The sequence below is a fragment of the Benincasa hispida genome, chromosome 1 (assembly GCF_009727055.1).
Source record: "Benincasa hispida cultivar B227 chromosome 1, ASM972705v1, whole genome shotgun sequence".
In the NCBI taxonomy this organism is placed as follows: Eukaryota; Viridiplantae; Streptophyta; class Magnoliopsida; order Cucurbitales; family Cucurbitaceae; genus Benincasa; species Benincasa hispida.
In genome coordinates, this window is record NC_052349.1 from 4,149,390 (window position 1) to 4,214,385 (window position 64,996).

Consider the following 64,996-nt stretch of genomic DNA (forward strand, 5'->3'; position numbering starts at 1 on the left):
GGTACTTAATGTAAATCTCATTTACATGAATCCTCCACTAGATGTATCTCATACATCATACCGATTGTATCACATATAATCAAAATACCTCTTGTCAATTTGAACATTTCAAATCAACACCAAGAACTTGGTCCTTCAACATGAATCCAAGCTACCAAGGGGGCCTCATAGACCTGTAGATCCGTAACTCCAACGGTATGTAAATAATTGACTAAACTCTTTAGTCACGGGATCCACCATCCGTTAACTGCCAGGCACTCCACTAAAGACTGACAGCTGAACTCTCCTCACTACAGATATATTATGTGTCCATCTTAACCAATTAGCAGTGTGACAACCCTTCACAGATCGCTCGTAAGTACAGCTGGGCCAATAACCGTTATGCCCCTATAGTTACATTGTCTCCTCAAGTACCACTGATCCTTCTAATGAATATAAATCATAGTCCTACTATGACTGAGTCTTCTCTTCCAAAGAGAAGCTGTGTCCACTATGTTCAAGCCCCATAATCAACCCTTAATGGAGCAATCTCTCTACTTATCCATGCTTCGAGAAAGTAGTGAATTCCATATTGTGGATTGAGTCCCCAGCTCCCAGATCAGACAAGTCCCCAAAAAGGTAGGCATGTTGAGTTGGCAATCTGGCTACTTTCACCCATACTAATCAAAAGACCGCCCTCAAAGGCAGGAGTTCACAAAACATTTAGGATTGAGGTCGTGTCACCTATGGTCATTTAGGTGAGATGCAAGTCTCTAGTATCAACGACGTTATATACAGAGTTTAGTCATCTCGTGGTCCAGGTCTTATACAAAATCTTTGTATAGGACACCCCCGCTCCACGTCTCCACACGAATGGTCAGAATCTACCATCTGTAGTAGTTTACAACACTTGCAAACTTCTACAAAGCGGGCCGTATCCGTGGTGTCACAAGGATCAGGTATCCCACTTTAATCCTTATACTACAGACCAATTTAGGTTATTACTTAAGGTATGATCCATTTGTATATCACATATACATGCTTAAGTTCACATAAGATAACCAAGGAGCTTTGTTTATTGGATATGAGTAAATGCCAAAATTAAATAACACTTATTTGATTCATTGAACAATGTGTATCTTTACAAAACAACGAGACCCCGGGAGAATTAGAACACCAATCCTAATAGATATATTATGTCCACATGATTTAACCATAATCAGCAAGTCGACCCTTCATAGGTTGTTCGTAATAACGACTGGGTCAAATATCTGTTTTACCCCTGAGACTACGTCTTATTCCTCAAGTCTCTACTGATCCTCTAATGAACAACTAGTTTGTGATCCAATCACCAAACCAAACTCTCTCCGCCCAGTGAGAGGGTGGGTCCCCTTGTTCAAGACTTATATTCAATACTTGAGAGAACAAAATTTCTCCTATCCCTAAATCGGGTAGGCGTGAACTCCGTCTTGCACCCTATGTCCCCAACTATCTATCCGGTTTTACCCCTGAAATGGAAGTCTTATTGAGCCGGTGCTGTTGGGCCAACCCTCAACTATGCAAATCTAAGGGCAATCCCGAATAAATAGAAGTTCATAGTTAGCTCAGGATTAAGATCGAGTTACCTAGGTCATCTAGGTGAAATAGTCAGTTTTAAACAGTAAACAATGTTATAAAGTAAGAGTGACTTATTTCTTGGTCCTGATCTTATGCAAACTCATTGCATAGGACGCCCCCACTCCTCATGTCATAACATGTACGAATTAAGATCACATCGTATGCAACACTTTACAACTCTTCGTAATAACTACAGAGTAGGCCGCATCCAATGGTGTTACCAGAATAAGGTACCCAATCTCATTCATGTACCATAGATCATTTTGACTATTTACTCGAACCCGATCCACTCTTATGTCTCCACATAAAGTTCAAGTACTCATACAATAGTCATGGGTCTTAGTTTATTGGATTTAGACTTTCATACAATCTATGAGATCAATAACAAGTATACTGATAATAGAAAATGTTTACCATTTTACAAACTGCGAGTTTTTTAGGACATAAAACCCAACAGTAAGGGCAATTTACATAATTTGTTATAGCGATGATGTCAGCAGAGGGTCAATTGACATTTTTTTTTTAAAAAAAATGGGTCATTTGACATTTTGAACCCAAAAATTGAGTAATCCGTACAAATTTTCCTTTCTTTTTATGTTAAAAACCAATTTTTAATCTCTAAACCTCAACTTTGATGGAACTTTAGAGTATTTGCATTTTAAAATTTGTAATATTTTAATCTTATTATAAAAATTAGTACTGATATGTAAGATTTTTTTTTACATAAATAAATTGATAAATTAATTAGAGACTCAATATTATTATAAAATATAAAGTCTACATCATAAAATAATAAAAAAATGACATCAAATTTTGATAATTTATTTTACGTTAAAGACTAAATTGTTACAAATTTGAAGTACAAAAACTAAATTGTTATATACAAAAACTCATAGGCTAAAAATTATTACAAAACTAAAAGTACATGGACTAAATCGTTATAAACTAGAAATTGTGGACTAAATTGTTATTTTCATTAAAGTTTAGGGACCAAAATTGTTTTTCAAATTTTTTTTATATATAAATATATAATAAAGGATTGTTTCCAAACACACAAAAAAAAAAGATAATTGACAAAAATAGCCCTTTTAAAGTTTTAGTTTTGAATATTAGACCATTTTTAAAAAGATTGCTTTTTTGACCCCCACAATTTTGAAAACTAAGTAAAATTACCCTAATGCCCTTCACATTTCAAAAGTGACGTAAACCCTCCAAAACCTTACTCTCACTATTCTCCCTTGCCATTTTCAGTCATCATCATTTTCCCTACCATTTCCTCAATCTCACTCCATTTATCTCCATTTTCCTTGCCATTTTTCTTATCATTGAAGATTATTTGGGATTTTTCAACTAATCAGGTATGAATTTTCATTTTTTTAACTCAATGTTAGTTTATCTTAAATGCTATAAAATGATTGTTTGAAATCTATATTAGATCTATATTGAATGTTAATTTTTTTTTCCTAAAACAATCATGTTCAGTGTTTTCTGAATAATTTTGGACCTAAAAATGAGTTTCTGGAAATCAGTCTTACCCGATCGGGCTGAAGATTTCTAATGCTTAAGAGTTCAATGCTAATATGCATTCATAATGCTTAAGAGTTCAGGAGATCTTACCAGATGAAGATTTCTTCTTCATAGCGAGTCTAAAAACCCAATCGTCTATCTCGAACAATCACCACTCAGACATAAGGAAATAGAGAAGACACCACCACTCAGAGCCCTCAGTATTATTGGAGTGAGAATCCAAAGTGTGGGCTTTGTTTGGATTTAGTAGAGGGAAAAGGGAAGAGAGACCGTACACAACGATCAAGCAAGGAGATGAGGTCGTCTATCGCATAGACAAGATGCTTGATTGTTTAGGTGAGATATACGATCGTGCAAGAAAAAGTAAGTGATCGTGTGGAAAAAGGTAAGCGATTGTATAAACGATCGTGTAGGAAAAGGGTGAGCGATCGTCTAAACGATCACGTAGGAAAAACTAAGCGATCATCTATACGATCGTTTAGTAAATATCAAGAGCTAAACGATCACTTAGGAAAAGGTAAACGATCGTTTAGTTAACAATGTGCGACGGTGTAATTGGTAAGTGATCGCTTAACATTATTGTATATGTAAGCGATCGTGCAGTCACTATCGTATAGGCACTGATTTTCTAAACGATGATACTATCTTTAACACAATGTCCACGCCGCTGACTCCTGCACACCATCAACTATTTATAATGCACTCATTCATTATTTAGAATAGAAGAGATGCCGTCTCATTTCCTTTATAACCATCCAATGAATGTGATCTTATCATATTCATAACATATAAATTAATATCATATATTAATTATAATATTTTCCTCTACTAGATATAAATCATATTTATATCAATTTTCTCCAAATTAATGTATCTCATACATAAAGTTAATTATATCATATTTAATTAACTCGTTCAATTATATCATATATAATCGAACTCCCTCTTGTCAATTTGAACATTTCAAATTGACCCAAAAATCGATTCTCAACTTGTATCCAAGCTACCAAAGGGACCTTATGGACCTATGGTTTGAAGCTCCAACGGTGCGTGAATAACTGACTAAACTCTTTAGTCACGCCACCATCCGTTAACTGCCAGACATTCCACTAAAGACCGAAAGTTGAACTATTCTTGCCATAGATATATTTCTATGTCCATTGGATGTAACCAATCATTAGTACAATGACCCTTCACAGATGCTCGTAATTACAATAGGCCAATTTACTGTTTTGTCCTAGTAATTACATATTCCTCCTTAAGTACCACTGATCCCTTTAATGAACAATACAACATAGTCTACTATGTGTGAACACCTCTCGGGCCATGAGAAGGTACGTGGAGCCACATCGTTCAAGCCCTGGGATCAGCCCTTAAGAGAGCAATCTATCTACTTACCCCTACTTTGGGGAAGAAGTGAACTCCATCTTGTGAAGCTAAGTTTCCACTCACAAATCAGATGAATCCCCAAAATGGTAGGTTTGAGTCGGCGCTTTGGCCACTACCCATGCAAATCAAAGGACCGCCCTCAATGGTAGGAGTTCCCAACTCACTAAGGAATGAGATCATGTTACCTATGGTCATCCTAGTGAAGTGAAGTCTCAATCATGAACGAAGTTATATGACAAGGCATTAACACTTCGAGGTCAAGTCTTATACAAACTCTTTGTATAGGACGCCCCTGCTCGCATGTCCACTACACGAATGATCAGGATCAGACCATCTATGACAAGTCGCAATATTTGTAACAATTCCACAAAGCGGGCCGCGTCTGTAGTGTTATCAGGATAAAGTTTCCCTCCTATATCCATATACTACAGACTATTTTTTGTTGTCACTTAAGACATGATCCACTTGTATGTCACTACATACATGCTTAAGTTATATAAAGACAATCATGGATATTAAGTTTATTGGTTTGTGGTAAAATGAAAAACATCTAAATGTGCAAAGTCAAGTAGTGAAGTAAATATCATTTATATTATACATCATAAGTGTTCGTACAAAGTTGTTTACAAACTACTGAACACGAGACTTTAGGACACAAAACCCAACAGGAGAAGGAGGTAAAATCGGGTAAGAGTAGGAGACGCCCGACTGGGCTTCATACGAGGGTGGCTGGGCTTAAGGGCGGGGAAGATTGGTATGTGGCTTGGTTTGGCATCCGACTGGGTATTGGACCGAGCCAAAATCCAGAAGCCTTTCACATGAAGGCACGACCGAGACCAGGTAGGGGGAGGGGAAGATTGGTATATGGCCCGATCCGACGCCCGACCGGGCCAAAATCCAGTGAAGGCTACCGGGATCGGGTAGGGGGAGGGGAATGGGTAGACTTGACCGAGACCAGGTAAGGGTAGAGGGCGCCCGATTGGGACTGGGAAGGGTACGGCCGGGTCGGGACCGGGCCAAAATCAATAAGCGAAGGGGGCAAGTGGACTGGACCGGAAAGGGGGCGGCGGGACCGGGTAGGGGTAGGCAATCACTATTGGTTTTTTAGCCTGTCCCGTACAACGGACAGCCAATTTTTTTTCTTTATTTTTATATATAAATTTTTGTTCTTTTTAAGTACTCATTTGATGTGCTAATGTGTTGTCTTTAATTTTGTTCTTTTTAAGTACCATTGATGTGTTGATGTGTTGTCTTTTAATTTATCTATTTCATGAAAAATGTAGTGTATAATGGAACTAGATATGAAGGTTCATCCTAATGACCATTTTCTTGCAGCCATTTCATGTTGTTCTACATAGGAAGGCTATTGATAACTGGAAGAAATGCTAGTTATTATAAGCTTTTTTTAGAATTATGAGGGCTAACAGGTAGAAAACACAGTGATAATACTTAGAATTTGTGAAAATTGAGTTTGCATCGATTAGCACCTAAATCCTCACTGACCCAATATTATGCATTATTCCGTGCTAAAGTGTCTATATTTGTAGCTATCGCAGGAATCAAACGTATGCGTTTGAAGCTAACAATCACAGACCAAACGCATGTGTTGAAGCCAGTCTACCGCAAAGACGACGTGGACGACAATCACATGCGTTTAACGCATGGAAGTTACAGTAAACACATGGTCTAGCATGGAGAAAGCAGTGAACAAATAGAGAATGTGGCCACAGATTGACAACCATAATAGAAAATCACAAGATGGTAGAACGCGTTTGATAACTTTCAGCTGAATTCAGCTTGAACGCATACCTTGGGAGTATCAACAAGATAAGGCGATGTGACAATGCCCATACCACGACAAAAGCAGCAGTGAGCCATACCTTCATCATTACAGCTGTCGGCGTCCAAACTCTATAAATAGCTCTTGAGACCTTCATTTTAAGACATTCGAACTTCTACCTCAAGGCAGAAGTTTGTGATCACAGATGAGAGCCTGAAAGAGATTTCCAGTGAGAATTCTTCATCTCCATAACCCAGACCAAGTGACGATCGGAGTATTCGTTGAAGATAGAGCTCGACAGAGACATCTCCACCATTCAATCATGGCACCACTGGCAGCCTTGACGCAGAGTCCTTAATCTCCCTTCTAATCTCTGTATTGTATTACATTTTAGCTTGAAAGATTAAGATATTTTGTGATCAATGCAAATCTTCATTCCTTCATTGCCGTATTCTTCATCATCTCTATCTTTATCATAGTTTATCTTCAACATTTATTTATCAAAGTCAATCGCATGCTTAATCATGTAGCCTAGAGATAGGACGCATGTAGCAACCCACTGAGAGGTGTGCGTTGTGCGAGTATAGTGAGTTAATCCTCTTTGCTTGGTGAAAGGCTATGGCAACGCCTGTCTATGGGATGCTGCATTGCTTGTCTATAAGTTAAGTAGCCGCATACAACTGCCTGAGAAGGTAAGGGATGGAACGCACTAAGTAAGTTTCGTATTGTTCCTAGAGATAGGCACAATCTTATGCTTGACACAACTATGCACTATAGAGATATAGTCATGCGGCTGACCATCAAGAGGTGTGATGTGTTAGTGCAACGAGCTGGGATTACTCGGGCGAATTAAGGTAGTAAACATTACTATGCGTTATTGGTTGTTGTGTTTCTACTTATTCTCATTGTAAGTCTTCTATTGCTCAATCTGTTTAGTTAGGAGTAGGAGTAGTGTGTAAAACATTTAAACCTTCTTCACTTTATTTTTATTCTTATTCATCGCCTCAAACATATCATTTCACAAATATTATTGAGCGACAAGTCCTTATGTTCGACCTCGGATTACCCGAGAAACTTGCGTTTGTGTTATACTTGGCGCAAGCGTAAGAAAACTTGTGATAGGAATGCGTGGTCATTACATGCTAAGATTAACGCATCATCATTCCGATGCATGGGAGCAAACGCATCAGTTATGTCTAACGCATGATTTCATGTTCAAACCCATCCGACCTTAAATGATAAAAATAAAACAAAACAAAACGCGTTCCTAAATATCCCAACAACTATCCCTAAAATTAAGAAAAAACTAACGCCTACACAATTAGCCATGTTTAGACAAACATGTTTTGGTTCTCTCCTTGACACAAATATCATCTTCAATGGACCACTAATTCATTATATTTTTCTTCGAGAGGTTGAGGAACCTAGGAGAGATGTTATTAGCTTTACTCTTATGGGGAATAAAGCATCCTTCAGCCAAGTAGAGTTTAACCTTATTACAGGACTAGAACATCAAACTAGAATTGTGAGGGGAGAAAATTCTTTTGTTAGACTTAGAGCTAAGTATCTAAACAATAATGAAGGCATGAAGGCATACGAGTTGGACTCTATTTTTCCAAGACTTGAGTTTGAAAACGATATTGATGCAGTGAAAATGTTTTATTTTATTGAGTTTGATATGATGGGTAAAGAGAGGAAAAACAAATAGATTTTGAAAATTTAGCAATCATAGACGATTAGAATAGATTTTGTAATGAGAACTGGAGCAAAATTTTTTTTGCGAATACAATTAAACGATTCAAACAAGGACTGAAAGATAAAGCACAGGCGTATAAGGGCAATGCAGATGGAAAACAACAGACATACAGTCTTTACGGGTTTCTCCATGCTTTTCAGGTAACTTAATCAGTTTGATTTAATGAATATTCATAAAAGTACACCACTGATACACACTTACATTTCATATAGGTATGGGCATATGAAATGACCAATTCCCGGTCGGGCGCATGCAAAAGACAACAAATATATACCAATTTTCGGCCGGGCGCATACAAATTGGTGCCAATTCCCGGCGGGGCGCATGCAAAAAAACAACAAACACATACCAATTCTCGGCTGGGCGCATGCAAAAAACAACAAATATATACCAATTTTGGGCCGGACGCATGCAAAAAAAAGCAACAAATATATCAATGATTGCAAAATATCATCCAAATTCACAAAAATATCATGCAAAATAAAAAATAAAAAATCCATACATCACTTGACAATATTAAAAGGTTGACTGCATGTTGTTTTGTTGTAACCTCTTGCCCACATCTAGAACACCTGTGGACTTGACAAAATTCACCTGCAGAAGGAAATCTTGTTGTTCGTGGGCGACCTACTCTTGGAACTCTTTTTGGAGGCAATGTTTCAACATCGACGAAGNTCACCTGCAGAAGGAAATCTTGTTGTTCGTGGGCGACCTACTCTTGGAACTCTTTTTGGAGGCAATGTTTCAACATCGACGAAGGCTGATGATTGTTTTCGCTCAGAAAAGTGTCCAAGTGGTCATATAGGTTCAGCATACACAGCCAACACTGCATCAATAAAGTATACCCCTGAACAAAGAGAGATAGGATCAATATTTTGAAGCTTGCATGCAGCAATGACGGGTGAATAAGGGATTTCATAATAATCAAACTTGCGACAAGTGAATGTTCTTGTGTGAATATTTATACGGCCTCCCAAACCTCTATCTATCACCTCGAACTCATGTTGGTTAATTGGCCTAACTTCATGTTTTCTTGCTTTGTCTGCCGCGTCACGAATGATTGCCATCGCATAGTCCAACAGTCTTGACGTATTGTTTGATGCATCCGTTCGACGTCTATAGTACAAGTCCTGTAACCAACCTCTAATATGGTCCAAAAATGACGTGATTGGTAACTGTCGTGCATCTTTTAACACTTTGTTTATGCACTGGCTAGATTTGTTGTCATTTGATTGTACCTTTTATTACATTGGTACACCCTAGCCCACCACCGAATACCAATATCTTCTAGGTATTTACGAGCATCTGAATACCCTGCAAATTGATTCCAATGGTAGTTGAACACAGACTCACGACGTGCCTTGGCTGCTTTGTCGAAAATATCTAAAATAACTTTATTCTTTAAATTAACTAATAAATTAGCTTTCAAGTGATGGATGCATAAACCATGAAATGCTTCTGGGAAGACTGTGATAATTGCCTTTTTCATGCTAGGGTGTCTATCTGATATGATAACCAAATCATGAACTTTCCCAATTGCACATCTTAATTGAGGAAGGAAGCACACCTAAGATTCATCAGTTTCTCCACCAGATATACCGAACAAGTCTGGGTATATTTGATTATTTCCATCAACCCCAATCGCAAGCAGGAGTTTACCACTGTACTTAGCTCTTAAATGTGTTCCATTTACAATTAAAACAAGGCAAATGTAGTTTAGAAACCCCCCTAATGGAAGCACCAAGAGCCATAAAGACGTGCTTGAAATATTTATCTTCCTGCAGATCATATTTAAATGCTAAACCAGGATTTGCAATTTGTAAGGCTTCACCAAATTTAGGTAACTTCTTGTACGATTCTCCTGGTGACACCCAAACAAGCACCAACGCTTCTTCCCTTGCCCTCCATGTCTTGTCGTAACTTAAACTCACACCATACTTTTGTTTTATATCCTTCCCAACGTCCTTCGGTCTATATGAACAATTAACATCTTCAAACTTCGACGAAATTAAATGTCTGAGAACCCAACTAGAAGCATGTCTATGATCTTTAGTCAATATTTCATTTCTACATGTGTGGACATTGTCATACTTAGAGATCTTAAATATTTCACAATTTTTCAATTTAACGGATCGAAGTCTCCATTTACATTCTTTAACTAAGCATATAACTTTGTATAATGTTGTGCTCGACTTCTTCACCCTAAACTGAAAGTTACCTCTAATTACTAACATAGATAAACTGCATCTTTAAATCCTTCTTAAATATAAATATGTCACCAACTTGCACATCTTTAGAAGAATAAGACTGACCTAGCATGGTGATTGTGCTACTAGAAGGATGTGACAAGTCACGACCCATTGCATGTGACGAGCCTCCATAGTCTTCGATTGTTTGTTCTTTTGCATGAGGTGTATGGTGGGTATTAATCTTGGATTCCTCTTTATCATCCTTCTCCCTCCAAGACCAATCATTGAAATATTGATCTTGGTCTATATCATCCCTTAAGTTAAGAGTCGCCAAATTACTAGGCGACAAAGTAAGTGATAGGTTAAAATATGTGGGAGAAAATGGACTATCCGACTCCATCTTCCAATGTACTGGCCTAGATGTTGAAGGGATTTCTTCAGTTCGTCGTACATATGAATTTTTTGGATGAAATCCTTGATTTGTTGAATACTTTGAAAGCGTGGATACGTAAAGAGGTATTACTGAGACCTCTTCCCATGTAAGGAATGTGTGTAGATCTTCATCATTCCGAATTACAAATGCAGGGGCTTTGGATCTCAATTGAAGTATACATCTTATAACAAGATTATACTCATATGACATTATACCACTTATCCTATAAACTTCGGTCCGGAATTCATTATAGGTCGTGCTCAACTCAATGTCAAACCCCCGCAACTCTCCTCCATCGTAATCCTTTTCCCTTTCATTTCAAACGCCATTGAAACAAATCCAAACACGAGGCATTTTCCTACAATTTATATAAAAAAAAATGTATTAATATAATGTAGTTAAAGAAAAAGCAAAATAAAAAAAAAATAAAACAAAAAAAGAATGATTTTGTTCTTTTTTGGCCCGGTTGTCCACCCAGCCGGGTAGATCACTGGGCCAAAAAAGAGAATCATGTTTTTTGTGCGCCCGGCCGGGCTAGGGTTGACTCTACTGGGCTCAGACTTGAGAAAGACCCGATGAGTCCCGGTCGGGTCACCTGGTGAGGGGTCAATCATTTTATTCCATACCCGGTGAATACCCAGTACCCAGTGAAGCCTGATCGGGTAATTTGAACTCATTTTCTTTCTAACGGTCAATACCCGGTGAAGTCCGACTGGGTATCAAACTTATTCCAACATTTATTTTGTTCCGGTGAAGCTCGACCAGGTAATTTGAACTCATTTGCTTTCTACCTGGTGAAGCCCGACCAGGTATCTTCAAAAAAAATTTTGCTATTTTTAATTTTTTTTTATAAATTTATAAATAAATATCAAATGCAAGGCATTATTAAAAAAAACAAACAAACAAACAATAAACAAAGTAAGCATAAATTGAACTCCAAAAATGTCATTTAGTTTTGTCAACTTTCCCAGAAATTTGTGAACTATTGAGGATACATTAAAAAAATGAAATGCATACCTTCTTACGACGGAGTGTACAAAATTACAACTTCGTGCAATACAAGTTTTTGACTTGACGAAATTTGTTCGGGAAACAATTTGGTGAAGAGAACTTTTTGTGGGGTTGTAAACAAATCAAATTTGGTGTGAATAATTTTTTGTTAATGGTTTTTTGATAAATTAATTTTAGGTGGACAATGTGAATTAATTTGGTAGGTTGTGGTTGAAATTGAAAGTGGGAATTTAATAAGGGGTATAAGAGTAATTATATAACCAACAAATTTGGTGGAAAATTTTTTTTTGTGAATAATTTTTTGTTAATGGTTTTTGGATAAATTAATTTTAGTTGGAGAATGTGAAGAAATTTGGTAGGTTGGTGGTAAGGGGCAAAAGAGTAATTATACAATCATGCTTACGTCATTTTCATCCTAAGGGGTAAAAAAAAACTTGTTTTCAAAAAATAGGTCAAAGAAACAAAATGTAACTTCCAATGGGTCATTTTGCCCAATATTCTACAAAAAAAAAAAAATTAATCAACTTATTTATAAATATTAAAAAACAGTGAATATATTTGGCTATATCTAAAAAAAAATTCAACAAATCTCTACTTTAAAATAATTATTCTATAATAGAAACATGTGAAAATGAAGGTCTTTTTTTTTTCTCCTTTTTTTTTCTTTTCTTTTTTTGTTGGTAACTAATGGTCAATTTAACCGATGCAATTATTTTTTCAAATTGACCTTGAGTTCAAACTTTAAAGATAAAAAAAATGTATTTTGTCCTTTTTGTAACTATAATAATAAATTATTATAGTAAATTAAAACATCGACATACATGGTGGGACAAAGTCAAGGAAATTCCTCGTCTCCATCCCATAATTTTTTCCCCTCCCATTCTCCGCAAGGAAAGTAGAAATCTCCAATGATATATGCAAGTTTTTTTTTTTTTTTTTTTTTTAATTTTTTTTAGTGGTATACTTCTATTTGATGTTTTTAATGAATTCTCTTATGATTACTAACATAATTTTATACAAAATTGTAAGAGTAGAAGAGCAAAATGTCATACTTCCCTTTGTTAATTTTTTTTTTTAAAATTCTAGAATATGAAATCATTTCCATCAAGATTGTGATGTTAGAGTATTAAGCTTTGTTTGCTCTCTGTTCTTGAGTCTGATGTTGTAAATATAAAACGACATATCTTTTGTATTTAACAGTGATTTAACGTGTCAAAATACTTTTTTGCAGAAAAATCACCCCTGAGATATTTGTTACAATCATCTTGTTAATTTGACCAACTATCCTCTAAAGCCTATGAAATTATTATATTTTATAATATTTAGGTATCGTTGGGTGATCATTCGATTTTTCATTTTTAGTTGTTTAGATTATTTATTTATTATTTTTTTTATTTTTTATTTTTAAAAAGGAAGCTAGGACTAGTTGTGAAGTATAAAAAAAAAAAAGAAAAAAGGTACAATGAATTTTCAGTACGTCCTATATTTTGCTCGGTAATTATGATGTTTGACTACAAAGCTAAAAATTATTTTAAAAACTCAAACTATTTACACGCTGACAAGGTTTTCTTCTTCTTTTTTGTGGAACAAAATCTTAATTGTATTCATTTAAAAAGAATATTGTCCCTTCATTACCCTCAAAATTTATTTACATGTAGACAAGTGAGGATGGGCAAAAATTAAAAAATAGCCCGCTGCTGGTGCTCACAGATGAGACTTGGGAGTATATAATCAAATAAATAGACGAAGCCTCCATGTAACTATGAATTGCAACTACTGAGAAAAGCATGTATACAAATGAGTTCACCGAGATGTTCTCCTTGAATCTCGACAACAAGATCGAAAAATCGAACTGACGAACTGGCATTACTTGTTTGCTGCATTTCCCTGCAAAGCAAAACTAAATCCCCAGAAAGGATGGAAAGAAGAAGAATGCCATTTCAGGAGGAGACATTCGAGTATTCCCTTTGCTGTTTGGGCATTAAAAGAGCGAGTTGGAGCTTGCTTGACTGGCATGCTTTAACTGGGTTCTGAAAAACCGAAACCCGGGCGACATTATTAGCTAACAATAAAACGTGTGCAATGCTGAACGATTCGCCCTTTTCAACGGCAAATTGCCATTCTCTGACTGATATGTCAAACCAATCTTTCCTTGCAGATCTGGTTGATTTCACTTCAATATACTGCCTATTGTCCTCGTCATCTCCTATAATTATATCAAAGGGGAATCCAGTTTCTGTGTCCTTGTTAACCCACCTAACTACTGCATCACTGAACTTTTCAGTGAAGTATTTGAAGGCCGCATGCTCGCCGAGTCTCCCGGTCACCATTGCCTGTACTGGATTGGGGATGCCGGTTCTAAGCTGATTTTTCCAGAAAAGACCACGTGAATCGGATTGAGAACCAATTGCCTCAGGATCTACATCACCATGGCTGATAAGTTCTCCAATGCTGTCAACAACTGATGCTACCGACACTGCGGATGAATCGCCCTCGTAGGTCCAGTCTGCATCTGTTGAAATTGAAGCCAAGTTCTCCATTTGCTTGTCGATGCCTTCAAACACGTTTTCCACATATGGGTTGCACTTAGTCAGTGAGGTTGCTGGTTGTGTTTTGAAACCATTTTCACGAGCATAACTAAAACCTGGAGCCGTTTTCCAGTCAACAGGTGGCCAATTTCCTCCTTTGTTTTTAGCTTTGGAAGATGACCCTTGATCGTTTGGTAAGGTAGGACTAAGACATGTCTGAAGTAAGTTGTGGGTCTCAACCAATGAGGTGACAGATGAAACAGACCAAATTGGTTCCTCTTCAGGAAGTTTCGTCACCTTCTGCGTATTCAGGATAAAAAACTCTGTTTGCTCTTCCGTGGAACCCGATTCAGCCATGGTGGTGATCATGTGAAGGAAGTTGGCCAAATGAAGCTCAGGAGTTCCATGGAAGAGTAAACGAGAAAACTCCATAAACAAGGAATGAGAATCCGAGTCTTGGGTTGTGTATAAAATATTATCCTGCAAAATCATAACATGAGAAATTCATACAAATCAGGACATGCAGATTCAATCATTTTCTTCCAACTGGGAGTATCCGTTCTCGTCCAAGCAAAAAAGCATGGAAAAAAAAGGCCTCCTGTAATTACTCTTTTTCAATTCTGGTTACCAATTAAAGAGGAATTTTTTAAATCCCCTTGATCAGACAAGATCCTTCTCATGTACCTTTCAATATCTTAATAGTAAGTCTCTCGTTTCTAAGCATATATATGCATATTTCAATTTATTTGAGGCAATCCTAAAATAGTTCAAATTGATGCATTACGAAACATGGTTTCAAGATAGTAAGTCTCTCGTTTTATATATATATATATATATATCAAGTGAAATTATTTGCAAAAGAACTCGATGACAGAGTTACCTGCAGAAGACAGCTACATGGAACCTGGTCATCAGAAGCACACCCGAAACTCTTTATAACATTCCTGAAAAACAGCTTTTCAACAACAATTACTTGCAGACGACTCAGGATGTCAAATTCAGATTGTTTAAGCTCGGTGTATCTGTTAGGGTGCACACTATACATGTAGCGCTGAGCAAAAGGAAGAGCCCAGTTCATTAATGAAGTTTTGAAGCTAGGGTCCCTCAGACCATTATATTTCGCTTCACGACTTACAATCTGCATAAATAGTAATTTATTAGTGAACACGATAATACCTGAAGGAAAAGAAACAAACAAGATCAACATGTGGAGTATGTAGAGCCTGTTAGCAGAGTTGATTAAATCATTCTCATGTGCATAGTATCAGGTGGCCTTTAAAACCCCTGTTTCCATATAACGTAATGTCCATGCCAGTAACTTGCAACTTATTTGAGATGGCTTCTTATGTTCCAAACAAGAGAAATGTAAAATTACTTTAAAATGTCTTTATTTTAGGTTTAAATGAAATGCCTATGAAGCCTATTTTCAGTTCGGTCCTGGAGTTCTAAAAGTTTCGAAAATACCAATTGTCTTCTAAAGGTCCAAAGTTCTGACTAGTAAGTTAAAAAAGCAATGCCATGATGATGCTATACATTTTGTTGGATTGACACATTAAACAACAATAACAGCAATGAATCAAGATTTTTAACATCATGCTTATAGAATCCCTTGAAACAGGACTTTCCTAATATATTTTTGATGTATTATGGTATTTTAGTGTAGTCACACGACTCACACCATCAGATTCATGCGTCCCTGCTGAAATATATAATAATAGTAACTATATTTGTGTGTCCTTTTCAAATATAAAGGTATCATATTTCCCATCATTTTTCTACTCGAAATTAAGACTATAGATATATCTAAGTTTGATTGGAAAGCTCTCATCTTGAGTTCAGACAGGGGTGCCCCTAAGCTGTTCTCTTCGTTCCTTTCAATGGAATTAGAGATTCTTTTCGGGGGTTGTGTTCAGACAGGGGTGCCCCTAAGCTGTTCTCTTCGTTCCTTTCAATGGAATTAGAGATTCTTTTCGGGGGGGGGGGGGGGGGGGGGGTTTCTCTTTCATTGAAACTTCAAGGACCAAATTGGAAAACACAGCAAATAACCATACTGTAAGTATCGTGAAAATACTCCATCTGTCCCATGGTTTACAGAGATGTTATCGCAGAGGAAAACTGTATTGACTGGCGGCAATCATATGTTCAGAAAACTAAGTGAAGCCCACCCCCAACACCAAATAAAAAGAAAGAAAAGCAAAACGAATAGCCAATTACTTTGGACGACATGTGAAACATGCCAGTAGTACTGCAAGGCTCAAATTCCAAAGATTTCCACAGAACTCACAAGCTACATGTACCAGAGCTAAAATAAATAAGAGAGGTTTACCTCAGAAAGAAGAGGAACCCCTAGAGCTTTCAAGAGGCGAGAGAAATGTGCCTGGAAAACCTCTGTTTTGTCATTGCCAATCTCACCGACATATATAAAATCTATTTTGCCCATATTCTTACATTGCTGTCTTAATTCCTTGTCATCACAAAAGCACACAATGCCAGTGGAAGGATGAAGCGAAACCCATTTATCTTGTTCAGTGGGAAGGACCTTGAACTCAGAGCTTCCTATACATTCCTTCAGGTAAGCCATATCTTCAGAACCCAGGAGTCCTGATTTTAGTCCATTAGCCCATTTTAGAAAGACTTCGAATACCTAATACAGGAAAGTAGCACTTTAGTCTGTGATCATCTAAAATTATTTCCAAGAAAATAGCATCTATTATCGAAATGACTTACTATATCACCAGCTTGTGAAGGCAAAGCAACAGCTGATATCTGCTTCAAAAACTGAAGATAACTGCATAGAGGAGGGTATTCATGTATTCCACATTCATCAATAAAAAATTTCTTAAGCCCTGGATAAATATTGCACAAAGTCTTGATTATGGGACAATCAACCATTTTAGTCAAGCTGCATTGAAGATATATATCCTTAACCTTGTCAATAGAGCCAATGGGATCGTGCCAATATACTTCCTTAGGAGACAAAAATATACCAGACACCACATCCTCATGCCTAGAGTCAGCTACAATAGGGACAAATATAAAAGGCCCTGAATGTAATTCCTCCAAAATTTTCTGTTTTGATGCAGCCATCTCATTCCACAAGAATGTATAGAACGTGCACATTTGTGAGATGCTGACATATCAAAGAAGGCAATATAAATATGGATAATTTTGAACAAGATCAAACAAAGTCTAACCTAGAATTGAAGATGTTTACAAAGAGAGGATTGCATCTCCCACAAAAATTATTAGGCTGAAATATAAAACGTAATAATAACAGTGACTAAATCTCTGGGTATCCTTTATAAATATAAAGGTATCATATTAGGTTGATGAAAGGTCCTTACAGTTCATATGTGAACCGGTTTACAAGCATTTTATTATGTCCATTTCACAATCACATAAAACACGGAATCACATGAAACCCATGAGGTATCAACAATTGATATAAGAGGTTATGAAAACTTAATACAAGACCTAGGCTAATTCAGTTAAAGAGATTATAATTTACAGTTGAAGGACGTCAGAACAATTCTCCATTACTTTGATTTTTTAGCAGAAAAAGACCTTATAAAGACAGCTTCAAAAGGAAAACGCCAGGGTAGCTAAAGCTTTTATTTTTGGCTCACTCCATGAGGTCCTATTAAATGTTTTCAAACTATTGTCCCCCTTTCAATTTTACTAATTCCTGGTAGTCATTCTGTGAATTAACACAAACTATTAGAAAGAGATACGGTACCTTGTCTTGAAAAGTTTCTCAGTTCTCCACACTTTAAGAATATTGAAAGTGTCATCAAGCGAAACTCTAGTCTTGAACCCAATATCACGTACCAACTTTGTACTTCTAACCTGTTGCAACAATGAGAATAATCAACATCTACAGGTCTATAACGATCAAAAGCTTTAAGACCAACCCAATACACCAGGGAAGGTAACAGAAACATGCAGTAGATAAGATAAAGCACTTCATCAAGCATCAAAAGAATTGATGAAACTGTATGGGGATCATTGCATAAGTATATTTAACGCACTCCAAAACTGCCCATTGTAATTTCCGAAAAGAAGCACAGTAATTTAACTTGGAAAGTCACTCTAATTACTTGAATTATTTTGCCTCACCCTTTATTTTTGATAGCTTTCAAATGCAGAGGTGTAGAACAAGAAAAAATTGAAGCATTCAATTTATTTTCTTTCAACTTGATAAATTGGAAAGAGCTTAAGGAAGCACCTCACACAAGTTATAGCCTTACAGGATATTATAAAAGGAGAGGAAAATTTATTTGAAATGTAGTAATCAATGTCAGGAGAAAACCCTCATCTAGTCTAGTCAACTGACCTTTGGAACAGCATAAGGAGCAGAGGCTCCTAGGATTGACCGCACTGCATCACAGTCATAATACAAATCTTTAGGGTAGTGACGCTTGTTGTCCATACTTGATACTACCCATTGGGCATCACAAATGCTATTCATAAAAGCAGACTGAAATTGTTTGCTAGAATCACCAGATATAGAAATACAGTAACCCACAACTTTGTCACTCAACTGATCATCCCATAAAGTATCAAGAACCTCCAAAAGGTATTTACAGCTCTCTTGGTTTCCATGCGTGGATAACAGGGTTAATAAATGAGTTAACTCTGGCGATTCCCAATCTTTTACCACTGAACCAGAAGATATTATTTCTGGGTCCCACATTCTATTCATCATAATATCATGAGGCATATTGGCAATGCTCCTGTTAACTTCAACTACATGAACAAAATCTGTGATGCCTATATCTTGGAAAAAATTTCTCCATTTTGTGAGTCCACAGGAGAGTGAATGGGTAACTGGGTGCTTCAAATAGGTGTCATCAACCTCATGCCAATTCATTTCCACATTAATGAGCTTGTCTAAATCAATGGGATTTCTGTATTCTTTGCTGAAATGAACTGGTACCTCAACAAGTCTTTTGTAGCCATGATTTGTTAAAATCAGGGCCTTGTTACGTAACTCTGAAACGATAAACCCCCTATCTATGTGACATTCAGGACAACTGGATAGTAGGTGAGTCATTACAAAACAAACATACTCTGTCATTAAAATTTTATTGTCATTTAGATTTGATTCATTTGATATAGCTGGAATGACGTGTACTTTAATAATTTCATGGGCAGATAAACGTTGAACGCCAATCCTATGAAGCATCCTGCTAATATTCCCCACCGAGGGTGCATCCATTTGTGAGTTATCAACAGAAAAAAGAGAAAGGAAAGCTGGACAAACTACACGAATCTTGGCATTCAAATTTGGGAAAGCTTCAAGTCCATACTTTCCATCAACTATGGTATTTGAGGAATCAGAATGTAACCATATTGTACCTTCAGCTACGGAGCTACAGGTACCATCAGAGAGAGGAATTAGTGGAACCTTCTGAAGAGATCTTATAAGATCAGCATTCCTTTCCAATTCTAATGTCGTTTTCCCAGAAGACTGAAGAAGCATGTTGTGAAGTACATTTAGACAAGAGCCCAACCAAGCCAGTCCCATAGATTTGAGGCTATTATGCTTCTGACACAGAGAGGTCATAAACTGCACAAGAATTTTAGGCCCATACTCTTCAATACCCAATGCTCTTGCTAGTGAGTCGGGCAAGATTATATCTTTATCTAGGAATCCAAGCCCAAGATATTCACGAAGCAAATTATCAGGAAGAAGAGTAAGAGCTTGAACATTCCAACCTCTCAAAACCTTGTATGGGGGAACCCATTCAGTTTCTTTTCCTTCCAAAAGTAAGCAGTTAGACATGCGTAACTTAGAAATAATTAATCGAGGAAGACTAGAAAAAAAACCATGTACTTCTCCAACTAGTGGAATATAGCTCATAAAAGTTGCAATAGCTTTCCCTGGACAGCTCTCAAAGCATGGAAGAGAACAGAAAGATTTTACTGCACTCACAAACAAACTAGGAAACTCTGACAATAACCACTGATTCCAGGGACTATCACCATCCACCTCCTCTCGGGAGGAAGGTAGAACAAAATCACCTTGAATTATAAACTTCAAGCCATACATTCTTAGAGGAAGGAATGCAAAAACTGGTTGTTGGTCCAGAAATGGACTGTAAACCCCATTCTCTTCTTCCTGGAGTGTAAATGCAATTGAGATCTCAGTAGATTGGACATCATGACGAATAGCATCAGCCTTCAACTTTTGAGACACTACAAGCCATGCCATTTTTTCTTCCCCATGAGAAACCCTAATGATGCCATTTCCAACAACTTCTTTCCTCATAACAATAAGTGAATTGTCGATCAAGTTTCTGATCTTAATACACTGGAGACGGTGAAGAAAGAGTAACAAAGACGGATGAAGGTCTGCAAACATATTCACAATATTATTGATCAAGTTCCCCCCTCCAGATAATTTTGATCTGAAAGGTAGCACAATACAAGTGTTCCAAATATTTGTATCCTGCTGATCAGACGCACTGGAAGCCAACCTACCATACAAGTTAACATTGCAAGGAGAAATGATAGTTGGCAAGACAAACCCAATCTGCCCCTCACTTATATCAAACTTAACATGAAACCCATTGGAATGAATCTCAGGAGCATCTGTGATCTGCAGAAAGAGCACCTAGCACTCATCAGAACAGACTGCATATACAAAAGACATTCCACAAAAGATCGAGAGAGAGAGAGAGAGAGAGAAGAAGAAGAAGAAGAGGAAGAAAGAAGAGCAAAAGAACAAAACATGTGAATGCTGAAATAATCTTAATTTCTTTAGTATTCAGATGCATTGCATGAAATTTGCTTGTGTGATGTATATGTACCCAATTTATAAATGTTTTATAACAAGTCGATGAAATTTCAATAGTCATCACAAAGGCAAATGAAAAAAGGCATCTATTGCTGCTAAACCATCGTCCAAGATAACAGTTAATTTACATTTCTATCCACAACCTATTGACAAAGGATTTAAATGTCTATGTAACCACTGAGAGCATTCATAATTTGCATCCCTAAGATTTGGTTTTTCTCCTTTTTTAGTTACATTTTATTCGAGCAAATACACTGTCCTATATATATATATATATATTTAAAAAAAAAAAACCTATTAGACTACAGTTGTACATTTCGTATCAAATACAAGTGAAATAATACATAATTTTCAAGCGTTATGGTATTCAATGTGGTTATCTCTACTCATCCTTGAAGCATCTGAGATATGAGATATGCCAACCGGACAATTCATTCCATGATATAGAACCAAAAGAAAAAAGAAAAAAGGAATGCGCACACACGCACATAAACACTTATAAATTATCAATATCTTATTTAATTCTTAAAAAGAAGATTCAAAATATTTCATTGAGGTGTGAAATTACATAAGAGGAAGGAAGAGGAAAGCCTCAACCCACCAAAGGAAAATAAAGAATGATCTGAAATGGAAATATCTTAGTAAATAATGAAGAGAAAAGTAACATAATGATACCCCAGGCGTACCCGAAAAACTGATTTGAAGCCAATGCCTTTCTTTCCTATATATCCAGCATTTGATCCTTTCTTTGTGGAATTCCCAACATCACAGAGTGCTCTGATATTTTTAGCAGAAAAGCCTTCCTCGTTATTTAAAACAACAATCCCTGACTCCTCAAAAATGAACGCTAGAGTGGGTTCGACACTTTGTGGATAGATATTATCGTCAGCATTTTGAACCTAAAATAAGATCAGGAGATTGATCAAATGATTGCAATAAATCGTGGTCATAGAATAGATATTTTCAACTTCATGTAATGAAACCAAATTTGGTGGATGAAATGGAAAACTAAACCTTCAAGACAATTGAAATGCAATATGCATGGCTTCTCAGACTCTTTTGATTACCTTGTGCACCAAGAACATTCAAAACATTAATGATCCAGGTCCTGGCTCCTTTCTTAAATCTCTTGGATAATGTTTATTTTAATGAAATTCTTATATTTAGCAATTCTACAAATGAACCACTTACATCATTTGAGTGTTTTGACAATAAGAGATAAGAAATTATATGTATACCTCCGACTGCACATTTATATGGTTTTAAAATTAGCAGGTAATTTGTAACGGGCTATTCGCATTGATCCTTTAAAAGTCTATATCATCGAACATTGGCTTATCCTAAAAATTCTAAAGTAGTACGGGAGGTACGACACTTCTTTGATTCTTCTACATTTATAGAAATTTGATATTTTTAGAAAATAACTCAAATATATCCACCCGTAACCAATTGTCCACAGAATAGTGAATTTGTTTGGAAAAGAACCGACAGGATGGTCTTAAAGAAATCAAAATGTTGTTATGTTTAGAGCATATTTTAGACTTGCCTAATTTCAAAAAATCCCTTTTAAGTTCCCTTGATCCTTCAGATCTTAGAACAGGTGGCGTTTTGTCACAGAATTGTAACCCAGTAGAGGAGCACTATTGTGCAGGAATAATACGCACTAGGACATAGGCCCAAACAATAGTCTAACACCATTTTATGAGCAGCTCTGGAATTGCCTCAACTCCCCCCACCCCCCTCTCTTTCTATAATACGAATTATCTCTGTTATCCAAAATAAAGTGAGAAATAACATGTTATGTCGCTCACCAGCTCAAGCAGAAAGTGTGAATCCTGTGAATACAGCTCCTGTGAAAGACAATGAAGAGCTCTTCCTAAACGAGCATGCTGCTTCCGCAACATACCAGACTCAGAAATGGGAAGATCAGGATCAAGACCAAATTCCTCACGCCTGATGGATTGGATGATCTGAGCTGCATCCTCATTTCCAACAGGTTCTGAAGCAAGTGACATAGAACTGAGGCCATTTGCATCATTAAAAATTTTGCTAGTACAGTTTGCGCTAGAAACGCTCATTTCTTCATTAGGTGTGTTCTCTTTAATAGAGAGAGGGGCATTTTGTTCTGAAGCAGAGTGCTTAGTCAAAAGACCACCTATATGTCCATTTCTGTTTATCTCAGACCTATCATTCAAGCATGCATCAGTGAACAGGTCTGAAGAAGCACTAGAAGAAACCATGTGATAGTCCTGGATCCACTCCAGCACACCAAGAGAGAGGCCTATTTCATGAAGCATTAGACGCTGCTCTGGTTTCCAACACTCAAGTAAAATAGCCGATGCAGCATCTTTAACGACAGAACTTATGCCAGAAAGCAATATATTTGCAGCCAAGTAATGAAACTCTACTGGTAGATAACCAAGGCAATCAACAAAAAACCTGGACAACAAGCGAATTGCTTTGTTCCTCATATCAATCTTCTTCTTCAATTCAAAACTCAAATTACCAGCTGCAACCTGCTGCTCAATGAGGTTCTGATGAAAGACCACCTTTTCAAGCCCCTGAGCCCAATTTTCAAACATTTCTATGTTTTCAACAGAGTTCTTGATAATAACTTCAAAAGCACGGTTGGCATGGTGTTTAAGTAGGGATAAGGGAAGATATTTTTCTCCACCAAGTAAAGCAAAGATAGATAAAAGCTTCACTGCAGTATGAAATGGAGATCCTTGCAGTACAGCTTCCAAGAATGAATCAGCAGTAGCTGTGTGATCTATTCGTATAACTTTCCCTTCTTTGGTAACCATACACATAAAGTTTTCTGTATTAACTTCATTCTGCAACCAGGGTAGAAGAGGACCAAGAGCTGGAGCAAATAAGATATCCCAATGAGACCAATAGTTCAAATCCAACAGCATTGGTGCTCTAACCAAGACTTTGATAGCATCCTCCGATGTCACAGATTCGACGGCTCTCAATCCTTGTCCAACTTCAGCAGTAAATGAAGTGGCACCCAGTGAATCATTATCCATCATAGCCAAAGAATCTCTTAAATGACATCTCCCTAACAATGAAACAGAAAATGTGACACACTTTGAAACAACACTGTTCTTTTGCTGCTCCACAAGCTCCATAAAATCTTCCAAAGATCCATTTTCAGTAAGTTTGAAACTGATCAAGGGAAACTGCTGAGTAAGAAGTGTACATATCATCTGCTTACTTATTATTTCATCCTCGGATAAATTATTACAAGCTTGTGATACTAAAGTCACTAACTGACGCTGTAGCATGAAAGCCTCCAAAGGGGAACTTTCAGAAATCTCAAGCATAAGAAACTTGCGTAGCTCATCAGGGAGCATAGAGGCATGCTTCTGTAAGAAAGTGAAAAAGTCTTCATGACCAAGACACTTAAAATCCTTGGCAGAAAATTGCTCCACAAGCCAGGACTCACAGCTGCAAAGCTGTTTCAAAATGTGAATTCTATTTTCCAGGAGAAATCGACCATTGCTGTGAACCTCCTGCTCAAACTTGATATGCTGACCAACTTTGTTGAGGACATCTTCCACAGTGATGCCTTGGAGTCGAGACAAAAAAAAGGATTAATCAAGTTATATCAATTTCATTACCAACATTATTTCAAGATTGCAGAAGTAAATATTTGATAAAAACACATCAGAGTCCCGACAAGTAACAAATGTACCATATAAAGCGAAATCAAACAATGGAACTGCCGAATTCTATGATCATTCAATTAAGCTCAACCATTTCAAGTTTTACTATTTAACATCACAAACAATTCTCCTCTAGAAATTTGACCACAATTAGTCCCCAATATAATTTCTGGCCTCCAGTCTTATTCAAAATTCAGAAGATCGTGAAATGTAACTGAAACGAAAAAGGTACAGCTCAACATATTTCCAGTTGTTCCTAAAAGGTACTACGCTAAGAATGGCACTTTATTATGGGAAAGTTCGAACTGCCCCTTTGTCTTCCAAAAATAGGTGGAGAATTGACTTCTTGAATCCTAAATCAAAGATTTTGAGGAACTATTCTACTAGAACTCTTTTTTGGCGCATTTTGAAGGAAAGGAATACTAGGACTTTTGAAGATAAGTCTTCCTCCTTTGATTCTTTTTATAATTATTACGCACAGAATGGCTTTTGATGATAACTAACGATCAAAAAGTTCTCACCACATAGTGATTGTGCAAGGGTTTCCTCTACCCCCAACCCTTAAAATGTCCCTTTGTTTTTTAATAAAGTTCTCAGTTTCTTATAAAAATAAAAATTAGAAATAAATTAAAAATAAAAAAAGACCATGATATTTCAAGTCCAAGGAAGCAATATCTAGTTCTTCCATGCTGGTCTATGTCTCTGTTGTTTACGATAGGGGCAAGCATCACGCACTGAAAAACCGAACCGAACCGACCAACCGAAACCATCAGCTCGGTCAGTTATGCATGAGACTCGATCGACGTCGGTTTTGCGGTCGATCAGTCAGCTGAATCAAAGGGAGACAAAACTGACCAACTGACCAACTTCTAAAAATTTTGGTTTTTCTTTCTAACATTTATATATAATATTTTTAGAAAAATTAAAGTAAAAGTGTAATTAAAAAATCTTATTAATACAAAATTTTCATTGAACTACCTCAAAAAAAAAAAGTAAATAAAAAGGTCGAAGTAAAAGTGTATATTAAATTTTAATGATAATAATAATAATATTTTAAAAAAAAAACAACTAAACTAACCGACCAATTCGGTCGATGTAACATTTCTCTTCAATCTATGCCAGCTTGGCCAAAATGGGAACCAACCATGGTCAGCTCAGCATCAGTTTGGTCAAAAGAGCAACCCTGACCCACTGATGCTCACCCCTAGTTTATGAAGAACTAAAGGGTTATAGCATCCATCTGATATATTAACTTCAGTGTCAAGAATGATAATAAGCCCAGCAAGCAAACACTACTCACCATATGTAGACTTTGGAACATGCTTAATAAGAGCACCCTCTGCACTTGGACCTACATCTATGCACTCATATACTGGTTGTTTCTCGACATGTGTATTAGTCAATTCATGTAGATTGATCATTTGTAGAGAATCATAAATGCTGTCCCACATCCCATTCTTAATAGATGAAACCTGAAGTAATGGCAACAATGAAAAATAAGTGGCTTAGAATACTTAATCACAAGATAAGCAAAGAAAAGTGACCTTACATCAATAGTCATATACTGTGCAATTATCAGAACTTGAAATTGAATAATATGGACAGAATGATATAAGTATACCATTAGTAATTGTAGATTGGTATGCACCGATGATGTTTAAACTATGTACGAAATGCAAATGCTTCTAGCTATCAGTTTCAGTATGAGAGTGATACATATTTTTTTCAAATAAGAGGAGTCATCGTTGTTATACCTCATTACTAAATAAATATATGTCCAGTTTTCTCCAGTTATCTATATAATCACCTATTATTTGAAAAAATTCATAAAACAAAACCTTATTTTTCAGGACAAATTAAAGACTCGATTATTTGCAGATAGGTAATAAATTGGGGTTTATCAGAACCAATGTGTAACCCTCTGGAATACCGTGAGTAGTTGATTATTCTAAATGTTATGACAAATTTAGATAAAAATATATAGGGAGGTGCGCTTTCAGAAGAAAGAGGCAAAACCTCCTTATCACCTTTCTGTATATTTTTCAGTGCCCTGCATACATTGGGTAATTGTTAGAAGTGGATAGCACTCAAGCATGTGGGTGAAGAATAAACCAACATGGTCGAGGTCAATTTTGCAATCATGCATACAGATTTGTAAAAGCAAAGAATGGGATTTTGAGGACAAAAAGAAGTGAGAGGTTTAACAACATATGAGGTTTGTGGCATTCACTTTTTATTAGGGTTGATAGGTATTATTTATTCTGCATGGAGATCTCGCATCCACATCTTTTTTTATTTATTTTTTTAACACAAGTGTTCTCATCGTTCAAGAATTCTTTTTTATTGTGAAAAAAAGGAAAAAAAATATACATCAGCTATGCATATGCGGATAATCTCAAAACATCGTCAGCATGTCTAAAAATCTGAAAATCATTCTGCTTTAAAACGACCACCGTAGCCAACTAGTAGAGGTTTCATATTCTCCAACCAAAAGTAGACAAAGCGGCCATTAACAAAACTCTCTAATGTAGGAAAATAACAATAAAACCTCACTAAAACTAAAATCGAACTTCTCAAATAAAAGTAAAATCATGTTATGTGATACTAAATATGGGAGAATAGTTCATCTCATTCTATATACTAGAGTTAAATATATATAGAAATACGCGGAAGCACTAAACTAATATAATATTAAAATTACCATAAAAAACAAGTGGCTAATAGGTTACATATATATATATATATATATATATACATACACATACATACACACACACTATAACAAACAATATTCAAAGTAATGAATCCCTTACAGCAACATTGAGTAATCCAATGAATGGGTAAGACGATAGCATCGATCTCACTCTTATTGTCGATCGAAATTTTATGCCGTAATGGTCAAGCATCCGTTTGACTACCTACAATATAGAATCAATTTAGCTTTCCTGCTTTGATTTAACAAATAAACAAGAAAACACACATGATCCTGCTCCCAAATCCAATTCTAAATGCTCAACAAGTAAATAAACAACCATCCAATGCCTTTTGGGTACCATTATTTATTTTTTATTATTATTTTCTTTTTTACAAGAGACAAACTTTCACTAAATAAAAGGGAACAGTCAAAAAGCCCAGTGGAAGAGAGATCCCTCTGCCAAGGAGGAAAGGGAAGGGGGAAATTCCCTAACATTATCAAAAGCTTCTGTAATTACAAAAATTCTTACGATGGGCACTTCAATTTGAGAACATGTGCTGTACATTTTGCCAAAAAGCATGGAAAAATTTTAATTAATTGATTCATTAAATTTAAAAATAAATAACAATATTTAAAAATTTAAAAAAAAAATAATAATACTTGAAATAATCATTCTAGATCCCATTGTTACTTTCTCACCAAGGACCAAACGGAACAAAACCCCTAATAATATTTCTCCATAAAATTAAAGCTGTTTTTTAGCTAGCATCTCAAAAGGCACTTATGGAAGCCAATCTAATGTCTTTTTGAAGGAAAAGTTGAGGTCAAGAAATTTAAAAGAGAGAGCCGCCTTCTAGTCACAAACTGTGAACGAAAAGATTATTCATGTTTATTTTGATTTTGGGAAGGAGAAATTACCAGCAATGGCTGGGAGCATTTTGTATAGCCTTAGGGCTTATCTTCCTGAAACTTGTCAATATATTGTGAGTGGTGTAAGGCCGAAATGGCCCTTTTGTAAAAACTCGCTAAAGGGATAGGAGTTAGTTAATTGTTAGTTTGTTATGTTTGTTAAGTGAATTTGTTAGCATTCTTACATCTTGTAATTACTTCCCCCTATAAACAAAGTCCCCTCCCCTCATTTTGAGAGAGAGAATCATTTCATTCAAATTTAGTCTTTGCTATTACACAAGTGAGGGAATAGAATATTACATAAATTATTTCCATATAAATTTTATTTATGGGAAACAAAAATAGTTCGTATTGTAGAAGAAATCGATGTTGTTTTATTGCATGACAGGGTCTTTAATGAAGATATAAAGCCACGGTGGTTAGACGCTGAGCAGTTGGAAATTGTTGCATTTAGTGCTTCAGATGGATGCCATTTCTGTCGATACTCTTCATCTTTCACATTTTCAGTTTGCTAATGATACTTTTTTTTTTATCTTTTTTCTTTTCCCTATTTTTGGCTCAGGGATGGAGAGTTCCTGTTTTAATCTGAATCATTTTCTGTCCTTCATTGAAGCTATTACGGGTCTTAAGATTGATAGGGGAAAAACTATTATGATCAGCTTAAATTGTGATTCATCTAAAGTGAACTCATGGGCTTCTTTGGTGGGACGTGAGGTTATAGCCAACTCCCCAGTTTGTATTGAGACTTCCATTAGGTTGTAATCCAAACAGCGTGTTGTTCTGGAACTCAGTGATGGAGAAAATCCAGGAAAAAAAAAAAATCTTCTTGAAGAGGATGGAGGGTATGATCTAGTTAGGTGGGAGTTGTCTCGAACTCTCAAAGTCGATGGAGGCAAAGGTTTAGACATTGGTAACCTAAGATTAGAAATGAGGCCTTGTTGACAGTATGGTTGTAGCAATTCTCCAACGAACCTAACACATTGTGGCGTAATATTATTGTCATGTAGGAATGGACCATACCCATTTGAGTAGATTATTGATGGTGTGGTGTAATGCCAAATGTGAAACAATTTTTCAAATGAACCAACTCTTTGATTAGTATTACAAAAAAGGCCTTCTTGGCACTTACACCATATTCTGCCCCTCCTTAAGAGTAGACTCGTCCCCGAGGAGATCAAGAAGCCAGATGGAGAATGAACAATCTGTTGGAGAATGAACAACATTTAATTGCTTGATTTGTTGGAGGTCTACAGCTGGAAATCAAAGAAAAGGTGAAGCTCCAACCTTTTCATACTCTTGCCGAAGCAATTTCTTTTGCTGAAACAGTAGAAGAATTAAATGAGTCATGCTCCAGGAGAGTTTCAAGAAGAAGGCCATGGGAGACACCTTAAACAAGAAGAGTGGCCTGCCGAATACATCTCCCAATCAGCCATCATCCTCAAAGGAGAAAGGAGCAAGATAAACCCGAAGATAAGAATGAAAAGAAAGAAGATCTTGAACTCAAGAAGAAGGCCTGAAATTCATACGATCATCTCTCACTTGGCAAATGCTTTCGATGCGACCAAAGTGGGCACCTTTTCAATGCTTGCCCTCAACGCAAAACAATTGCACTTATAGATGAAGAAGATGATTCTTGCAGAGACGATGAGGGATTAGAGGAGGAGGAGAGAATTTCTTGAACCCGATAAGGGGGATAGACTATCTTGCATTCTTCAACGAATTTTGATTGCCCCAAAGGGAGAATCTCACCCACAAAGGCATTGCCTTTTCAAAACCCGTTGTACAATCCATACCAACGTATGTAATGTCATTATTGACAGTGGCAGCAATGAAAACTTTGTGTCGAAGAAGCTCATGATAGCGCCAAATCTCAAGGTGGAACCTCATCCTAGTCCATATAAAGTCGGGTGGATTAAGAAGGGAGGTGAAGCACAGGTTAGTGAGGTTTGTTCAGCCCCTCTTACAATTGGAAATAGCTACAAAGATCAAGCAGTGTGCGCCGTGCTAGAAATGGATGTATGCCATGTCTTGTTGGGACGTCCATGACAATATGATACTCGGACTATACACAAAGGGAGGGAAAATACTTACGAGTTTCAATGGATGGACAAGAAGGTAGCATTGTTGCCTTTAAACAAGAAGAATGAAGATGGAATCGACTCCAAGAAGAGCAAGAGCAACCATCTCTTCATCACAATCATTGGAAAGAAATTTGCTAGAGAAAGGGAAGCTAACATCTTGGGGTTAGTAGTTTCAGGTAGTTTCAGGTAGTAAAGTGGAAGAAACATACCACAAAATTCCTTCCCAAGTACAAGCCTTGTTTGAAAATTTTCAGAAAATTAAAGAAGATCCTATGAACTTACCTCCTCTACATGAGATTCAACACAACATTGACCTAATTCTGGGAGCTTCACTTCCTCATTTACCACATTATTGAATGAGCCCAAAGGAGTATGAAATTCTACACCAACACATTGAAGAACTCCTCAAGAAAGGTCACATCCAACCAAGCTTGAGTCCATGTGCAGTGCCCGCCCTTCTTACCCCAAAGAAGGATGGAAGTTGGAGGATGTGCGTAGATAGCCGAGCAATCAACCGAATAACTGTGAAATACAGCTTCCCAATCCCAAGAATCAATGACTGACTTGATCAACTTTGAGGGGCATTGGTCTTCTCAAAGGTTGATTTGAAGAGTGACTATCATCAAATACGAATAAGGCCGAACGATGAGTGGAAAACAGCTTATCTTGCCATTAGGACTATCAAATGCCCCTAGCACATTTATGAGGCTCATGAACCAAGTACTATCCGTTCCTTAAAAAATTCATTGTAGTTTATTTTGATGACATTTTGGTGTATAGCAAGAATGAAGAAGAACATTTGCAGCACCTACATGACCTATTTCAAGCTTTGTTCGAGAATGAATTGATAAAGAAATGCATTTTCCTTGTTTAAGAAATTTCATTTCTTGCTTCCTCATTGGCAAAGATCAAATAAGGATGGATGAGAAGAAAATTGAAGCAATTAGATGCTGGTCGTTTCCTACATTAGTCAAGGATATTCAAGCCTTCCTTGGCCTAGCATCCTTCTATAGAAAGTTCATTAAGAACTTCAGCTCAATCACAGCCCCTATCACAGATTGCTTGAAGAAAGGTAACTTCTTTTGGGGACAAAAACAGCAAGACAGCTTTGAAAATATCAAAGAAAGGCTTAGTACCAGTCCTGTCTTAAAGCTTCCAGAATTCTTAAACCCTTTTGACGTAGCAGTGGATGCCTGTGATGTAGAAATTGGGGCTGTCCTATCTCAGCAAGGGCATTCGGTTGAATATTTTAGTGAGAAGCTTAGTCCTTCAAAGCAAGCTTGGAGCACTTATAAACAAGAGTTATATGCTCTTGTCCGAGTATCAAAGCAGTGGGAGCACTACTTAATATCCAAGGAATTCCTTTTATTAACCGATCACTTTTCATTAAAATACTTGCAAGCTCAAAAGAACATAAGCAGAATGCATGCAAGATGGATTTCATACATCCAACGGTTTGATTTTCTTATTAAACATCAAGCCGGCAAAGAGAACAAGGTGGCCGATGCCTTGAATCGTAAGAGTTCATTCCTAACCATTCTCTCTACTGAAGTGATTACATTCAGCCATCTCCCGGAATTATATGATGAAGATGTAGACTTTGGGAAAGTATGGTACAATTGCACTAATCACATAGTTTCAGTAGATTTTCATATCGTAGATGGTTTCCTATTCAAAGATGAAGAATACACACATGCCTCTCTTCACGAGGCTTTGATAAAGGAAGCTCACTCAGGGTGGGGGGGAAGGTCAAGATAAGACTCCTGAATTAGCCTCTATAAGATTCTATTGGCCACAAATTTTGAAGAGACACTAATAACTTTGTTAAAAGGTGTGCCATTTTCCAGAGAGCCAAAGGAACTTCCACAAATGCCGGCTTATACACACCTTTACCTATTCCCACAACCATTTGGGGAGACTTATTGGTTGATTTTGTACTTGGTCATCCTAAAACACAATGGGGATATGATGCAGTTATGGTAGTTGTTGATCAATTCAGCAAGATGTCTCATTTTTTTAGCTTGCAAGAAAACAAATGATGTGGTTTACATTGCTAACCTCTTCTTTAGGGAAGTTGTTAGACTCCATGGAGTGTCGTCCATTGTGTCATACAGAGATATCAAGTTTCTTAACCATTTTTGGCATGTTCTATGGAAGAAATTTGACACTACATTGAAATTTAGTACCACATCTCATCCTCGAATAGACACTCAAAGGGAGGTGACCAACAAAATTTTGGGGAATCTTATACGATGTTTAAGTGTATCTAAACCTAAACAATGGGACTTAGCCCTTGCACAAGCCGAGTTTGCTTTCAATAACATGAGAAACAGATCAACTAGAAGACCCATTTGAAATAGTTTACACTCGAGTTCCAAGACTCACATTTGACCTTGCCAACTTAGTATGGAAGCTGAAAATATGGCGGAGAGAATTCAAGAATTACACAAGGAAGCCCATGATCATTTAGAAAAAAAACAACTTTATCCTACAAAGAAGCTAAGGATAAGTCAAGAAGAGAAGTAACATTTCAAGAAGGAGATCCTGTGATGGTTCATTTACGCAAAAGCAAATTTCCTACGGGAACTTATAATAAATTGAAGGGTAGACAGCTTGGACCATGTAAAATACTAGCAAAATATGGTACCAATGCTTATCGAATTGAGCTACTAGAAGATCTACATGTCAACCTCGTCTTCAATGTTGCTGATTTGAAGCCATACCATGCACTGAATGATTTTAATTTAGCTTCCTAGTTCACTCGAGGGCGAGTTTGATTTGGGAGGGGTGGATTTGATGTAAGGCCGGAGGGCCCTTTTTTGTAATTACGTAGGAAGATGTTAATTGATTAGCTAATTGTTAATTGCTATAGTTAGATAATCATTTTGTAACTAATTTCTTCTATAAATAAGACCCTCCTCTCTCATTTTGAGGAGAGATTAATTTTTGATAGATTTCTAGAGTTTGGTTTGAGACCCAATTCCCTCTAATGTTATTCAGGTTTTGGATAAGTTGATTCATGATTTTTTCTTGTGGAGATGGTGGTGTGCACGATGTGAATTGGAATATACTCAACTTCAAAAATGGATGGAGGGTCTTGGCATCAGTAATTTTAGACACTGTAATTTCAAAATGGCCTTGGAGATTCCTTACTGAAGAGAACTCAAGAGTCTTATCCAAAAAAAATATTATGTTTCTTCAATTGAGAGACATTGGCCTCAACCCCTTCAGCATGGTGAAGATTTATTCATCACATTATTGATTTGGTTGCTAGTTGGGTTCAAATTGTCTTGGAAATGGATCTCAGACATTGTTTTGGAGAGACTATTGGCTTGGTTGTGGCCTTGTTATTGTTACTACCGTGTTTCCTCAACTCTCTCTTCTTGATTTGCACCTAAATCATACTTTGGCAAGTATGTAATCTAACAGAGCTTGAATATTTTAATGGGCTAACCTTTCACATCTTCTATCAACAATCAGATTACGGCCTACCTTGGATACTTGGTTGTGGCTCTTTGATCCTTTTTGCATGTTCCTCAAATCTCTTTGGAAGACTTAGTGAGCTTTGTTAATCAATCTCTTAAAGGAGCTTTATTACGTGATTTGGAAGGACTATTATCCTAAGAAAATTAAAAATTTTCTTTGGGAGCTTAGTTTTGGAGCTATTAATAGGCTGATCAGTTGCAGCGTGTATGCTCTACATTCATATTCCTCAGTGCATTATGTGTGAATCCAATGTTGATAATTCAGGACATCTTTCATTCACTTACCCTTACAATGTTTGGAACATCTTGCCTTCAATTTTGGCGGGCATCCTTTTGGTGGCACCAAAAGAGTTCTATGTTTAGCCCTAATTTGTGCATTTTTGTGGCTGATTTGGGGTGAACTAAATGGTAGTCTTTTCAGAGATATTTCCTCCTCATTTGATTGTTTTTTGGATAGGGTTATATTTACTGCCTTCTTTTAGTCTATATCATATCTTTTTACTCATTACAGCCTCGCTTATTTAATCTCCAATTGAAGAGCTCTTTTGAAACACACTAACAGGTGTCGGAGTTTGTTCTCCTTTATTTCATCTAATAATGACATCGTTTCTTATTATAAAAATAATAATAATAGATAAAAGCTTCCGTCTTCAATGTTGTCTTTGAATTTTCAAAGTCTTGAGATACTTATTATATAATTCTCTGTGTTGGGATGTGATGGGGGCATTATGGGTGTGTCAACCTAGTTGAGATAGTCGGGTGCGCCTGTTAATTCATGTTTCCTTTGTTTCCGTAGTTTCTTTTACTTCTTATATCTCATTATATTTCGAACATTAGCCTCTTTTCATTGGCAGTAATATTTTTGTTTCAAAAGAAATTTCAAAGTGATGTTTTTTCTGGTGTAGCTTTTGCAGTTTTTTTTTAACCTAAACCAAGTAGCTTTTGCAGTTTGGTTTGATGGTTTTGGTTCCTCTGTTTTGTTTTTTCAGTCTCTTGTATTTTTGGTGTTCTATTGTTTCTTTGGGTGTTTTATTTATTCCTTCTCCCTTTTAGAGATCGTATCCTTGAACATTATTTTCTTCCTTGTCACCTACCAATGAAAAGTTAGAAAAAATGAAATAATACAGGGTATACACTAGAGAAATTCAAAATTAAATTTCATTTATAAGAAATAGAAACATATAAAAGTAAAAGTATGACAATAAAAAACTTAGTTTTGATTTTGAGGTCAATTTTCTAGAAACCACTTAACAGAATGAGCTAATCACTGGGAAAGTCTAAATTAACATTAAGTAGTTAGCATCTTTTGTGTGTTACATGCAGAACTTTATATTAACATAAGAAGAGATGGGAAGTATAAATAAATTTAATGCATACAGGGATATATATACACACAAATATATGGCACTGGAAATCAATAAAAGCAAAAAGAAGTAGCACACCTCAGCCACAGTCATATCTCTACATCCATCCTTCCATGTTGCAATGAACATCCTCAAAGAATTATTTGTAATTTTATATTCAGCTTCAACGCCACTACCTTCATCTGAATTATCAAAACTATCTTTGTCAAGGATGCTGGATTCTACCTTAACTTTTTTACCTAATGTTGGGGATCCAGAAGTATTGTGCCTTTGATGTCTGTATCTCCTTTTCCTTTTGGATGTACTATTACCTATACTGTGGTTTTGGCTGCCAATAGGAGTGGCATGGCCACTTACTTCACCTTTCAACCCAAGTCGCGTCATCTCTTCAGTTGCAGATGGGTAAGGACAGCTACTTGAACGATCGGAACTTTTATTGCTTTGCAATGAAAGCTTTAGACCAGAGCTTAAGTCAGTGCCATTCTTTTTTTCCTCATGTGCGTTATCATCACAGCCTTCGTCTTCGGAGCTTGAAGAATCAAATCTAACATGCTTGCCACAAAAGTCTTTGTGAACAGAGGAAAATGATTCAACTCGCTGAGATATTGCACTAAAACGCTCATCTAACTTTTGCTTCTGCAATGAGAAAAGAGGCCGCTTCCGGCGTTTCTCATCAGAGTTTGTCAGATACTTACTGAGAATATCATCTTCTGATCTCCTAGCTTTTCGGATAACAGAAATATGGGTCCTACAACAACTAGTTCATCTTACTCATAAAGCCAAAAGCAAATTCATAACATCAAAATAAAAATACAAACTAGCCTGCATCATATCAAACATTTATATCTATAAATGCATGAACCATAAATTTAAATATTCTTGTTCTTCTACTGGTGATGTAATGCCCAGGAGAATAAAATTACGTACCCCAAGTTTTGAACACGTATGCCCAGCATTTCCCTCTTTGTGACCGATCGCTTCCTGGAAATGAAGTCCAAAAAGTCTTCGACCGTAATATTTTTATTACTACAAACATCCTGATCCATGAACTCAGATAGAAAAGAAATAATATCCTCACTCTTTATTTTACATACTTCAGTTACCTCAGAATTCACTGAGAAATAATGCAAAACAAGAGGATGACGCAGAAAAGGGCCCAGTCTCAACTCTTCAAATTTCCTAACTCCCTCATCCTTGCATATAGCCTTCTCCAATTCATATAACGTAGTAATTCTTCTCACCCCCACAAAGCAGTGAATAAATGAATTGATCTAAACCAATACAGACAATATCAATAACTTGTTGACGGTAATATACTTTTGACCGGAAATTTGTAACCCCCCATTTATGTTTATCAAAAATATGGTGTGACCTTCCATTATCTCTATTGCTACTATTACAGACTGACACAAACTCAATAAGTCAATTGACCTTCTCATCCATAGTATCTGGTTCACATGTGATATTTTGGTTCTATAGATAGTGGGAGAAGAACGCAAAAATTATCAAATCTTCCCCCTAATGACGATCTATAGAACTTATTCCAGAGATTTTTTAGGGGAAAAATTAAAGGAAAACAGATAAATGAAAAAAGTCGAAGAAACTATCTTAGAGTTGAAGAATAATTTTTTAAGCTAATTTAAATTTTGTCTTTCTTTGAAAGCTGATCTAAATTCTTTTTTCCTTTATAGTAAAATCTATAAAGCATTATCCCTGACTTATAGTTAATAGTTTTAATCAGCTCAGACTACAGTCATTGAGCAACCAAAGATACAACATCACTAGTTATCAATGCTTGCGGAACGATTATTGCCCAGAACTGCAGAGAAAACAAAAGAAGCCTGTTGCGAACGATTATATCTACAATATTCAAAAATTTGACATCTTCCGTTTTTAAAATTTAAACTTCAACTGGAAGGGATTGTCAGTCTCCCTCTCCTCAACCCTAATTCCTGAGTTTATTAAAGGCCCTAGTAGACTAATGCTTATAATTCAAGTCCACCCAAGTTCCCGGAGAATCCATACTTAAAATAGACTTTATCCCCAATAATTACCAGATAAATCAAACAGAAGAGAGAGAGAGAAGTTAAAGACGTATTTTCTCACGCTACCTTCCCTTCCATCATCATGAGGCGGTGAAGGGCATCGATTTCCTGCATACGGTACCCTAAAGAATCCCAGGTATCAACCTGGAGAATTGAAAGTGCTGATTGAGAGACCTTCCAAGCTGAGATGCTTTCCCCGGCCGCAAGAAGATCGCTGTGTGCCTTGGCTACAGTGTGGTTGATCATCAAGATGCCTCCTGCCAGCTTCTTAGTCGAACTTTGCGGCTGTGAACCTGCTTTGGAAGGTTGTGGAGGACGGAAACCCGGATTGGGAGATTGTGAAGAGTGGAAACCGGGATTTGGAGCTTGTGGAAAGTGTAAACCAGGATTGGAAGGTTGTGAAAACTGAAAGCCAATATTTTGCATCGGCAAGTTCGAGGTCTGCATGGGGAAGTTGACGTTCTGATGAGGCATGAACCCGATTTGAGTTTGAAGAAGATGATTGAGGTTTTGAACCGCGACATCGGGATTCAGGTATGGCGCTGCTGGAAACTGCGTTTCTGGCGGCGGTTGCTGCTGCTGAGGCTGCCGCCGGCCGGAGCCGCGAGCACCGAAACTGGATGGTCGTCCGTACATGCTCTAAACTCCGATTGCGTGCGTTAGATTTCAGTGGTTTTACATTCAATATCCTGTAGTTGAATCGGCGGCTATACCATTGTACTCCGCCGGAATTTGAAGGCGGGAATGAAAGGGGCGAGGGTTTAGGGTTTTGCTATTTGGCGGGAGTATGGTGGCCAGATTAATATATAGGTTTCCTTCCTTCACGCAACTTCCGTTATTTTTTTAAATTTTTCATGTGTTTTATCTTTTATGAAAATTGATGCACCATAGTTTTTTTCCAGAAAAAAATATGTAAAAATTAGATTTTAAAAAAAAAACAATGTTTTTTTAATATATAAGGACAGAAATAGGGTAAGATGAAAACTTTTTCTAAAAATAGGTGTTTGAAGAAAATATTGATAAAATTGGGGTAGTGAAATCGTGTACGGGTACACAATTGCTATGTGGTAAACTCGTGTACCCGATATACAAGTACCATTTAATCTAGTCAGCACCACATTGGCTGACTGGTTGACTGGTCAGATGTAAATTCGTGGACCCGGTCCACAATTTGTTTTTTTTAAGTGTGTTGACTAATTTTTTTTTAATTGTAGATGTACAACAATATTAAGACTTTAGGAATGGGTCCACGAATTCCCTCATTATTAAACTTAATTATATATTTAATCTACCATGAAAACATCTTGCACTCATATTTATAAAAAAAAAATGTAATGGTATTAAAGAATATTTACAATTAGTTCATTACTTTACAATTTGAAAATGAAAGTTTATATGAAATTTAAAAACGACCTCTGGCCCTAACCCCTCATGGGGGTTGTCTTCGTGTCCCTCTAAATTAGGTTCGCTGTCGTCTACGACGAATACGTCTTCGATCTACGTTGACCAATGTTTGCTGACACATTGAACCCAAGTTTGGTAAGTTGTTCTGCACTGAATATCGTTGAACATCACCAATAAAATTATTTTGTATAATAAATATTAAAAAATATTCATATCATATATATGGAAAATGTCTATTTTAAATCTCTTACCATGCAGTAATAGTCGCCTCGTGATTGAATTGTACCAGGAAAAGTAGTCGTATGATATAGCTGGTCCATTTATTAATTCTCCCTGTGTACAACAATCATGTCGTTCATGCTAGTAGGATAAATACTCTGCATGAATTCGATGTCAGTCTTGGTCGTGCTTACCTCTCAAATCGATCTGGTGTAATGTTGGGAGAGGTATCGTTTGTCGCAGACCGAACTATCTCAACACACAATCAGGATGATGCCACTTTACTATATGGAAGCATATAAGAGGGCTAACGGCCAACCAGATGTCTTCACCATCACGAAAATAATCAGGTAAAGATAACCAAATCTATTGTGTGTATGGCATCCAAATAATCTAACAAAAAATAATAATAAGTATACATCTAAAACGCTTTAAATATTCATTTATATATACATTTTCTACCTGATTGTGCATCAACGTGTCAAATATTTTTCTATACACGAGCAACATATCTGCTGACTGTTCAAAGGCAGCTAATACACCACTTTATTCGCACGAGATTTCAAAAGAAATTTATTTCGTGGAACTTGTACGTTGTATTTTTATTAATTTCGTGGAAAGCGAGTACAATCTCTAATACATGGTATTTTGATGCTTTCAAAATAAACTATAATCTTTAAGTTGGTTTGATCTTCTTGAACGATTGGCCTTTGGGCTTGTTGATCTTCTTGGGTGATCGACCTTTGGGCTTTTTGACCTTCTTGGATGAATGGTCTTTGGGCTTGTTGATCTTCTTAGAGGATTAGTGTTCGCACGAGGTTTTCGGAGAAACTTGTTTCATGGAGTTGAACTTGAGTTGGTGTTGATGTTGAGGTTAATTTGATGCGATGTGGTTCGATCTTTAGTACTTGATTCTTTGATTCTCTCTTGGTTTGGTGGATGTGCTTGACTTGAAGAAGAAAAGCACCGAACGTTCTTGAAGTAGAAGTCTTGGAAGAGTGTTTGTGTCTTCAAGGGTCTTTTGTCTTCTAGAAGTGCAGCTTCATGAGTCTTTGGAGTTTCATGCTTGTTGATGAATTTTCTCTAGGTTCTCTAAATGTAGAATTGTTTGTATCTTCAAAAGACTCCAGTCTTCAAGAGTGGTCAGAATGTTTGTATCTTTAGAGGACTTCAGTCTTCAGGATGCTTGCATCTTCAAAGGGCTTCAATCTTCAGAATGTTTGTATCTTCGAAGGACTTCAGCCTTCGAGCATGGTTAGAATGCTTGTATCTTCAAAAGACTTTAGTCTTCAGGATACTTGCATCTTCAAAGGTCTTCAGGCGTGGTCAGCTTCAAGAGTCAGGAGTCTTCTGATTATAGAGAATTCCCTATAAGATCTCTAGAGTAAAGAATTGTTGACCCCTCAAAATAAGAAGAGCTTCTCTATTTATAGAGTTCACAGGTGGGCTTGGGCTCGGTTGATCCATGGGCCTGCCCTTTGGACCCAATTAGTTGGACTTGGGCTTAGTTGGTCCATAGGTCTGGCCTTTGGGCTCGATTAATCGGATTTAGGCCTGATTTGACATTTTGGTCAAATTCAACTTATTTTTGGGCTTAGTTGGACTTTGACCCAAATAATAATATCAAATTGGGTCAAATTAATCTTATCAAATTCAACAGTCATGATAAAAACACGTAGCGTCATCGAAATTTGTCTTCAACTTCAATTCAAGACATATGTCAACTCCTAGTTGAGCCCAAATTTAATGATTTGGAATTTCATCATTAATTTAGTAAATGACCTAGCAACTTGTGATTAGTCCAAAATTTCTCATTCAACACACTCCATCTAAAATTATAAAAAATACAATTAATTTATATTCTTATATAAAATGGTAACGAAATAAATATATAAATGAAATAATATATGGCACTAAGTAGACGATGATCCTGGGCCTGTAGTTGAACTTGTGGTGTTATAATTGGAAATCTGTCATAAACTCATACTTGTAGTAGTATCATTGGCCCCGCTATTTCCAACACTTGTGCATTGAAAGCCCGACAAAATTCTATATACAACCATGCAAGACAGCACCATCCCACGAGTACGTACCAGCGTGCTCGAAATCAGACAATAGTGGCAGGAACATGAGATGCACTAGAGTATTTGACTTGTCAGCAAACAAAAATCCTCCAATAAGCTGCATGATGTATGCTTGTGCATACTTATGTACGCTGATGTCGTCGGCATCGGGAGGTAATTTTAAAACTGGGACGCCAACCAAGGGATACTCAATCTCGATCCTTTTAGATCCTCTGGTAGAGCGCCTAAGAACTCTTCACAAACGTTCTTCCAGTCATACTGTAGTGAACCTGTCAATGGTTGTCCATCCACTCATAACCCAAAATGTATGACAATATCATGCAGCATAATCATACATTCCTCACAAGGTAGATGAAATGTGTGGGTTTCTGGTTTCCAACGATTAACTAAAGAAGTAATAAGGTGCCAATCAAGCTGGATAAAACCACTTTGTGCAACCCCAAGAAAACCTGCTTGCTGAACATAGGGAACAATGTTGTGATTAGATAGGACAATATGTTGTGCAGTCACCTCCCTTTTCCGACACTCAACACTACAGTGGAAGAACTATCTCATACTGATTGTGAACGATGTGTATTTTGTTGGTATAATTGTACAGGATTAAAAGAACCAGACTCTATTACCTAAGAAGTTCAAATTACATTACATAATAAAATTCATGACATAAAAGATACATACAAAGTACATAAAAAATACAAGTACATAAAATATACAATTACATAAAAAATACTAGTAAAAGAAAATACACCTAATGACCCGATGACGAAGCACCTAATGTACGTTGTGGACAAGTGTGTTTGTTATGTCCTTCTCTCTTGCAAACTGTACATCGCACTTTTTGGCTTGCCTCTCTCCAATCCATTTCATTATGTATGCACGTACTTTTTGGCTGACCTTGTTCTCTTAGTAAATCCGCATTTGGATGAACTTCTGTAAATGATAATTCTGGCCAATAATCTGGGTGTTGAATTGGATGGAAGCGACCTTCATAACAACGTTTGAAATTGGACAATTTGCAGCATTCATCAATAAGTGGTATGTATGTCATACACATGTAATTACAAACTGCAATTACATGAGACCATGGAATCTTGAATGACTGCCACTTATTGCAAGAACATGTTCCTTCTTTCAAGTTCAAAAATTGGGTGTGTTGTCCTTTATAGGGAGAAATCATACTTATGCCAGTTTGACTTTCCCTGTCAATAGATATCACCGTATGTGCAGATGCTCATTTTTCCCACCTCTTAAGTTTTTTTAGGGCATATTTTGCATACATGTCCCCACGATCGAGTGCTTCACTGATTTCTTGTCTCCGGCGTTCAAAATATAGTATTGTGCGATAGAATGTTAGCCTAACCAAAGAAGTTATTGGTAACATTCGAGCGCCTTTGAAAACACCATTCATGCATTCAGCTGCATTGCTTGTCATCCACCCATAGCGGTACCCACCATTGTGTGACTAAGTCCATTTTTCCAAATCAATGTTTGGAAAATATTCAAGACATTCAGGGGGCAATTGTTTCAATTCTTTCATGCATCGAATGAATTTGCGCCTTTGGTGTTGATTTCCTGCCTTAAACACCAAATTTTTTAGTTGCTTTGATTTGTATTTCGTATTGAAATTACTGGCAACATGGCGAAGGCAATATCGATGATACGCTCTAGGTTCACTCCAACCAATCTCTTCATTATTAATTGCAGCAAGAATGCCCTTATGTCTATCAGAAATCAAGCAAATACCCTCTCGTTGGTTAACATATTCACGCAATATCCACAAAAATCATGATCAACTAGACGAATTTTCACCTTCAACAATAGTAAAAGCAAGGGGAAATATATGTCCGTTTGCATCAATAGATAAGGCGGTCAATAATTTCCCCTTATACTTTCTGTAGAGATGAGTTCCATCGATCTGGATTAATGGCCTACAATGTTTGAACCTTCTATTGCAGGACCAGATGACCAAAAAGCTCATCAAAAAATGGTCGTACTTGGCATATCAGAAGGAAGGAAAAACCAATCTATTCGTGTTCCTGGATTGTAATGAACAAGAGCACTCAACCAATATGGAAGCTCTGAATATGATTTCTAAAGGAACTCTTATTCAAGAGTACCTACGAGCGAAAGCAGATCTTTCTAATTCATTGTGACAGAATTATCGCAAATACATTCAAACATACTTTCATAATGATAAAGGGATCAAGAAATCATACCAGATGAAGATTTATTCTTCACTGCGAGTTTGAAGCCCAATCGTCTACCTCGAACAATCACCACTAAGATAGAAGGAAACGGAGAAGACAACACCACCTAGAGCCCTCAGTATTCTTGGAGTAAGAATCCAAAGTGTGGACTTTGTTCGGATTTGATAGAGGGAAAGAGGAAGAGTGATCGTACACAACGATCGCTTAAGAAAAAGGTAAACGATCGTTTAGGTAATAGCGTGCGACGATGTAATCGATATGCGATCGCTTAGCAATATCGTATATGTAAGCGATCATGCAGTCCCTATCGTATAGGCACTGATTTTCTAAATGATAACACTGTCTTTTTCACATAACCGCACACACCGAGATCAATACACTGTCTGTTATTTATAAAGCACTCATCCGTTATTTAGAACGAAGAGGCACCTTCCCATTTCCTTTATAACCGTCCAATGAATGTGATCTCATCACATTCATAACTTATAAATTAATATCAAATATTAATTATAATATTTTTCCTCTACTAGATATAAATCATATTTATATCTAATTTCCTCCAAATCAATGTATCTCATACATAAAGTTAATTATATCATATTTAATTAACTCGTTCAATTATATCATATATAATCGAACTCCCTCTTGTCAATTTGAACATTTCAAATTGACCCAACAACTAACTCTCAACTTGTATCTAAGCTACTAAGGGGACCTTGTGGACCTATGGCTCGAAGCTCAAACGGTACATAAATAGCTGACTAAACTCTTTAGTCACGATATCCACCATCCGTTAACTGCCAGGCATTCCACTAAAGACCAACAGTTAAACTCTTCTTCCCATATATATATTTCTATGTCCATTGGAATAACCAATCATCAGTACGATGACCCTTCACATATGCTCGAAATTACAGTAGACCAATTTACCGTTTTGCCCCTGTAATTACATCTTCCTCATTAAGTACCACTGATCCCTTTAATGAACAATACAACATAGTCCTACTATGTGTGAACACCTCTCGGGCCATGAGAAGGTGTGTTCATTGAATTTGTGATGCGAGCTTAAGAGTGTATTGTATAAAGTAATTGGAAAAATAAGTGCAAATGTGAATGATGCATTGATGCGTTTGTGATGTGTTAGTGATGCGTTAGTGATGTGCAACGGAACGCATGACACTCCTCTATAGACGTTCAAGTTTTCCTAAATCAGATCCAAGTATAAATCCAATTCAAGTTCCTGGTAAGTCCAGGGTCGAACTCAGGGATTTAGATTCAAGCTAACGCAGAGCTTGCGTTGTAGCTATTGTAGAAATATCCTAAGTGAATGCAGAAATGAGTTATTTATACTAAGCTGCTGTGTGAGTGCAAGAAGATACTAAAGGGCCAAGTAGAAAACAAGGGATCGTGTGAAAATGGAGTTTAGCGTAGGGGATATGTGTCGATCTAAGTTAGATATATACGAACAAGAATATGATGTGGATAAGATGACTTACTTATCTCTGTTTATGTGTTGGACTTCTATTCGGCACTTCTCAATGTGAATGTCATACAATATCCTATCTCTAGGATGTATGCGTCAGTCACAGGATGCAATAAAACACAAGTGCGTCTATCTCTAGATGTACCAAGTGTATCTAACTTAATGTTGGTTTGCCTATTCTCTCGAATAATTCAAGCTAAAGTGGCTTTTACCAAGTGATTTAGTTGGCTCAAGCGTTTAGAAATGGAATTTGCATGAAGTTATAAATGCATCTAACATAAAGCAAGAAATAAACAGTGGCGAAGTGGAATAAATCAAATATGTGAATTTATAAAGAAACTGATTGTCTTTACAAAACCAATACTCAATCAAATGAGATGGCAAAAAAATGATAATTCAGATGAAATGAAAGGAGTCAAGTCGCATAGTACAATTTCTTGTCCTCTTTGGCTCAATTCTAATTCGTGTACAACTACTTGTGGAAGAAATGGAAGAAAGTTCTCTCCCGAGCTCAGCTTTCTCCACTCATTGATTAGTAGTGATGGTGGTTCTCTTCCCTCTCGTGTTCTTCTCATCACCATAACACATCTCTAATGTCTCGAAATTTCAGAATTATACAATGAGCTCAAAAAAAGATCCCTTCATATGGTGGGATTCATTCTATTTATAGGCGTCGGTCTTCTCCAACTTGATGATGGGGCAACATTAAATTCCATACCCTGGTCAGCCGCTTGACACTCAGATGCTTTTCAGACGCCGCCAGCTGCAGATGCCCATGCTTGACAAGTGGTGATTTGACACAAACAGCTTGAATCAATGAATCTTCCTTGCGTTGAATCCCTCCGACACATGCCCATGCGTTTGATATTGCTTGCACCACTTAGAATATTTGTTGAAATCCTGCAATATCATGCGTTAGTGCCACAATATTTTAGCAATAAACATTATTTTACATGAGTTTGATAGTGTTCGAGTAATTCCATGCGTTTTCTCTAAAAATGATGAGATTTTATTATTAAAGACCCTAATTGTTCCAACTTTTGAGTCATAATAACTTGTATTTCTACAAGTTATCAAGGTGATTGGCATCACATCATTCAAGCCCTGGAATTAGCCCTTAAGGGAGCTATCTATCTACTTACTCCTGCCTCGAGGAAGGAGTGAATTCCATCTTGTATAGCTGAGTTTCTAGCTCCCAAATCAGACAAATTCCCAAAATGGTAGGTTTAAGTCGGCGTTCTGGCCACTCGCACCCATGCAAATCAAAGGACCACTCTCAATGGTAGGAGTTCCCAACTCATTCAGGATTGAGGTCATGTTACCTACGGTCATCCTAGTGAAGTAAAATCTCAATTATGAACAGTGTTATATAACGAGACATTAACACTTCGTGGTCAGGTCTTATACAAACTCTTTCTATAGGATGCCCCTACTCGCATGTTCTTTACACGAATGATCAGGATCAGACCATCTGTCATAAGTCACAATACTTGTGACCATTCCACAAAGCATGCCGCATCCGTAGCGTTACCGGGATAAGGTTTCCCTCCTATATCCATATACTACAGACCATTTTGGTTATCACTCAAGACATGATCCACTTGTATGTCACCACATACATGCTTGAGTCACATAAAGATAACCAGAGATTTTATGTTTATTGGTTTGTGATAAAATCTAAATGTGTAAAGTCAAGTAGTGAAGTAAATATCATTTATATTATACATCACAAGTGTTCGTACAAAATTGTTTACAAACTACTGGACACGAGACTTTAGGGCACAAACCCCAACAATTTCTCCAAATCACCAAACACAGCAATCAACACTTTTCTCTTGGCTTGCCACACCCGTCTATAATTTACATTACAGCCATATTGTTTTTTAATTGCTTCTTGGAGTAAGGCCACAGGTACTCCAGAATCAACTCTAACTAAAATTTGAATTTCAATACTCATAAAATTTGAATCAAGCTATGAATGATCTTGTACCAGTTATGAAAACAAACATGAGTATTCCCCTTGAAGTTTGGTGATTTCGAATATCCCATGAGTTTTACGCCGATATGCCTATAACCTTCAAGCACAACCATCACTCCACGATTTACATCCGATATACCGAAGATCTTGATTTGATTCCACTACAACAATTTCGTAGTGTTTTGTCACACAATATTTTTTTACAGCAAGCTGTAAATCTTCTTTGGTATTAAACAACATTCATTAAACTACAATTATCTACACCTATATTCATTTCTTCCAAAGTAGACTCTAGTTCAGACGTTGAATTTATAATTTCCCAATCTATTTGGGTGAACATATCCGACGGTACCAACTCAAGATCATGTTCCCCACTACTGTCGTTTCCAAATAATTCATCAACTTCAACGTCAATGTCACTATCTCCATCATTTTCAGGTTCAAGAATAACTAAATCTTCAAGACGCATCGACATATTTATTATGATTTTTTTAACTGTTATAGTTGACAAAAAAATATGTTAATATGTCAACCCAACAAAATTCAATTTCTAAGTTCAACAAATAATATCTAAATATTATACATTTAAATCAACCCAAATCTAAGATTCATAAACTATACCCAAATCTAAGATCCATAAACTATACATTTAAATCAGCCCAAATAAAAACAAAATAATATATCCATAAATCATACATTTAATTCAGCCCAAATGCAAACAAAATAATATATATATGAACCAATCTTCATTTTTATAAACATATAAATATATTTCTACATCCAACCCATCAAATACACAATCATCCAATGAATTAATCATAAAAAAAAAAAAAAAGCCCAACAAATAGACAAACATAATCATCCAGAAAAATAGCCCAACAAAATCTAATTTCTAAGTCAATAAACTACATTAGACAAAATTAGCCCCAACAAATAGACAAATATATACATATATTTCTAGATTCAACCCAACAAATAAACCATGGATCCATAAACTACACATTAAGTTCAGCCCAAATGCAAACAAAATGATATATATAGGAAGATTATATATTGGAAAACAACGTAGGGAAAGAATTTTACCACAAAAGCGTTCGGATGATTTTGGACGGAGAAGACGAAACAATAAAAGGTAGAAGATGGTTTTGGATGGAAAAGGCAGAAGCTCGGATGAGGAAGAAGAAGGGGCGCGACACGATTTAATGGAGGAGGAATTCGTATACGGGGTATACGACTTAAGGAAATCGTGTAGCGGGTACACGATTACCTCAGTCAACGCTGCATGATTGCCACGACAGACTGCACGTGCCAGATCGACAGGAACTCGTGTACCCAGTACACGATTTAGTGCTAATCGTGTATCGGGTACGGATTAAGGTGTAATCATGTACCGGGTACACGATTTAAAAACCTATTTTTGACAATACTTTCACTCCTACCCTATTTTTGTCATTATATATTAAAAAACATTATTTTAAAAAAATCTAAAAACTATGTGTTACAAAAATAATAATAATAAGTAGCATAAATTATTTTTTAAATCAAAATAGGTATAGTTCACCTGATGTAGTGCTCTACCTAATCATTGGTAAAAGAAAATTCTCACATTACTTTTCTCTCCTAGAGTTAAAATAAAAATAAGGATAAATATCAATTTATACCCCTGGATTTTGGGGTATATCACTTCAAATAGATTAATTGGAGAAATAAGATAATTTTAGAATTTAATTGGGAAAATAGATGGTTTTCAAACTATTTGGGTAAAAAGGGTGAAATTTCGTCCTTATTAGAATGTGTTTAACAAACGCATTCCACAACTTTTTTAATAATATGTTGACCGGTCAGATTTGAGTATATCTCAACAAACGCATTCAATTCATTAAATAAAAAATCGAAACGTCAAACCAAGTAATATTATACGCTTATGCCTTCCACATGTTTTACTGCGATTAAAAAAAATGCATTCCACATGTTATATTACAGTATAGATTCATCCTGGATACACTTATATCTAACCAAGTAACATTATATTCATTCATATTTTGACACATATACATGCAGGGTATTTTGGAACCATACAATCATTTCATCTAACTATTGCTGATATATTGTCTCGAGAGTAATGAGATATGGACATCTAGATGTCCACTCATATGTTTTTTTTTTTTTTTTTGTTGTGGAGTGGCATCACCCAGATTGTGTGAAGCATCAATATGGGATGTTGTAATAAATTCTGCAACTTTGCAATATAGATGTTCGACTCCATTCACATGATCTAAGAAGCAGGCATGAGCGAGACTGTATTATATATTTGGCTCCTCAAAATTCAATTTGGGAAAATCTACAAAATTTGGTTATAATGGACTTCTTATTAACCAAGGTGTAGATAATGAGCCTAAATATATTGAATGATATTCGATTGTGAGCAGGCAATATATAACGAAAGCATGAGCATCCTATCACTTGTTGGTACGAGTTTATTATTTACTAAGATTGTTTAAATTTATTGATTAATTGCATATCAATATAATTTTTTAAGCGTTAACGTGTTTTTCAATTCTTTTTCAGTCTAGTTTACCAAATATGATATTATCTACTACAAGGGTCTTGCGTAGACTCATCTCTGTATACCGAATGTGATATTTCGATGGTGATGTTCTAATCGAAGAACAGGGTGATCCAGCAAGACATCAGGATATTTCTATTGACCTAATGTTCACAATGAATATCGATTAACCCCACTCGATCATTTTGCACATAGTTCCATGATGTCATCCCCTTAACTTTTGATTTTTTATCAATAACTCTGCGTACGCTAAGTATGGAAGAAGGGCAAACTTCACATGTTTTCGAGATTTCCATGATCAGTACATGACATACCGACATCGTGATGAGGGCATACATTTTATAGAGGAGGGTCAATCATCAAGTGTAAGAGGTTGTGGTGATTGTGGATACTATGTGACTCAACAAGATCGATTTCGATGTAATAGAGGATCTTCTTCTGGTCATGAATAAAGAATATTGTACTTGTAATCAAATTCAAGTAAGAAAATGCAATTTTAGTCTACACCTTGAAAATTATTAATTCAATTGTTAAAAATTAATATCCATGTTTTTACATAAGTTCTTAACAATTTCAAAAAAAAAAAAATAGTGAATATATATTCGAGATATATATATATATATATATATTTGTTGGTTTAAAGGTATTAGTGGAGCTTTTAAAAGTTTTAAGATTATTTTGGGAACAAAGTGCAAATTTCATAAATATTAACTATAATCATTTTTAAATAATGTATATATATGAAAAAAAAAATGGAACAAAGTACAAACTTTATAAATATTGAATATTTTTTTCATATATAAAATACAATAACAATGGTTTGGAATTAAACGAATCAAGCATTATTGAAATTAATATCGAATATATCAAATTAAGCAAATAAACCTCACTTTTAATCAAAGTAAGATTGTTGTGTATATCAAATTAAAATGAATAACATTATTATCACTATAAAAAACGAGACTAATGAGATGGTTAATTTATATTAAAAGAATTAAATTTTCTATTGTAAATTTAATGTTAAAATAATCAATTAAAAATCTTATTGTTAATTTTAGGGGTAAAAGAATTAAATATTTATTAAAAAAACGTTCGCGGAATGTGTTTGCTCAAAAGACGCATTCAATTCGATTTTATTTATTTTTATTTAATTAGACCCATTCAGTTCTGACTGGTCAACATATTATTAAAAAAAACTGTGGAATACGTATGTTGAGTCGATGCATTCCAATAAGAATAAAATTTCACCCATTTTTTCCTAAATAGTTTGAAAACTAGCCATTTTTCCCAATTAACTTCTAAAAACCACCTTAATTCTCTAATTAACCCCAATTTAAACCCTAAACTAATAATTGTATCAATTTAAACCCTGAACTTTGGAGCTATATCAATTTAAACCTTGAACTTTGGAGTTATATCAATTTAAACCCAAGTTTGGGGTTTAAATTGATACACTTACAAAAGTCCAGGGTTTAAACTGATATATTCATGAAATTTCAAGGTTTAAATTGATACAACCCCAAATTTTAAAGTTTAAATCGATATAATTATTAGTCTAGTGTTTAAAATTGATACAACTCCCAAAATTTAGGGGTATAAAAATTGATATTTGCCCTAAAAATAATATATCTTTATTTTTTTTAGGAGATTACAGAAACTTGTCGTTGAATAAGAAATTTCAAACTAATCGCAAATTGCCATATCATTTACCAAATTAATGACAAAATTGTCAAATCATCCAATTAGGTCCAATTAGAAATTGACATGTGTCCTAAAGTAAAGTTGAAGACACAAATTGGCGAATTCCATTAATGCCATATGTTTTCTTTATGATCATTAGATTAAATAAAAATATTTTGGTCCAATTTGATATTATTATTTGGGCTAAATGCCAATTGAGCAAAAAAAAAAAAAAAAAAAAAAAAGTTTAGTTGGGTCAAATGCCAAATAGGCCTAAATCCAACTAATTGAGCCCAAGGGCCAGGTACATGGACCAACTAAGCCCAAGCTCACGAAACCCAGCAGAGAGCTCTATAAATAAAGGAGCTCTCCTCATTTGTAGGGGTCAGAAATTCTAAACTCCAGAAAGCCTAGAGGAAATTTTCTATAATTAGAAGACTATATGACTCCTAAAGCTGATCAACTTGAAGACTTAAGTCCTCTGGAGATACAAGCATTATTCCAAGACTCTAACTTAAAAAATATCCACATGCTCCGCTTCCATACATCAAGCCTACACATTCAATCGAGAGAGAATTAGAGGATCAAGTACTAGAGATCGAATCACATTGCATTAATATCAACCTCGTGTGAAAAAATTGGCACACCTAATGGGACATTTCTACCTCTTATCTCTCTCTTGTCATCCAAGTCAACGAATCAACAAATGGCACCAAAGAAAGACACATCCAAAGTTTCTGTCGCAAGCGACGCTTACACGGGACCTGTCACCCGTAGCCACCATGTTGCATGAAAGCCTGTTGGGTTTTATATCCTAAAACTCGTAGTTTGTTGTATGCTTTTAGTCCAAGTGGGAGTTTGTTGGGTTTTATGTCCTAAACCTCGTGGTTTGTAAACATTAGAACTTATTTTGAGAATTCAATAAAGTTGTTGTTGAATATATTTTTAGAAATCCAATAAACCTAAGTCTCTTAACTATTATATGAGTACTTGAACTTTATGTGGAGACATACAAGTGGATCAGGTTCGAGTAAATAGTCAAAATGATCTATAGTATATGAATAAGGTTGGGTACCTTATTCTGGTAACACTATTGGATGAGGCCTACTCTGTAATTGTTACAAAGTGTTGTAAAGTGCTACATATGAAGTGATCCTAATTCGTACATGTTGAGACATGAGGAGTGGGGGTGTCCTGTGCAAATGAGTTTTATGCAATATCGGACCACGAAACTTGTCACTCTTACTTTATAACGTTGTTTACTATTTAAAACTGATGATTTCAAAACGATGACCTAGGTAACTTAACCTTAATCCTAAGCTAACTATGAACTCCTATTTGTTCGGGATTATCCTTTGATATGAAATCGGTGAGAGTAGACCAATTGCCTCTGCTCAACAAGTTTACCATTTTGGGGATAAGACCAGATGAATAGCTGGGAAAATAGGGTGCAAGAGGGAATTCACGTCTAACCGATTAGAGTCAGTAGAGAGGTTGTTCCCTTCAAGTGTTGATTATGGGTCTTGAACAAGAGGCCTCACCCTCTCATTAGTCTGAGAGGGATTCGATTTGTTGATTGGATCACAAATCAATTGTTCATTAGGGGATCAGTAGAACTTAAGAAATAAGAGGTAATTTCGGGGATAAAAAAGAGATTCAACCCAACCGTTATTACGAGCAACCTGTGAAGGGTTAATTTACTAATCATGGTTATATCGAGTGGACATAATATATCTATAGTGAGGGGAGTTCAGCTATGGGCTTTAGTGGAATCACCCATTAGTTAACGAATGAGGGTTAGATCGGTCCAATGAGTTTACCCAATTAATCTCGGATTGTTGGAGCCCATGATCTATAGGTCCGCGAGGTCCCCCAATTAACTCGTAAATGGGTACGCTTTAGGGTAGCTTGAGAAATTAATTTGAAACGTTCAAATTAAATGGAACAAGAGAAAAAAAAATATGTAAATATGATTTAAATATATAAAGATGATTATTTTGCAAAAATGAATTTAATATTTGATATTAAATTAATTATTTTTTTAAACTTTATTTTTAAACATCAAATTTTAAATTAAAATGATTTAAAAGTCATTTTGTATTTTAAAAATGAAATGGAAAAATCGTTTTTGCATGGCATATAATGGAAAAGAGTATTTTTTATTATCATTGTCTTTTATGCTCACACACAAACCATGAACTTTTCTACCTTGGTTCTCCAAGCATGAGCTGCAAGCTATGCACTCCATCTTTTTGCATGTTCATCTTGACATATAAAGAAGATTGGAGTTGTTGGAGAAGGAGATGAAAAAAAAAAGAGAGAAATACAGAATTCTGTGAGAAAATCGTGGTGAAGAAGAAGTTGTCTTCTTCAACTTGCTGCTGTGAGCTTCCCTTGTTTCTCCACATCTACAAGCTGTTATTGAGTCCCACAACTCTGCCTAAAGCTATAAGAGCATAGTAGGGAAGACTTTGAGGTGGTTCATGTTGATATAAAGTGAAGACAGCAGTTGTACAAACGGTTTTCTTGAAGAGTTCTTCAAAGGTATGTTCTGAAAACCCATTTTTATGAACAACATGCTTTAGTCTTTATCAAAATTAGTGAATTAGAATGCTTATGGATCCTTGATACTTCCGTTGCATGTTGTTTAACTCTAACAAAACCAGCTGCAACAATCAACTATAGTGTCTTCTTATAGGTCCAGCAACTGCAGGATATGATTATCAACTCCATCAGAGCTCAGTATGGAAGCTCATCTCAGGCTTCTTTTATGTACTCTAAGTCGTACACAAAGAGAATTGACGACCTCATAATGTCTACTGGGTACCAACCTCCAAAGTTCCAATAGTTTGATGGAAAGAGCAACCCAAAATAACATGTTGCTCACTTCATTGAAACCTACGAAAATGCAGGAACTAGAGGAGACCAACTAATCAAGTAGTTTTGTCTGTACCTTGTAAGGAAATGCTTTCAATTGACATACTGATCTAGAGCCGGAAGTGAATGATAGCTGAGAATAGTTGGAAAGAGAGTTCCTCGACCACTTTTATAGCACAAGGCATATCGTCTGCATGATGGAGCTAACAAGTATCAGACAGAGGAAGGGAGAGTCAATCATCGACTACATCGGTCAATTGAGAGCTCTAAGTCTGGATTGCAAATATAGGCTCACAGAGTTGTCTGCAGTGGAGATGTGCATCCACTAGGAGCTTTTCTACATCCTACAAGGAATTAAACCTCGTATATTTGAGGAGTTGGCGACACATGCTCATGACATAGAACTGAGCAGAGTCAACAGGGGAATTAAAGATTTTCTAGTCCCTGAAGGGAAAAAAAGGATAAGAAAGAAATCAAAGGCACTAAAAAAATTGTGAATAGTGCCATTACAAAATCTATGATCATCAATACGACCCTGCTAATTTTTTCCTCCAAAGGAAAAGAAACAATATTTAAAAGAAAGCATAATGGTAGGAGAAGTATCGCCCAACTCTTGAAGAAAGACAAGACAAGGTTTATCCATTATCTAATTTTGATGTTGCGGACCTTCAGAAGCAACTGCTAGAGAAGCAGCTTACTTAGTTGCCAGAATGCATGCGACCAGAACAAGCAGGAAAAGTAGATAATCCTAACTACTGCAAGTATCAACGGGTCATTAGTCATCCAATTGAAAGGTGCTTCGTTCTGAAGGAGCTGATTCTAAAGTTAGTTGGTGAAAAAAAGATTGAGTTGGATCTTGATGAAATAGCTCAAACAAATCACACCACGGTAATGACAACTTCAAGTGTTTCGACACCGTCTGCGTCTTACGATCAAAGAGAGAGCATGATCCAGTTTGGAACCTTTGAGCCTATAGTTGTTTGGTTCCAACAAGAGATTCAAACGATAAACTCCCAGAAGAAAGACAGGCTTGTTGAAGATAATGAAAAATGGTGGATCCTTGTGACTTGTCGAAAGAGAAGACAACCAAATTCCACCCATAAAGAGTCGCGCTCCTATCAAAGCTATAGAAGAAAAAACAAGACTCATAAAAGGAAAGGGGAAAAAAGGCATGGAAGCATAAGCCTGGTAAGGAAGAAGACGAGGACTTCCCAGAACTTTGATGACCGGTAACTTTGGCAGAATTTCTCCCAAGAAACTTCCTCGATAATCATCCAGATGAAGTATTAGAAGTTATTACATGTCATGCTGTCATATAGTGGAAGTCAACAATAATTATACAACTATTGAAGAAGTCGATAATTCAAAAGAAACCAAGCAAAGAACTTATTTCTTTGATCATATCAAGCCTTCAACTACTCGATCTTTAGCCTTCCAAAGATTGAGTATGGTCACGATAGAAGAATAAAACGAATGTCCAACATCTACTTCCACATGAACTTTATCCTTCAAAGGCCAAAAATCTCAACATCAAAGAAAGATCGAACTTCAACATGTGCTTTTGATTGTCTCAAAATGACAAGCGATCAACATGCAAGAAAGATGACAATCTTGCAGGCAAAACCATTTCATGAAGAAAACAAGACAAGAAGATTCACAATCGTGTTTCTTCAAGCATGAAAAGGAAGTTGTCTGTTGATATAAGTACAAAAGGTTCCTTGATGGTGAAGCCAAAACTCATTATATTGAAAAATCCCATAAATGAAGAGGATGATCAAAGTCATGTTGGAAGTAAAAGGTTTTGAAAAAGCAAATGTAATAGCTCCTTATCGCAAGAGCCTAAACTACATGTTGCTCCTGGCCTGCATGAGCTTAAAAGGTGAACAACCTAAAAAAAATATTTTAAACTACATTATGACTTGATCCCTGTCATTATAAATGGTACGTAGGCAACTTGAAAGAAACTTTAAGTTCAGTCAAGACAAAAAAGAAAAAAAAAAGCAAAAAAATTAATCGTCATAAACTACATCATGACTTGATCTATTTCTTCAAGGTTACGTAGGCAACTCGAAGAAATTTAAGTTCAGTCCATAAAAAAGAAGTGGCACAATCACCCTACGTGGGACGTTACAAAAAAAATTGATGTTGTTCATCTCTACTGGGGGCAACACAACAAATTAAAGATGTCTATCTCCACTGAAGGCAACACAACAAATTGAAGATGTTCATCTCTATTGTGGGCCACAACAGTTTGAAGACGTTCATCCCTACTGGAGGACTGATAGAGTAAACATGCATAAAATGGAAGCTAACATGATCATTAAGCACTCTAATTACACTTAATTCGAGTCACAAGCATGCTAAAGCACGAGTTTATACAAAGAGGGTTTCATAATTTATAACCTTTGTAGAATTCCTCTAAATCCTTGCTAATCTCCATGAATTTGACCTTCAAATCTTCAATAGACCACCAAGAGAGTCTTCTTTACTATTCTCAACCTTGGATTTGAGTGGTAGAACTCTGAATTGGAAGAGAATTGGAGATGAATTGGAGAGAGTTTGAGAGCCACTTAAGAAATCTGCAGATTTTTCTAAAAAAATTGAATGCATGCCTCTAAGTTCAAAATATTGAAATATTTAATCAATACAAACATGCAAGCACTTTAGTCTTTCAGCAACTTAACACTTCAAATTGCATTATAGAAGTGGGCTAGGTGTTGAATTGTGGAAAAATCCACTAAGAAATAAACTTGGATAATTCCACGAAAACTCCAAATTTCAAATTCAAATTAATTAATCACATTTAATTTAAAATTAAATTAAATATAATTTAATTCAATTTTTTTAAAAAAATTAATTTCCTTTTTAAATTTGAAATTAATTTAAATTTAATTAATCAAATAATAATTTAATATCAAATATTAAATTAATAAAACACCTAATTAAAAAATGAATCCCTTTTCATGTAATCAATATTTAAATAATTATCTAAATATTTTGAAATCTCCAATTACGTTTAATTTCAATTGATTTAAAGTTAATTATATTGAATATAATTATCAAAACCCTAAAATTGATTTTGAACATTTCAAATCCAAACCCTAAAATTGAATTTGAACATTTCAAACTCACTCGATATTTTAATCAAAGGTTTGATCTTTTATGAGTTAGTAGAGGAACCTTATGGACCTACAGATCATGAGTTCCAATGATTTGAGATTAATCGGTTAAAATCTTTAATCCGAATTAATCAATATTCGTTAACTACTGAGACATACCACTATAGCTTGATAGTTACACTCACCTCACTGTAGATATATTTCTATCCACTTGATTTAACCATGATCAGTAAGTCGATCATTCATAGGTCGTTCATATTTATGGCTTGGTCAATATTACTATTTTACCCCTATAAATACATATTGCTCCTTAAGTCACCATTGATCATCTATTGAACAATTGGTTTATAGTCCAGCTAATAAACCGTGTCTCTTTTTATCATGAGGGGATGGCGTAGGATCTAATCGCTCAAAACGGAGTTCAAACGAGAAAGTTATAAGTAAAAGAAGATTGGAGAGGAAATCCAACGTGACATCCGACGTGGCACACAAACAATCAATATTGATGACGTGGCAGCTGATGTGGCGGATGGCGTGACGCTCTAATCAGTTTTCATTCATAGTATTGATTTTTCTTAAATTGCATGCATAAGCTTTATGACCATGTTTTCCACATGCATGACAAGTAATAGAACCTTCTTTGACAAAGTAGTTTGTAAATTCCTTTTGTTTTTTGTGAGGTCTATAACCTAAGCCACTTTTATCAAATATGCATTGTTGCTTACCCATCATGATACCTAAATTATTTTTCCCATTTGTAAACTTTAAAAGAGTAGTTGAAATATCTTTATTTTTATTTTCTAATAATTTATACTCTTCTTTTAAAGCATGCAAATTTGATTTAGATAAATCTAGATCTTTTCCTAATGTCTCATTTTTCTCGTTTAGATTATCTAGCTCAATTAATAAATTATTATTTTCAAGAGCTAATTTAGCATTTTTCTTCCTAAGAGGCATATATTTGCAACCTAGTTTTTCAAATTCAATTTTAACTTCATTATATGCATCAATGAGCTCATCAAAAATAAGGTTTTTCAGGACTTACCTCATCATCGTCATCGTCTCCAAAAGCCATAACGCACAGATTTGCTACTTCTTCCTCGTTTTCAGATTCGCTTTCATTGCTTTCGTCCCAAGTAGCTTTCATGGCCTTCCTGCTCTTCTTTGAAATGGCTTTTCTTTGAGGACAGTCTCGCTTCATGTGTCCAGGCTTTTTGCATTCATAACAGATGATTGTACTCTGTTGCTCTTTTCTCTTTTTCCTTCTTGATCGTTGACTTTCTTTGAGAAGTTCCTTTTCCTAAAATGCTTTTTGAACTTCTTGGTCAAGTAAGTGAACTCCTCATCATTTAGTTCAGCTTCAGTTTCAGAGTCCTCTTGAACTTTAGTGGACTTTAATGTTAGGCTCTTCTTCTTTTTGACATCTTCTTCCACATTGGCCTTCATGATTATCTCATGTGTCATGAGAGATCCAACGAGCTCATCTAGTGGAAGTTTTGAGAGGTCTTTTGCTTCTTGGATCACCGTCACCTTAGCTTCCCAACTCTTAGGCAATAATCTAAGAATTTTTTTCACATTTTTAGAGGTGGTATAAGATTTTCCTAATCCTTTCAAAGCATTAACAATATTCGTGAACCTAGTAAATATTTCAGATATAGTTTCATTTGCATCCATTTTAAACAATTCATAATTATGAACTAACATGCTAATCTTTGACTCTTTAACTTGATTAGTTCCTTCATGAGTTACTTCAAGTATATCCCAAATTTCTTTAGCAGAATTACATGCAGAGACTCGATTAAACTCATCAGGATATAAAGCACAAAACAGACAGTTCATAGCTTTAGCATTAATAGAAAACTTCTTTTTATCTTCATCATTAAACTCTTTTTCTTCCTTATGAATATATTTATTATCAACTATCTTAGTAGGAATTAAATGACCATTAAAAACAATTTGCCATAGATTATAGTCAATAGAAATCAAATAAATTCTCATCCTAGTTTTCCACCATGCATAATTATTTCCATCAAACAAAGGTGGCCTACTGGTAGATTAACCTTCACCATACCCATTTATTCCAGTAGTTGCTATAAACTCGAACAATTAAGTTTTTCGAAAGAGGAAGAGAATATAATAATTTTTTTTTTTAAAGATTTTTAAAGAGAAATACTTTTCCAAAATTTAGATTTTAATCAAAAAGATTTCAAAGATTAAGAAGTAGAGAAAAAAAATAAGGTTTTAATAACCCATTTTCAAGAAGAAAAATTTATAATGAAAACGACTTTTAAAACTCATTTTTTCAAACTTTTTGCAAAAATTAGAACAATTCCAGATTTAATAAGATTAAAAAAAATAGAATGTAGAATAAAGAAAAAAAATACAAAACCTGTTTGAAATAAGAAAATCGAGCTACCTGCTCTGATACCAATTGTAGGATCTAAAGGCAATACTGGGGGGGGGAAGGGGATGAATAGGGTTGACTACCAATTTTTTTTTTTTTTTTTTTTTTTAAATAATTTTATCTTCAAACAATGCTCAATAAAGTTAACCCACTAATTTGATTAAAGAAAATTTATGCAAGACAAAATTTAAAGACAATTTAATTAAGGATAAATTTAAATAACACACTAAAAATTAAATCATGTAATTTGGAAAATTTAAAAAAATAACTAAGACAAGAAGCAAAAAATTTGAAAACAAGAAATAAAAGAGGAGAGAAGAGAAAACATCGGAAATTATAGTGATTCTGCAAATTGCCTACTCCACTCTCCAAGACTCCTTCTTGGGTATTTTACTAAGTGATCCTCTTGCAGATGAGGCCAAACCGACACACAACTCTCTTTTCCTAGGCTAAAGAGAAATCCAAGATCCTTTTTATTGGTTCAGGATCAAACCCATTTCTTTTTCTCACAACCCAAGGTGTACCCATACCTTAATACAATTCCCAAAAATTAAAAGAAAACCTCACAATATTACCTCTTGAAGGCTAAATACACAAGTTGAGCACTAAAAAAAAAACTCACAAAAAAAACTCTAGGCCAATTTAGGCGCAAGGAGGACAAGAATTTGAGAGTAGAGAGAATTGAGAGCTTAAGACTTGATAGCTTTTAGCAACATTGTGCTTCGAAGCTATCTCTGTGACTATCACGTCCCCTCGATGCACAATCTCTCTGATGAGATGGTATTTTCATTCTATATGCTTGCCACGCTTTTGACTCCTAGGCCTCCTAGAGTTCACCACAACACCATTATTATCACAATAAAGGGTGATGAGCCTAGACATGTCTGGAATAACTTCCAGATCAGTCAGAAACTTCTCGAGCCAAAGGCCTCCTTAGCAGCTTCACAAGTCGCTACATATTCGACCTCCATGATGGTGTCAGCGATGCACCTCTGCTTAGTGCTTCGCCATACTATAGCCCCTTCGTTAAGAATGAACATTGATCCTGATATGGATTTCTGAGAATTCTTATCAGTTTGAAAATCAGAGTCCGTGTATCCTGTAAGGATCGAATCCTTATAACCATATATAAGCATGTAGTCCTTCGTTCTCCAAAGATACTTAAGGATGTTCTTGACAGCTGGATTAGACTGATATCCACTGACTATCCCCACAGCATAGCAGATGTCAGGTCTAGTACATAATATCGCGTACATTGCCAACGATAGATGCATATAGGAATCATCTCATTTCCTCAACCTCTTGAGGTGTCTTAGGACACTGCTCTTTAGACAAAGTAACTCCATGCAGAAAAGGCAAAAGGCCCCTTTTGAAGTTCTGCATCGAGTACTTGATCTACATCTTATCGATGTACGATGACCGTGACAGCGCTAGCACTTTGTTCTTTCGATCCCAAAAGATCTTAATCTCAAGAACAAACTGAGCCTCTCCCAAATCTTTCATTTGGAATTGGGTCGTTAGCCAGTTCTCAACTGAAGTTAGTAAACCTATGTCATTCCCAATGAGTAGGGTATCGTCTACATATAATACAAGGAAAACTTCTGAACTATTGATGATTTTCTTGTAGACACAAGGCTCATCAATGTTCTGGTCAAACCCGTAAGATTTGATCGTAGTATCAAACCTTATATTCCAAGATCGAGATACCTGCTTCAGTCCATAAATGGACCGATTTAGCTTGCAAACCTTTTACTCTTGACCTTAGGCTATGAATCCCTTGGGTTGCACCATATAAATGGTTTCCTGGAGATTACCATTCAGAAAGGCAGTCTTGACATCCATTTGCCATATCTCATAGTCATAATATGAGGCAATGGATGGGAGGATGCAAATAGACTTCAACATGGCAACAGGCGAGAAAATCTCTTCATAGTCAACTCCTTCCATCTGGGTATAACCCATTGCCACAAGTCTAGCCTTGAAGGTTTGCACCTTCCCATAAGCACCCCGTTTCCTCTTGTAGATCCATTAACAACCTATAGGTTTAACCCCATCATATTGATCTACAAGATCCCATACTGAGTTGAAATACACAAACTTCATCTTGAGATCCATGGCTTTGACCTATTATCTCGGTCAACATCCTCCATTGCCTTCTTGCAAAACAACGAATCCTCAACCTCACCATCGACTACCATAGCCAGGATTTTAGTTAAACCCATATAATGAACAGGTGGATTTGCAACCCTCCCACTACGTCGAGGTTCCCTCGACTCTTGAGGTGGATTTGACCTACTAGATGAACTTTCATCAATAACTCTTGTTAATGTAGCAGGCTCTTCAACAACTCTTATTAAAGTTTTAGTAGTTTCTTTGGAAAGTTCATGCAACATGACTTTACTTCGTGGACTGTGCTATCTTATATGATCTTCCTCAAGAAAAGTAGTGTTGTCGATACAAACACCTTGTTTTCCTTAGGATCTTAAAAGTAACCTCCTCGTGTTCTTTTGGGGTATCCTACAAATAGGCACAACCTCGAACTTGATTCCAGTTTCTTAGGATTAGCCTTGAGCACATGTGTTGGGCAACCCCATACGCGAAAGTGACTTAAACTAGCTTTAAACCTATTCCACAACTCAAAAGGTGTTATGGCAACACTCTTGGAAGGAACACAGTTGAGGATATAAGCTGCAATCTCTATTGCAAAACCCCAAAACGAGTCGATAAGGAAGCATAACTCATCATTGATCGAACCATGTCCAACAAGGTTATGTTTCTTCTCTTCGATACAACATTATGCTGAGGTGTATGATGCATTATTTTATAAGGTGGAAATATGGAATGAAATGCAGTGATGGAATTGCGTTAAGCAACAAGTTTTCTCAGTGGAATCCAAGTATAAATCCCACTGAGTTTCCTGGTAAGTCCAGGGTCGAACTTAGGGACTTGGGAAAATGGTATGCGATGGTAATTTTCACGAAGACTTTGCGGCAACCGGTAACTCAAATAGTTGTTTGGTGTTGTTGGTTGCAGTGATAAAATAAATAAATGTGGCGGATTTGAGAAAAGTTTGAGTATGTGATAGATGCACTGAGTATGCGGAGGAACGGGTTGAGAAGGTCAGCGTTACCTGGGAATGCGTCAAACTATGCGATCATGCTACACTCATGCACAACAAATCATTTTCCAATGCAAATGCGGTGCTCCTAAGTTTAGGACGCATATGTTGAATGCAAAAGTGTCCATAGAGCTTATTTTTAACTCTCTACTCTTTTCTTATGCGATGATGCAAGATGTACACAAAGACAAGGTGACGGCACACAATCATATCCTATCTCTAGGATGCATGCGATGCGTTAATAGCAAACAGTGCTTATTCCTAAGCTTGTATATCTTGATTATGCGTTCTAATCTGACTTTCTCGAGCCTAGATTCTAACCTGACTTTTCCAAGCCTAGATCCTGTCCTTAGACTACCCTCCTGAGTATCTCTAATGGACGAATGAATTATACATAATACAAGATAATTGCATGGAATGAAGATCCCCAGTTATGCTAGCTAAGTGCTTCTTAACCCATTCAACAGATTTAGCTACTTATGCGTAAATAACAGAGAGTGAACAGATATAGAGAAGTAAAATCCATTTCTATGAATGAGTTTGAGTAAAAATAACAATGGAAGATAAGGGTAGAGAGTCTGGTAGAAATCTCTTGCTTCCCAAGGCTTTTATACTATCAACTCTATTTGGTTCAAAAGATATTCCTGTTTCTGCCGGAGTTGGCCCTCTCTCTGATCTTGAAGCTTCTGACACTCTCCTAAGTTTACTGGAACGATCTGTCGGCACAATCTCGCTTCTCTCGCTCCCGCCTTAAAATAAAAAAAAATCTAAGAACAAGGCTATTCTAACTATGGAGGAAATTATCTAAGTATCCAAACTTTATGAACCCCTTTTCTAAGGGATGCCTTTGGTATTTATTGAGCTTTGGGGTGAAGGGCGACTTCTCTCTTATGGTTGCACAAATGGGATGGCTTTAATTCTCTGACTGATGCGTCGATTATTAGTCACCAAAAAGCTAGTGTACTTATTATCGTTAGCGGCTTGTCAACTTAATTCGGATTCGACTGTCATCAGCTTTCTGTCCCATTGTGATTAATTATGCCTTTCACCCAGATGCACCCACCAAGTTGTGCCAACTCTATGCGGTAATCCTTATTGAGCAGATGTTTACGAGCAAAAATCACCGCAAAGCCTTGCAGTAATGTTGCACTCGACCATTGATTTTTTGTGATCGTGCTTTCCGCCTTGCGTCAATGCATATTGTACATAAAAATACACAAATTAACTGTTTTTATGCGATGAACGCATGTAACCGCAATGTTGTGAACTTAATGCTTTTTGGACGCAATCTAACATATTTTATCAACATAAGCCTTCATTGTTTAATAACTTAACACTGTAATAACGTGCATTTATGCCCGTTATCAGTGTACCAAGTGCTGAGAGTTGGGGAAAGATTCCATATTCTATCAAATAGTTCTGTAACTCAAAATCCAAAAAACTCTCTATCCCGATCAGATTGAAGTGTTTTAATCCATTTATCTAATGCGTTTTCAACCTCAGCCTTGAACTCTTTGAACTTTTCAAAGGATTCTAACTAAGTTGTATCAAATAAGCATACCCATACCTTGAATAATCATCAGTAAAAGTGATGAAATACTCGTAGCCTCCTTTGGCTCGCACATTCATCGGACAACAAAGATCTGAATGCACTAACTCTAGAGGCTCTTTGGCTCGATAACCTTTTCCAGTAAAAGGTCTTTTAGTCATCTTACCTTCAAGACATGACTCACACACCGATAAAAAATTTCCTCTAACTTGCTTAGAAGTCCATTCTCTACCAACCTCTTAATCTTATTGAGATTGATGTACCTTAATCGAAGGTGCCAAAGTTGAGCATTTTCTTTAGGAGAAACTATAAGTCTTTTTTTTTTTAGTTACAATGGTTTTAAACATTTCTATGTTATGGAGGGAATTTCTTGCTAATGGCCTTAGCACATACAAATTGTTTTCCAGTATGGCTGAACATATCTCAACAGTATCTTTCAGAATAAACACTTTATTCACTGGAAAGTTGAAAGTATATTTACATTCAAGCAAACACTTTACATAAATCAAGTTCCTCTTTAATTCAGGAACAACATACACATCATTCAAAATGATAAATCTATTATGTAAAGTCAACTGAAGGCCTTTGTGAAGCTCGAACCCTAATTATTTTAAGTAAGAGAAAGTAATGAGACGTATCTTAATGAGTTGAATGAAGCCATGACTTAGGAAGGATAGAGGGTGGAAGCATGAAGAAATAAGCTCGTGTAAGCTAAGTATAAATCCCGAAATTTATGTTCCTAAACAAGTATGTTTCGCCAAAGGAATGATATATTAAATATCATATAAGTGAAAATCCATGCAAATTATAGAGATTGAGGAGAAAGGAAAAGAAAAACGTATTAAATAAAGAAACTCACTTATTGGTTGGGCTGAGTCATTAGATATGAGTTGACGTGGCGAATTATCCTTGAATTTGGGAGGCGACAGGAAGATTAAAAGAGAAAAGGAACTTCGAAAGTTTGGTTTTGGCAATCTACATGAACAAATTTAGTGAAATCGGTGCCATTTGAAAGCTGAGAGAATCTAATTTTCAAAGTTGTCTTGCTGGAGA

General features: G+C 36.1%; 1 protein-coding gene across 2 annotated transcripts; it reads right to left on the bottom strand.

The window, feature by feature from the left end:
• Window positions 1–13,228: 13,228 nt before the first annotated feature.
• On the bottom strand, window positions 13,229–38,050 carry LOC120081283 (protein NO VEIN). Of its 2 annotated transcripts, none has more exons than XM_039036031.1 (13): window positions 37,322–38,050; window positions 36,138–36,481; window positions 35,289–35,958; window positions 27,490–27,594; window positions 25,977–26,148; window positions 22,820–24,579; window positions 21,695–21,907; window positions 18,543–20,810; window positions 17,946–18,055; window positions 16,937–17,339; window positions 16,536–16,853; window positions 15,090–15,347; window positions 13,229–14,689 (listed from the first exon to the last, which is right to left on the bottom strand). In XM_039036031.1, exons 1-13 carry the CDS (start codon window positions 37,889–37,891, stop codon window positions 13,622–13,624), a joined length of 8,259 nt encoding a protein of 2,752 aa, XP_038891959.1. In that variant the 5' UTR covers window positions 37,892–38,050; the 3' UTR covers window positions 13,229–13,621. The 2 variants fall into 2 exon arrangements, with proteins under 2 accessions (XP_038891959.1, XP_038891953.1); XM_039036025.1 differs by having other exon boundaries at window positions 35,289–35,967.
• Window positions 38,051–64,996: the final 26,946 nt, after the last annotated feature.

Bases quoted from the DNA above. Each gene is read 5' to 3' on its own strand.
- LOC120081283 (XM_039036025.1), bottom strand. From the start codon at position 37,891: ATGTACGGACGACCATCCAGTTTCGGTGCTCGCGGCTCCGGCCGGCGG. The intron at 36,482-37,321 runs GTAGCGTGAGAA...GTATTGGTTTAG, and splicing joins TCATGATGATGGAAGGGAAG to ATCAATTCATTTATTCACTG. The intron at 27,595-35,288 runs GTGTGCTACTTC...TCTATATTGTAG, and splicing joins GAGATATGACTGTGGCTGAG to GTAGTCAAACGGATGCTTGA.